Below are 72,089 nucleotides of genomic sequence, written 5' to 3'. Positions count from 1 at the left end.
GAAATTAATGGTGAAATAAAACGTAGGGATCCTACAATTTCAGAGTCGTTTTTGTAGAAATACTACGTCCCAGGTTGTGGACCAACGTAGTTATTACACGTTTTCTTGTGAGACTGGGTTGGCTGCTCCTTTGTTAAGTTCAGAGAAGGAAAAACAGCAATAACTTGAAGGTAATAAAATAAGAATCCACTACTGAAGTAATAGTTGGACGGCAGGAGGAGCTGACGAAGCTTCACCCAAAAATTAAATTACATATCCAGCATTATATTTATTTTTTCCCCGCCCCCTGCTACCCTCCAAAACATGCAGTCAGGTTTGTTGTATGTTCTGGCCAAACATCAATGAAAAAGTTTCAAATATAGAAGAGAGCTATTGACCACAGGGTTGTTCGAGTGATATTTTCTACTAAATGGTAAAGGAGCACACATCAGGGAGGCAGGGGCCAGTGGTTCACACGAGTGTTGTTCCATGCTAGACCAGATAGGACCACCCCCTTCCCGGAAAGGACTCATCCAAAATGCCATTTTATGGATATTGGCAGCCCAGTAATAGTGTAAAAAATTAGGTAGTGCAAGACCCCCCTCTGACTTTCTCTTCTCAAGAAATGCCTTACGCAGACGGGGAATTTTCTTATTCCAGATAAAAGTGGAAATATATTTGTCCAGGTCTTTAAAAAACTTTTTAGGGAGAAAAACAGGAATTGACTGAAAATAATACAGCATACGTGGCATAATAACCATTTTGATGGTGTTCACCCTGCCTGCCAACGAAATAGAGAGCGACGCCCAGCGCTTTAGGTCCTCATTAACCTTGTCCAGAGCTGGTTACAGGTTATTTTTAAACAGGGTTTTAAAGTCCTGTGTCACACACACTCCCAGGTAGGTGAAAGAGTCAGTGGCCAATGTAAAGGGGAGTTCGCTAAATGAAAGCTTGGTCGCAGTCTCATTGATGGGAAGAGTACACTCTTGGTCATGTTGATCTTATACCAAGAAGCCTTGCCGAAAGAGGTGATTACATCGAGTGCAGCCGGAATGGACCTAAGCGGGTCGGAGCAGTACAGTAAAACATCCTCCGCATACAAAGACAGCTTATGTGTACAGCCTCCCCGCTCAATGCCTGTAAAATTTGACCGATTCCTGAGAGAAGCTGCTAACGGTTCTATGGCTATATCAAACAAGAGGGGGGACAGGGGGCATCCCTGCCTTGTGCCCCGTTGAAGCCGGAAGTATTTTGAAATTATATTATTAGTGCGAACTGCTGCCTGAGGTGCAGAGTAGAGGACCTTTATCCAGGAGATAAAGCATGGGCCGAAGCCAAATTTAGTTAGAGTTGCAAATAGGTAGTCAAATTCAATGCGATCAAAGGCTTTGTGTGCATCTAGAGAGATGAGGGCCTCTTGAGAGAGTCCTGGATTTAAGTAAATTATATTATATAGGCGCCGAAAATGTCCAAAAAACTGTCGGCCTTCTGCAAACCCTGTTTGGTCCGGGTGGATGATTCTATGCAGAACAGTCTCAAGGCGCAGAGCTAAAGCTTTGGAGAGAATTTTGTTATCACAACAGACTAGACTTACTGGTCTGTAAGAGTCGCATTTCGCTGGATCTTTGCCCTTTTTAAGGATGACTGTTATCACCGCCTGAGCTAATGTGGGGGGCAGTGAACCCTGCTGGAGTGCCTCTGCATATACTTTGCACAGCACAGGCGTCAGTTTGCCGGCAACTTTTTTATAGAATTCAATAGGGAAGCTGTCCGGTCCCGGGGCTTTACCACTTTTCATACTTTTAATAGCGCGATTTATCTCCTCACTAGAAATGTCCCCCTCTAAAGCCGAGACACCGTCAGGGTCTAGTGTTGGAAGCTTAAGGTCCTTTAGACCAGTGGTCCCCAACCCCCGGGCCCCGGACCGGTACCGGTCCGTGGGTCGTTAAGTACCGGGCCGCACAGAAAGAATAAATAACTTTCATTATTTCCGTTTTATTTATTATTCGAGTCTGAACAATCTTTTATTTTGAAAAATTCTCCGAATTCTCCCCGTTACATCCGTCTATGACTCACGTGACCCACTCTTGACACCGCTTGACCTATGCGATTGACACATGTCAATATTGTGGTCACGTGATACATTAACGGTTAGCGCTAATATTAAATATTAACGGTCGCGCTAACTCACAAGCTAGAAACTCACAAGCTAGAAAGATGAGTAAAAAACAGACGTCTTTGGAAAGTTTCTTTGCAAAGGGGAAAAGGGCCAGTGAGGAGACAGAAGAAGAGCCTATACCCACCAAGAAAAAGAAAGCTGCATTTAACAGACAGTACCAGGAGACCTACTTAAAATATGGATTTATCGCTACAGGTGATTCCCACGCACCAAGCCCGCTGTGCATAATATGTGGTGACCGGCTCTCCAATGAGGCAATGAAGCCTTCAAAACTGCTTCGCCACTTAGAGACTAAGCACCCTGCTTTAAAAAACAAGCCTTTGGAGTACTTTGAAAGAAAAAAGCAGGAACAAGAAGGACAGAAGCAATTACTGAGGGCCTCTGCAACAACAAATGCAAGTGCACTGAGAGCATCCTACTTGGTGGCTAACCGAATAGCTAAGGCTAAAAAACCATTCACGATTGGTGAAGAATTGATTCTTCCGGCTACTAAAGACATTTGCGGTGAACTTTTGGGGGAGGCTGCGGTTAAAAAGATAGCACAGGTCCCTCTGTCAGCTAGCACCGTCACGCGGCGCATCGAGGAAATAGCAGAGGACATTGAGACACAGTTGTTGGAGAGGATTAATACATCACCGTGGTACGCACTGCAGGTTGACGAGTCAACAGATGTGGACAACAGGGCAATACTGCTTGTTTATGTGCGATACCTTTATCAGGAGGATGTGCATGAGGATGTGTTGTGTGCACTATCGTTGACAACCAAAACCACAGCCGCAGAACTATTTAAGACGCTGGATAATTACGTATCAGGAAAACTTAAATGGTCTTTTTGTGTCGGCATATGCACAGACGGAGCTGCTGCCATGACCGGACGGCTGTCTGGTTTAACTACTCGGATTAAGGAGGTTGCACCTGAATGTGAATCTACACATTGTGTCATACACAGAGAGATGCTGGCGAGCCGAAAAATGCCACCGGAACTTCACAGCGTATTGAATGATGTTGTTAAAGTTATCAACCACATCAAAGCACACGCACTTAACTCACGCCTATTCGAGCAACTTTGTGAGGAGATGAACGCGGAGCACAGACGCCTTCTGTTATACACAGAAATAAGATGGTTATCCCGAGGGAGATCGCTGGCCAGAGTGTATGAATTACGAGAGCCGCTGCAAAGATTTCTCTTAGAAAAAAAGTCACCGCTGGCAGCACATTTCAGTGATGAGGAGTGGGTCGCAAAACTGGCTTACTTGTGCGACATATTTAGCCAGCTCAATGAACTCAATCTGTCTCTTCAGGGGAAAATGACAACAGTCTTCAAGTTGGCAGATAAAGTAGCTGCATTTAAAGCCAAACTGGATTTGTGGAGACGACGTGTGAACAGAGGCATATTTGACATGTTTCAAACATTGGCGGGGATTTTGGAGGAGACTCAGCCGGAGCAGTCATTCTCCCAGCTGGTGCACGATCACCTGTCTTCGCTTTCAAAAGAGTTCGAGCGCTACTTCCCAACCGCAAAAGACCCACGAACTGAAAAGGAATGGATCCGCGACCCATTTGTCAACAAACCGGGCGAATCCAGCATGTCCGCGCAAGAAGAAGATCAGCTGCTGGAGATCGCAAATGACGGCGGCCTGAAAAGGATGTTCGAGACATCAACTCTGCCGGTATTCTGGATAAAAGTCATGGCAGAATACCCCGAGATTGCCACAGCAGCTCTGAAAACCCTGTTGCCATTTCCGACATCATATCTGTGTGAAGCGGGGTTTTCTGCAGTCACAGCAACCAAAACAAAATCACGAAATAGACTAGACATAAGCAACACACTCCGGGTGTCTTTGTCTCCCATCACCCCGAGATGGGACCGTCTCATTGCAGAGAAACAAGCTCAGGGCTCTCATTAATTTAGCGTTATGGTGAGTTGTATTTTTCATGAACTTCATATGTTTTATGTTGTATTTTGAAGGTATGTTTAAGTGTTACCAAAGCGACCAGAGAGCGCGAGGCAGAGAGGTTGTTATTGTTATTATTATGTTATTATTATTGTTGTTGGTGGATGTCAGGAGGACGCAAAAAAAAAAAAAATGTCAGGAGGACGCTGCTAATAAAGTTACATACAAGTACACAGTGGATTCAGGCTTTTTATTATTATATTTACAAAATACCATGGTCTTGTCATTTTATTTTGTTGTATTTATCCGCCACACCTTAAAGGCCGGTCCGTGAAAATTTGTCTGACATTAAGCCGGTCCGTGGCGCAAAAAAGGTTGGGGACCGCTGCTTTAGACAGTTAGTTGTCAGAGAGTCATCCGAGACTTCTGATGAGTAAAGATCTTCATAGAAACTCTTACATTTATCATTAATGCCCTTTTGATCTGAAATGGTGTCCCCATTTACCGTTCCAATTTCCGCAATTAAACTGTCTGCAGCCGACTGCCTTAGTTGATGGGAGAGTAATTTACTGGCCCACTCCCCATGTTCATAATGGGTCTGCCTGGATCTCAGATGAAGGTCCTCTATGGTTGTTGCAGCCTTCTTACAGTGCAGATGCCTTTCTGCTTGCTCTTGCCTCTGCTTACTTTTTAATGCTGTTTTTCTATTTTTCTTTTCTGAAAACTTTGAGCAGCGGCTCCTGGACATTAACCTATCACTGGGACAGTTATTCTTCGTAAATAGACAGAGGGTTTCAGCCATATTTCAATATTTTTACGACGACCTCAGTCTTACAGTAGCGTGGCCTAGCAACAGCTAAAGCCTGGTACTGCATGCCATTTAGCTTAAGCTAGTTAGTAGCAAAATGCCTCCGTTCTCTACAGATGACTTCCACAAACTTCTACAGAAGATGGCCGTGTTGGAAATGAAAATGCAACGGTTGGAAGTTAACGTGGAAGTGAATGGACTATGTCGTGGGAATGACACCACTTTGCCAGTGTTGCAAAATAATGGACAAAGGCATGCTAACTCACAGCTAGTTAGCAGCTACAAGGATTCCAAAGAACAGGAGGGCTGTGTACCGGGTAATAAATCTACAAGTGGTAGTCCTCCCTCGAACTCTCTGGGTGCAAGGCCGAAGAGTAAATCATTTCCATGGGATTTGGGAGGACGAACTACAGGCAGAGCACAGCGCTCTGAAATCTGTGATGCGACCGGCTGGCCTGCATTGTTATCACCCGGAAGAGCGTCTCTTCAACCCCTGTTCCTACTAGGAAACAGCCGTGGACAGCTGCTAAAGGGAGAACTACAAACAATCCTCCTAAACCACAGAGTGTGCCAATCCAGAACAGATATGATCCACTTACCCAGAACCGGAGATCTCTTTCTGATGACCTGGATAACCTGTCCTCTTCACACAGCAGGGTAAGGACCAATAGCTACTCCAAAAGTAAAAGGTTAGAGGGAAAGCTAACGACTGGGCCTGAAACTCTGATTGTGGGTAACTCTGCTGTAAGAGATGTAAAAAGTCGGTGTAGTAAGAACAACATCAAAGTACTCCCAAGGATATGGTCTCTGACTTGGCTGAGAAGATCCTGTATATTCAACCCAGTCTCACGGCATTTCATTTTCACCGACACGATTTTTAATCTATTGATTCGTGTTCACCAACACGATTTTCCCCTTTTTTTCGTGTTGCACAGCACGATTTTAAAAGCAATGTATTTCTATTGGTAGTCTTTCCCCTTTTTTTTCGTGTTGCACAGCACGATTTTAAAAGCAATGTATTTCTGTTGGTAGTCTCACGGCATTACGTGTTATAGGAAGACCGGAAGCTGTGTGGTTCATAAAAACATGTTCTTACTCAATATCAAGCCACCATTATTGATTTTATTTAAAATCGTATCATTTTGTTGCTGTCTGTGAGGAAAATTAATGGGACTCATTTTTCCTTCTAATTTGTTATTCTTTTCAAAATAACACACTGTTATTTAGTCAACAATAACATACAATTATCCTTGTTTTCATTTATTTGTTTAATTCTATAATCTCTGGCTGTTTTGCCGTCCTTCAGGAACTGAATTTCAAAAAAAAAAAAAAACGGAAACAGACGAAGGCCTATAAGGGACATTTCGAGCATCATCGAGTTTAGGATGGCCGAAGACACTACACTACCCATAATCCCCAGCTATCGTTTAGGACTACAGTCCCCGTGATTAAACTTCAAGTCGGGATTGGATGTTGGAGTGGCAGTGCGCCAAGATTACGGAATCGAAACTGGATCGAACGCTGCACCCCCACAACAATTAGAAGTTGCCACTATTAAGCACCAATTATTAACCAATTAAAATGAACCGATTAAACATCTCTCTGACACAGTTTAAACGCATTTCAAGTGGATGAATTGTTCGTGTCTCCTCTTCGTGTCTCGGGAAGCTGGAAGCTGTATTATTTTCGAAAAATTAAAATTAATTTTTTTTTTTTTTAACCATAACGGGTACTTTACACAACATTGAGTCAAACTTATCCTTGTTTTAATCCTTGTTTTATTTATGTTAAATTGTTGTTGTCGGTTATTTTTCCATTTTATTTATTTTGGTTTAAGATATCATTATTTTGTATTTATTATTATCATGTTAGATGTTTAAACTTTTCTGCATTTTATAAGGCAATACAGATGTAGCGATTCATTTCAGACAGTTTGAAACGCGAGGGCCGTGATTGGTACGTGACCTGCCCTCGCTCAAGGGAAAACCTCCAGCTTGACTTGAGACCGCCCCCGTGATAGATACATGTAATTATAATGAAGCCAGCTGCAATGGATCATTGATCCACCAGGGGGTGCAGTGGGGTTCCACACTGGAGCTCATGTGAAATAAAGTCAGATACAGTACGCTGGATGTACAGCGGAACTTTGTTAAGATCCATATGTCACGGATATCATACTCTGTGCTAAATAAGAGACATGTAATCATTTACAAAAAATCACCATGTTGTTATTTAACTAAATAATGTTGTTTAGTCGAAAAAAACGAACAGGAGGAAAAGCAGGCCGGCTCTCGATTTTTAATCCTAATTTAATCATCATCTTCACCATGATCATTTATGTTTATGTTCGCCGAATTGACATGAAATCATTGACACATATGAATATACTGTATTCAACTTCATTAAAACGTTATTAACGTGCCTAAACTCAGTAATTCACTAAAAATATTTATATTTTAATGGAGCCTCGTCGGCAGATCAGGATCCCAAAGCGTGGCGGAGGGATCCTGATCTGCATGACGGGTGCTATTTTCCCCATAAGGAACAAGTCGCTGCAAATTATCCCGCTTATTACACGGCCACATTCTCAACAAAGTAACGACATGACTCCCAGTATTAATTGAAATGCTTTTATGGATTTAGAAAATGTTTTTATTGATTAAAAAAATAGTTGTATGTATTGATTTAAATTGACATGCATCCGCTAAGAAAAATAGTCCGTTGTTACCGTTTTTTAAACAGTCTGAATGAAACGGCAGCTCTCAGCTGTGTATTTACACAACTAATGGCCCATTAACCACAGCTCTCTCCCCCCCTCCCCCCTGATCTTTCTTCTCCAGCAGCTAAATTAACTGTAGGTTACTCTGAGTGACCATAGACTGTATGTGACAAGCTTACAGTTAGTGACGTAACAACACCATAAAATTTGGTGGGTTGAAAGCAATACGGGAGGTAAAAATAACTAGAATAATTGTGATTCATTTATTGTGGCTTTTATGTTTTTTGGTATAAAATGTTATGTAATTCAGGCTTATAGTTCACCCTTCTCTAAAAGCCTTCAACAATGACAATATTCATAATAATTTAATAAATCCTTCCAACACACATTGTAAAAAATAGCCTACTGTAAGTTAAGAAATCATTCCAATATGTACATCTTCTGATGTAACAACAGTAACATTATAAATAGTAACATAGCTGAACATGGTATTGCACATTTAGCTTTGAGTGTTACTGACCTGAGATGTTTTTATTACATGAATTAAGGTGACTGAGGCTTTTTAACATACAGGGATGCAAACTCATCAGGTATGAAAAAAGGCTAATGGGGAACGACTGCCGCCATGTTTACAAACACAACCTGGGACTCACCGCGGACCAACAAAAGGATGCGGGTGATATACTGGTGGTACTGGAGCAATACTTCACGCCCGCAAAGAACGTAATCTTTGAGAGGTACGTTTTTGGCAACCTTAAACAAGAGGATGGAGAGCTCTTGGATGCGTTTGCTACCAGGCTGAGGGAAAAGGCTGCCTCTTGTGAATATGGAGCTATAAAAGATGAACTCATAAGGGACAGGCTTGTTCTCGGGATAACTGACGAGGGTGCTAGACGTTGTTTACTAAGGGAAAAGGACCTTAAATTGGACGAGGCCATTAAAATTTGCCGTGCAGCCGAGGTCATGGACAGCAAGTTAAAAACCATGTCACTGGGCAGCTCTGGACCTGGGGACAGCATTAATGCCACACAAGGACAGCGATATGGACGGAGGTCTGCCAGCAGGCCATCCGAGTCCACCAACACATCTGCACAACCACAGAGCGTGAGAGACGCTGGCGAATGCAAGTACTGTGGCACACGGCACAAGCGTGGGCGTGACCTGTGCCCTGCTTTTGGTAAATCGTGCCGCTCGTGTGGCACTGCTAACCATTTTGCAAAAGTATGCATGAAAAGAGGCCAGCAGGCACGCCAGTTGAATGCTGTGGATGACCCGTTGCCAGGGGAACTGGAGGACAGCGATGAGAGAGACGTGTACACAGCGGAGAGCGTGGGGGCTGTGAACACTCAAGGTAAAAAGTGGTTTGTCAACCTGCCACTGCAAAGTGGGGTTCAGAGGTGCCAGCTCGACTCTGGAGCCACTTGCAATGTGATGAGCAGCAAGGACAAGACGAGACTGGCGTCTAGAACGCCTCTTCTGAAGAGTCTCACCAGATTAAAACTATACAACAGTGAGTGGATGAGCTCATTAGGTGTGTACAGCACACAATGCGTCATTAGGGGTAAGACGCACAGACTGGACTTTGAGATTGTGCATACTGGCCAGAGGCCCTTGCTTTCGGGTGAGACATGTGAGAGACTTGGTCTGATACGCTTCACCATTCCTGAGGAGCTGAATAAGGTGGAGCACTGCAGGAAGGGAGACCTGACCAAGGAGTGTCTTGTCAGCACCTACCACGACGTGTTCACCAGCCCTGTTGAGTCTCTGCCCGGTGATATTCACTTTGAGCTGGACAGCACTGTGACACCGGTGCAGTGTGCTCCCAGGAACGTTCCAGTGGCCCTCAAGGCAGCTGTTAAGGCTCAGCTTGATCGATATGAAGAGGAGGGACACTTGACCACAGTCACTCAACCCACGGACTGGATTAGCAATCTAGTCATAGTAAAAAAGCCAGACAAATTGAGACTATGCATTGACCCGAAGCATCTCAACCGTGCTCTGAAACGGTCCCACTACCTTATGCCCACTTTAGATGACGTGTTGTATAAGCTGCCAAAGGCACGTATATTCACCCTGGTGGATGCACGTGATACATTCCTGCAGTGCCGCTTGGATGAAGAAAGCAGCCTGATGACAACATTCTGGACACCGTGGGGTAGGAAACGCTGGCTGAAACTTCCTTTCGGTGTGTCAGTTGCCCCGGAGCTGTATCAAAGGAAGCAGCATGAGCTGCTGGCTGGCTTGACAGGGATTGAGCCCATAGCTGATGACATCCTTGTAGTCGGCTGTGGGGACACAGAGGATGAGGCCAATCGCGACCATGACACAAACCTCATCGCTCTGATGGACAGATGCAGGGAAGTAAAGCTGAGACTGGGCCTGAAAAAGCTGCAGTTCCGAGTGAAGGAGGTCCGCTTCCACGGCCACATACTGTCCGCGGAGGGCCTCAAGGCTGACCCTGACAAAGTCAGGGCGGTGCTGGACATGCCAAACCCCACAGACGCAAAAGGGGTCCAGCGGTGTGTCGGATTTGTGAACTATCTGTCCAGATTCATGCCACGCTTGTCAGCGGTATGTGAGCCGCTGAGGAGACTGCTGGACAAGGATGTGATGTGGCACTGGCTGCCCAAACATGATGCCGCCATGAAGGAAATCAAGGCACTGGTCACGGCGGTGCCAGTCCTAAGGTACTATGACGTCCGCAAGCCAGTCCCCGTACAGAGCGACTCCAGTCAGGCGGGTCTGGGCTGCTGCTTGCTTCAAGGGGGACAGCCTGTCGCATTCGCCTCCCGGGCATTGACCCAAACAGAGCAAAATTATGCACAGATTGAAAAGGAGTGCCTGAGCATCGTATTCGCCTGCCAACGCTTCCACTACTATCTATATGGGAGGGGTGATGTGACTGCAGAGACCGACCACCGCCCGCTGGTGTCCATCTTCACCAAGCCCCTCCTCAGTGCGCCAAAGCGCCTTCAGAGCATGCTCCTCACACTTCAGAATTACTGCCTTGCGGTGGTATACAAGCCAGGCCCTGAGATGTACATAAGTGACACGCTCAGCAGAGCCACCACCCCGCCACAGAGAACAGACACACTGTACCAACGTGAAATGGTCTGCAGCATGCAGCAGGAGCAGTGTGACACGGCGGCCATTCAGCAGGCAGACTATTTAAATGTCAGCAGCCAACGCCTGGCACAGATTCGGACACACACTGAGGAGGATGTGTGTCTTCAAACACTTAAGTCTGTCGTGCTGGAGGGATGGCCAGGACACAAAGAGGAGACCCCTGTAGCCGTCAGGGACTACTGGGCCGTCAGAGATGAGATAAGTGCACAGGATGGCGTGCTCTTCAGGAGTCAGCGCGTCATCATTCCAAAAGCTATGCGCCCGGAAATGCTGAGACGGATCCACTACAACCATGTGGGGGGGGAGGCGTGCTACAGGCAGGCCCGTGATACACTTTACTGGCCCGGTATGCAAGGGGAAGTCAAGGATTATGTGCAAAAGTGCTCTGTGTGCAATGAGTATGCACACGAACAACAGAAAGAGACTATGACGTCACACCCGCTCCCCACACGTCCCTGGCAGCTAGTAAGCATGGATCTGTACAGCTACGCAGCACAGAACTTCTTGCTCGTGGTGGACCATTATTCTGACTTTTGGGAGATCGACCTGCTCCCTGACCTATCAGCGGACACCACGATCCGTAGATGCAAGGCACAGTTTGCACGCTACGGTGTCCCAGACAGGGCCATTTCTGATGTTGGAGGCCAGTTTGCCGGTGGAGAGTTCCGGGCGTTTGCGAGAGAGTGGGGTTTTGAGCATGTCATGTCCTCACCGAGGCACCCAAAGGCTAATGGCAAAGCGGAGTCAGCAGTGAAAATTGTAAAGAGCCTGTGCAGAAGGGCAGACCGTGCCAAAGAGGACCCCTGGAGGGCCATATTGCATTGGAGAAATACGCCCACTGAGGGTATGCATTGCAGCCCAGCACAGCGGCTTATGTCGCGGAGACTGAGAACCCTTCTCCCTGTGGCCGACCAGCTACTGGTGCCTCAGGTCATCACGGGTGTTCCTGACAAGCTGAAAGTGAAACATCAAGCAGCAAAGCTGAAATATGACAGATCTGCCAAGGATCTGCCGGAGCTGAACGTCGGCCAGCCCATACGGATGAAGCCGCTCCCGGGAGACAGGACGGGCCGATGGAGGAGAGGTGTGTGCCTTCAGCAGTTGGGACTCTGGTCCTATCTGGTCGGTGTGGAGGGGACCACGTATCGGCGCAACAGCGCAACAGGGTTGATCTTCGACCAGCAGAGGCACCTACATCTCCAGCCGTCAGTTCTCCCAGAATCGGCCCCGGAGCAGCCTGCGAGTGGGGGGAGCGCCAGAGAGGTCGTCTGCGTCCCCGAGGAGTCTCCAAGGCCATCACCCCCGAGGTCGTCGCGGTCTTCCCCGCAGACCTGGGGTACACCATGCCTTGAGTTACAGGGTCGGGCCTTCTCCCGGAGCGGACGGCTGATTAGACCTCCTGACAGACTTGACCTCTAGGACACACACACGCACTCACACAGTTCTTTGCGCACTCAAACACACATGGACGATAAAGATTTTAAAAAAGAAAAAAAAAAAGGAAGTGGAGAGATTGTAAAACAAATGTGATTGATTGTTCTGAGTTTATTGCTGATGTGTTCTGATCCGGCTATTATTGAAGTGTCTTTGCTAGGTGCACTATTTGTTGTTGAAATCATTTGATTAATGTTCTGTTTAAAGGTCAACAGTTTAATGGCAGTATTGATCCTGTGTTGTTACGTAACAAAAGGAAGGGAGATGTTACAGAATGGTTTAGGCTAGGTTGCAGCTCCACCCTGTGGACGTATTGTGCCTGTGTTATATATATATATCTGCCTCACGTGACTCTACCCCAGTTGTATGATTACCTGCTTAATGTGAATACACGGCGTTGAGACACAGCCTGATTTGCCTTGTTTATTAATGCACCTACATCTACAAACAAGTACTTCTCCTTTTACTCAAGTACAAGATCTGTGTGCTTCTACTTTTACTCAAGTACAAGACCTGAGTGCTTCTACTTTTACTCAAGTACAAGATCTATGTGCTTCTACTTTTAATCAAGTACAAGATCTGAGTACTTCTACTTTTACTCAAGTACAATATGTATATATACTTATACCACCTCTGTTTATAGCCTATGAAACTATTAGAAATAGAAGGCTAAAGCTAACGTTAGCAGATAGTGACAATGTATGCTAGCTAGCTAGCTCAACGATTCCTTAAATAATATTGCCACAGAAAAACTTTTCAGTTCACATCACGCTCTGCCGCTCCAACAGGGAGCGCTGCTCTGAACACCTGAACGGCCCGTTCTAACAGCTGTTCACCAGCGGTCCAGTCTGTGCCACAGTGACTCCGGACGCACAGTTAATATTAACGAACGCACCCGTAGGCAGTGTTGAAAGTGTGCCGGTCCTACCCGGTCCTTAGTACCGGTAAGAGATTTCCAGGCGGTCCGGAGGACCAGGAAGAATTGACAGCTCCACCCGTGGAATTTATACTACGAAGGGCAGATATTTTGGTTTGGATTACTGGTCTGGGGGAAGCTCGCGAGTGTGTGTGTGTGTGTGTGTGTGTGTGTGTGTGTGTGTGTGTGTGTGTGTGTGTGTGTGTGTGTGTGTGTGTGTGTGTGTGTGTGTGTGTGTGTGTGTGTGTGTGTGTGTGTGTGTGTGTGTGTGTGTGTGTGTGTGTGTGTGTGTGTGTGTGTGTGTGTGTGTGTGTGTATTTTTGCGTTTGTGCATATTGTGTTTGTTTCCCGGGGAAAACACTAACGAGAAACACCGGCTGCTGTTATGCCTGCTGTGACCTCAAGTTACTCCGTTCTCCGCTTGTAATTATGCCGTTACAAGCTTCTAAATTGTATTTATCATCTGAATTTGCCGAAAAAAGTTTCATATTCTGAAAGCCAAGACTTTGTTTATTTAAAATCAAACAAAACACCCGAACCCCGAAAAACTATTTTTTTACGCAAATCCACGTTTATTTTGAAATGAGCCGTTGCGACTTCCGACTGATTTCGATAGAGCGGGTCACATATTAGCTTTTTCCCACTTGATCAGAAAAGCGGGAGGAGAAAAGAATGGAGTGACTGAATGACAGCTAGAAAATTAGGCTACGTGGTAATTAAAGCAAAAATGCAAACGACGATTCTTCAGATGTTTAAGAGAAAGGAGAGAGATGAAGAAACTCAGAATGTGCTTAAAATTTGAAAAACAACGCCCACAGATGACACAGGTGATGATGCTTATTTAGCCCAGAGAATGGACATGAACATGGCCATGATGAATATAATAAGTTAGCTAACTAGCAAACTGTATAACTCTATATGGGGTGCCCAACCAGTCGATCCCCAGTCGATCTCGAGATGTCTAAAAGTAGAACAACAATATTCTGTTTTATCGTTAATGTCCTACAACAGGGGTGGCCAAACTTTTTGGCTCAGGGGCCACAATGATGTATCAATGTGACAGCCGGGCCGGGGGGCATTGTTTGGTTCCGTCTTGATTCATGTCGGGCTGAGGGTTGTTTTAATCTCATTCTCATTCTCCCGCGCGCGGGGCGACGTCCACGCGCAGCTGCGACGACCAGGGAGGAAGGGACTTTTCGCGGCGCGCGCGGCGTGTGGACAGTGGGGGATAACATAAATAAAAATTGGATCGTTGTATTTTTAAGGCTTTTTAAGATCAACGCGGGAACCCTGGCTCATTTATACCAATATTGGACGGGCCGCATTAAACACATCAACGGGCCGCATGTGGCCCGCGGGCCGTAGTTTGGCCACCTCCAGGCTCGGTTCTACGGGGGTGCATAAGGGTCCCAGTTGAATGTTATGCACCCTCACTTGAAAAAGAGAAGGGAGTGAAAAATATTACATATACAATAACAATAATAATAATAATAATAGTAGTAGTAATATGAAGAAGAAGAAGAATATAGTTGAAAATAAAATAAACTGTAATTGTGTTCAAATATTGTGGTCAAATAACTATAGTTAATACCCCCCCCCCGTCAACGATCGCCGCCGTCTTGGTTCAAAAAAGGTTGGGCACCCTTGCTCTATATAGTCAATGGCTATCTTACTCAGAACACAACATGTACACAGCATACTATTTTAACATTAAATATTTTGCTTTGATATGTTCTATTTTAATCTGCACATTGTGGCATACATTTTATTTTATTAGTATTTTAATTTATGTAACCAATATTCTGAAAATTCAAAGAAAGACAGAGACTTGTACATTTTTGACTGTCTGCTGAATTTAGTTATACATTTTTATTCTAATTTATAACAGTTGAGGCCCAGAGGGAGGAAGAGGAGACTCAGCCAGAAGAAGTGGCAGCAGGTCCCTCAGAAGCCACCACAGGTGATGCTAGCCCTACTGCATACCCTTCTATATGGAAAGAAGAACAATATGAACAGTTCAAACAGAAAAATGAATGGATGTATGATCACAATGGAAGGCTAGGCTGTACCCCATGCCATGATGTGAAGGATCTGGGTGTCATGGCATCCCGTGGTGTTAATATTGCTATTCAGTGGGCTGATGGAAAGATAATCCCAGCTGGTCAATCAAGGGATGTGCAGCTTTCATCACTGCGCAAAAAAATCTGTGAACACAAGAACACTGCAGCACATAATGAAGCAGTCAAGATTCTTCAGACAGCAAATAAAGATATTCTTCTGAACATGAACGCGAGTAGTCAGGAGTCTGTGTTTGAGTCTACTGCCAAGGTATTCATGACAGCCTATTATGTGGCCAAGAACAACAAGCCTTTCACAGACTTTGAGATTCTGATTGACATGCAGCATGCAAATTCTGCTGATTTGGGACGTGTTTTGCATAGCAAAACTGTCTGTGTTGACATAATTGAGCATGTGTCATCACAGATGAAAAAGGAACTTCTAAAAAACATAATAGAGACCAAGAGCAAAATCACAGTATTGGCTGATGAGTCAACCAGTGTTGGGCACAAATCAACACTAATTGTCTTCCTGAAGGCTAGTGTTGATGGAGACATGGAGCCCATTGCCTTTCCGTTGGACCTGGTTGAGCTGGATAGTATGTCTGCTGCTCATATCAAGGAACATATTATGGGTTGCTTGCTTAAAAATGGCTTCACTGTTGAGTTGCTGAGAGAAATCGTCATTGGATTTTGCAGTGATGGGGCCAGTGTCATGCTGGGAGTGAAGTCAGGTGTTGGGAAGTTGCTCCAGGATGACTTCCCAGGCATCATACTATGGCACTGCCTTAATCACAGACTGGAGCTTGTTGTTGACCAGGCACTGGATGTGACAGGGGGAACAAACGACTTCCAAGCATTCATGGACAGCCTATATTCATTATATAGCCAGTCACCAAAAAACATGCGGCAGCTGAGTGAATTTGCTCACAACCTGGACATCGCCCTCAGGAGGATTGGAAAAGTGTTCAGTGTTCGCTGGGTAGCTTCTTCATGGAGGGCAGTCTCTGCAGTTTAGCAGTCTTATCCAGCCTTGGCACAACATTTCCGTGAGGCATCAGAGGATGATACAAGGGACAGCAGAGAGAGGGCCAAATTCAAAGGTCTGCTTTCTAAGTTGTGCTCCATCAACTTCCTGAAAAGTCTTGCACTGATGGCAGATATTCTGATTGAACTTAAGAACTTGTCAGAAATTCTTCAGAACAGGAAGACCACACTCCCAAAGGCCCATGACATCATGACGACGTATGTGAAACGCATAGAAAGTTTCAATCGCTACCCAGGACAACATGCACTTGATGCCAGTCAGGCAGAGGAAGTGATGGAATTCAAGGGAGAGGATTTAAGAGTTGGCAGGTCTCCCATCATTGACTCTGCTCAGTTCATCCGAGCAGTGGCAGACAATATGAAACATTATAGTACCTGCAAGAAATTCAAACCACTTTCACCCCTGCCCGTAGGTAATGTAGCTGCTGAAGCTAGACCATCATGTCCGAGCAGCAGAGCCTTATTATACATCCACCATGAGCAGAGCCGACAGGCAGGAAGACTCGAGCACACAGCTCGCACTTCATTATAATATATAAAAAAGAACACCATGCGTGTCATGGTGGCACATAACAGCTCACGGCCGCAGATTACTCCGGGTCCCAGCCCCCCCCCATACCCCAAAAATATTTGTATTGCAGATCTATATGAATCACACAAACAACCTATTTTGGATTCAAAATGGCGAATTTCGCCGAAAGGTGACAAGTTTGCATCACTGAACATAGACAGAGCACAACTGAAACATAACATCTGAAACGATGTAACAACATAATACACTTGTGGGGATGCTTGGGATGTGAGTGAGGGACACGGTTTAGAACGGGCGTGTCGCCTGGCAGGACAGGAGAGTGTGTGCACCAGTCTGCCTTGATCTATGAATTCATGTCCGTGACACTCACTGCTGCCCACAGCTGTTTTATAGAAGGAAATTCCTTCACTTCATGAAAGTGTTTTAACCACACACACCTCTACACACACATGACGGGTGTTATTTTCCCCATAAGGAACAAGTCGCTGCAAATGATCCCGCTTGGCCACATTCTCAACAAAGTAACGACATGACTCCCAATATTAATTTCAATGCTTTTATGGATTTCGAAAATGTTTTTATTGATTTAAAAAATAGTTGTATTGATTTAAAAAATAGTTGTATGTATTGATTTAAATTGACATGCATCCGCTAAGAAAAATAGTCCGTTGTTACCGTTTTTTAAACAGTCTGAATGAAACGGCAGCTCTCAGCTGTATATTTACACAACTAATGGCCCATCAACCACAGCTCTCTCCCCCCCTCCCCCCCTGATCTTTCTTCTCCAGCAGCTAAATTAACTGTAGGTTACTCTGAGTGACAAGCTTACAGTTAGACACAACACTGTCATTGCAAGTGACCCTCAGTTAGTTGACTTTTATGTTCAACTGCTAAATTTGTTACTGATAAAAAAGGGCTTCTACTGTACCTAATTACCTTAACACTAGAACCGCCAGAGGTTTTTGTATAGGCCTACCTAAACCTGTCAAATCCCGCTATTGGAATGCAATTTTTAACAACATAGGGTGCTACATAACACACTTTCAGGAAAAGTCACGGACTGGGAGACTTTAATATTTTATTGAAAAAAAGTTACATTGCACACACACAACACACATCACCCAAATTTATCCGATTGGCGGTTCTAGTGTTAAATAAACTCACTAATTAATGAAACCAGTTCAATACGCATTATTCTTATTCTTATCATTCTTTATGAGCGCTGAAGTAGTCTTAAAATCAGATCTGTTTTTTAAATGAAATCTGACGGCAGGCAGTTAGCTCTGATCACCTATGATAAATGCGCCACACCTAATCTGACCATTCAGCCACAGAGCTCCCTCTATATAAATCAAACTGTAGACGGTGTGAAAGCACCTATTGTTTTAAATAATGGTCGGAATGTGACCTGTGAGCCTTCTGAATTACCGTGGGACAGCACATTCTAAACTAAAATGTTCAGTCAATAAAGTAACATCTTATCTTAATAATATCTTCATATTAATAATAATAATAAATCATACAGTATGTGTCCGAAAGGGAGCAGGAGGAAGCAAACACAAAAATATACAAAAAATATACTGCATATTAAAGCAAACGATTGTAAAGGTAAAAGTATGAGCATAACAAATAAAGAAGTGTAATGTAAACATTTACATTATAATTATGATTATTTAATATATAAAGACTATATATTATTGAATTACAAGATTAGATATACTTTAGTTGATCTAAAATATTGATGTGTTCAAATGCTCTTCAAAACACAACTGAAAGTCCATGAAACTTGTCTTTCTATATTTGTGAATGAAGCGCCATCTCCTGGTTAAAACCTGAAATTGAATATCTGGCAACGCCCTCTTGGAAAATAGTGGGAGGGCTTAACATTTCTCTATAGAGAGGCGAAGTCACGCCCATCTACTTCCGGTCCATGGGACCCCGGAAGCGAAAAATTATACATTGAATTCAATGGAGAGAGAAAACTTATCTTTTGATCCCCTTTGAATTGTGCCACGAACTACACATATGATGTTTGTCAATCTTAAATAATCATTTCCATGTCAAAAAAGTCACATTTTGTCGTAAAACTATCTTAGATATAAGACTATGAAAAATACGCGACTACAAAGACTACAAATCCATAATCTCATTCTGGGTCGCGTATGTGAAGTCACAGGCGATAATGCTCCAAGTGGTTGCGACTCGTAATTAAAGCGAAGAAGAAGATTTCATAACTGATTTATTCCCTCCAATAAATATAAGAGATTGCTCAAATAAATTCACTTTTACAAGATGCCTGTGTGCTTTGTACCATGTTGTAATCACAAAAGTGATCATACCACTTGCTCGTTCTATTGCTTCCCGTCTTATGAAAGGACCAGGATTCGCTGGATCAGAGATATCAGGTATTATCATAGGTAATATAGGCCTACATGTTGTGTATGGAACATAGTCAAGTTAGCTACCTAGCTAGTAACGACGAGTAGCGAGCACGTTAGTTAGCATTACATTACTTAGCCTTGTCATTTTTAGTAGCCTTATCATGAAGTTATTATTTTATTACATGAAGTACACCAAAATGTTAAACAGTAAGAGAAGTCATCATGGTAAGTATTTCGTGAAACATTTCAAGAGTAGCCTACTGCGCCCTCCACCGGGTGCTAAGGAAGCAGTTCAGGGAGAGTCGAAGGAAGGCCGGCAGGCAGGGAGCTTTGCATGACATTCTTCTGGACATGTGTCATTGTGATCACAGTGAGGGTGAGTCAATCTGTTTGTTGGAAAGACAGTAGTTGAGTGATTACTGAGAGAAAATTATTAAGAGAGATAATTATTCAGTGTTGTTATTTTAAAGTGTTGTTACTGACCTTTTTCTCTTTTATTTTCTTTACCTCACCTGTAACTGCTGAGACCCTGAGGAACATGCACACTGACCTGCTCTGGCAACCTGATTTCCACTGTACGTAATAGTATTTGGTTATGGTATATTATTTATATACATCAAAGGCACAATGTACCCCCCAGAGAGACACATGTATTGAGTGTGATATTTTGCATAGGTCATGTGAAATCATCTTTACACACTAGAAAACTGTAGGAGCGGCAACTTGTTTTGAAAATTGAATTTTTAATATCCGATAATAAAGTTGATCTGTTTTCTTTATTCTTCTCTCTTCCCAGCTCCATCCATCACCGTTCTCTGTTCCTGCAGGTCCTGCTTGCTAATCAATGCTCATATGTTTTTACACAATTACAAATAAAGTCAATGTATTGTATGACATGAAGTTGTGCTTCATTCTGAGTCAATAATAAATTCATTCTGCCTTCAACTGCAAAATGATTGTGGACTGCACCAACATCCATGTAGCAGCCCCCCAGTAAGATGAACCAAGCAAAGTTGACATAGTCAACATACAGCTGTGCTCTTAAGTTGACATGAAGAATTTGTGAAATATAGGTAATTATTTGGAAAAAATGACTGACAATGCAGAAAACCTTTTTTTATTTAGGAACAGTGGTCAGGTGAAGCATTTATCACTTCATCTGTGTCACACTTAAAAGGCCAAACACACTGTTTGGCCTTTTAAGAGCTTTGTCTCACTTCCTCACTCTTGGTCCTCTTCTACCTGGAAATAAAGACAACTAAAACACACACAAGCTGAATGTTACAAGTGCTTCACAAGATAAATAGAAGAGTGCAGACTGTTTAAACTATGGGTAGGGGGGCTATTTGGCAGGTTTAAATGATTGTTAGTAATGAATTATATAATTTTCTCATTGTAGACGAGCAGACAGGGAGCCAGATAAGAAAAGCAGAATATGCAGCTGCCATTTTCCTCATGGAAAAGAGAAAGGGATGCGAATGGCCAAATATTCAGCAGCAGGCTTACCTGATGATGTCATCCGTATGGAAACAGGGCTTCCTGATCAGGCCATGTTTAAAAGGGTGGCGGGGTTTGGTGGAGCGCTTTGAGGGCTCCATTGTGTATTACGCTGGATGGAAAGTGAAGGGCATCCTGCTGGCAGACCAGGTCTTCATGGCCATGATGAAGATCCGGCAGAATTGTCCTCACCTACACCTTGCACAGCTGTTCCACTGCAGTACCGCAACAGTGGGTAATGTGGTGAACACCATGGTCCATCTGCTCCACAGGTTGCTGTTCGAAAAAATGATGTCAACTGTGCCCAGTAGGCAAAAAAAAGAAAACAGCATGCCTGCTGCTTTCCAGTTCTCTGCCTTCAACTGCAGAATGATTGTAGACTACACCGACATCCACGTGGCCGCCCCAAGTCAGATGGACCAAGCCAAACTGACGTACTCCTCCTACAGAGGGATGCACTCCTTCAAAGTACTCATCTCTGTGGCCCCAAATGGAGTCATCAACTTCTGCAGCCAACTCTTCCCGGGCTCTGTGTCTAATAAGGCCATTACGCAGCATTCAGGCATTCTGGAACATTTAGTGGCTGGCGACCTTATCCTGGCAGACAAGGGCTTTTTGATTTCAGATATTGTGCCTGCGGGTGTGATTGTGAACATTCCCCCTTTCCTGAAGAAGGGTAAGTTCACAGAGAGTGAGGTGAGAGCTACCAGGGAAATAGCCAAGAACAGGATCCATGTGGAGAGGGCGAATGCCAGAATAAAGGAGTTCAGGATTCTGGACCTGATTCCTTGCCACCTCAGGAACACTGCAAATGTGCTGGTACAGCTTTGCTGTGCCTTGGTGAACCTGCAAAATCCCCTGATAAAGGAAGTAGCCAGCACACTCACCATTGACTAAGCCAGGGGTTCCCAAACCTTTCAGCCTGCGATCCCTGGGGGGAGGGAGGAGCATCCAGCTGGCCCGCTGCATCCGCGGAGAGGGCTTAAACTGCTGAGACCAGCCCAAAGTCACACAACGGCTCTTTTAAGAGCCACCTACACCTTTTTTAAAGAGTTACAATCCTAAGTTATTATAATGATTACACTGGTTCATATTTTACTCAGTTTACTGAACTGTGATGCATGAAACCAGAAGAGGAGTTGTTGAGGTTTACTGAAGTTACAAATACATGAATAGATATGAGTATAACAGGTCAGTGTAAAAACAAGCTTCTGTCAGTCATGAATCATTCAAACTATTTATATACCAATGTAATACAGTTATGTAGTAGTTCAGTAAAAGTAATTCTTTATTTATATGTCTTAAATATCCTTTATTTTAGAGGGGCCTGAGACTTAACATGTTCATTGTCCAAAACTGCACTGTAGTTATTGTGCATGTTACAATAAGCAGGGCTCGACATTAAGGGCTGCCCGATGGCCCGGGGCCATCTAGTATTTAGCTCGGGCAATGAAGCCTCACCTACTGGTTGCCCGATCGGGCAATCTATTATGCCAGTATCATGCAGCTCGCGGATCCAATAATGAGTGACCCGACAGTAAAACTAAACATATCTATAACTAGTTACGGTAGTTTGAGAGGTAATTAAAATAGCTACGTGTGATATTCTAACCTGAGGTGTGTGTTTTGTCCGCTCACCGCTGCATGTGATCATGCAGAACTGCGTGTCGACTCATCAGCAGCAGCTGATCTCTCTCTCCCGTCAGATTAGACTTCACTCGCGTTTATGTCCATATTGATCAGATCTAGCTAGTTCTAGCTAATGATAGGACTACCTGCTTATTGAAAGACACCTAAACAATAAGTGTCGCTATGCAACTGGGTGAGGCCACAAAGTATAGCGCAGCATTATGCATTTGTTTACATGCCCACCGGAACCCCGAGGCATTACCAACAGATCAACGCACAATCAACCCATACAGGACATCTCTTTCTCCACATTAAGTGTTAGACATTAGAATTGACTATTCTTGTCTGTCACATACTCTTCTTGTCTGTCACATTAGTGGCGCAACTGAAGCAGTATTGTGCTAAAGGGAAATTATTGTGACCGAAGAGATTTAGATTTTGCCGGCCAACGGGAACTCGGTTATGGCTAGAAAGGATCCGTCTTGTGTAAAACTCTCGCGAGAGTTTGGCTGAATGTCACGTGGCTGAATGTTTACGTTTGGCAGGCAGCCTTTCAGTTACGATCGTTAACATCAGTTGGCCACAGCAAATGATTGTGAGAAGCTAAACTATCTATTAATTATGTCAATGACAGGGAGTGTGATTGTTGAAATAGGGTGTTAGCGGTCTTGTTGGTGTTCAAAGAAGAATGACAACACTGTAGATCACCAACACTATGGTTTATTTTTTATTCACAGGCAAGTCAACGTTGTCGCAGTAAAAGTCCCAAGATAGCTCCTGGTGCAATACAATGTCCCCTTGCAGTGTTTTACTATTAAGTCTGATGTTTCTCTATTAATATTGCTGCTTCATTAATGTGTATGTTGTTGCATCATGTTACTGCTGTAGATGTGTTTCCGAGCCGCTCCGATTACAACGAGAGTTACAACGAGAACGTGACGTCATATTTACACTAGACGGATCCTTTCTAGCCATAACCCGGGAACTCTGACGTCGTCATTTTGTATGCTTCGCGGATGCGCTCGGCTCCTCTCGACTGCTGCTCGGGTCTGCTCGGTCAGCTTCCGGATGAGGAGGCATTCGTTCGACCAACTTACAGTAGATAACATTACAAACATTTTTAACAGGGGCCATAATAGTGTAAATAATGTTTGTTTTGGCAGTTACAACTGAATGTAATGTTTTCTACTTTTTTACATCTGATGAAGGCATTTGCCTTCATCAGATGGAAAGTGTCTTGACCAACAACTTAAGTATTTCTTATAGCTATGCAGGGCATGCAAGCGAGCAAACACAAACAAGAACAAACAAACAAGTGAAATGAAGAATAAAATTGAAATTGTACAATATAATATTGTGCTGGTTCATCTTATAATTCAGTCTAGAGAATGCACCAGACCGCATCTAAGACCTGCAAAAATTGAAATGCTCTAGAGCAGTGGTTCTCAAACTTTTTCTGTCAGGCCCCCCCTTTGGAGAAAAAAAAAAGTCGGGCCCCCCCAAAACGAATAATCAAGCTCAGTGGCGGCGCCAGAGATTTATTTTGGGGGTGCTGTGGGGTAGCTTGACGTTTCATAGAGGGTGCTCAAACATTTAGGGTTTCCCATTAATGTACCGGTCGCTACAGTGGAATTTTCTACTGCAACAATCCCCATGCAAATACACAACGTACCCGCGACTGTTACAATGAAGGCTCAATATTCAGCTCACGGCATATAGGTGTAAGCAGGGATAAAGTGCTATTTTTATAGGTGATGTGTGGACGTCACATAGGGGGGTCCGGGGGCAAGCTTCCCCGGGAAGATTTATTTTTAAATATTGAAGTTAAAAGCATCAATCTGGTGCACTTTGAGAGCGAAAGGAAGAGATCTATGGATACATCTCTCAACACCCATATGAAACAGAAATGTAAACAGATTTACTTTTTCTTGATGGATATTTTACAAATCACCCTTTTAAACTTTATTCTTGTTTTACTGTCATATAGTATTTCATACCTGTTTTTCATTTATTCTCTTATTTTTTTATAACTATAATGATCATATAAACGTGTGCCTCGGAAATAATTATTTACATTAATGGTGACCAAAACATTTGAGACCCACTGAGATAACACTGAGAGAGTCCTTTAGCTCTCAGTCTGACAGGAGAGGACTCTCCTCCACTTTGTTGTTGAAAAAACTCCTTATATCCGTTAGCGTAGCTCGCTAGCACCAGAAGCTAACAACAACGATCTCCAGTACCGGTGCGCTCTCTCTCTCTCTCACGCGCACACAAAATGGCTCGTTCCACACACACACACAGAGCCGAGCTTTAATGAAACAGAGACCCAGACGTAATAGTACTGTACTGCATCATATTATTTTCGAATCAATAATTTTTCAAATTATGATTTTTATTTTATTTTTTATTTTTATCTTTTTTTATTTTTTTTTATAACCATTTTTCCTCCTGGTCTCTCGCGCCCCCCCTGGCATGCCTCTGCGCCCACCAGGGGGGGCGCGCCCCCCACTTTGAGAACCACTGCTCTAGAGGGAGGACCACCAAACCCTTCGTGGCATTTCGTCCGCACGCATTTTTCAGGGCAATCTCTATTGGGCTCAGGGCCAACTGTAAATTAGCTTAGATGGCCCACAGGGCCATCTCCCAAAATCCTTAATGTCATGCGCTGAATAAGGCCTTAATATTAGGGCTGCACGATATCAGGAACACATAACACGATAACACTTGCGATATTTGAACAAAAACGTATACATGCAGCATTATTACTTTTCCAACAAAATGGGATTTATTGCTTATCAGTTAAATATCGTGTGTGTGTGTGTGTGTGTGTGTGTGTGTGTGTGTGTGTGTGTGTGTGTGTGTGTGTGTGTGTGTGTGTGTGTGTGTGTGTGGTGTGTGTGTGTGTGTGTGTGTGTGTGTGTGTGTGTTTATTTACATGTCCTCCTCCCTACTGGCCAACACAGGAAGCATATGCTGAGTGTAGAAGTTCTCCAGGAGGAGGAGATTGCCATGCCATGCAGGGTCTTTGGGGATTGGGATGATGATCGCCTCCTTCGTGGTCCACACAACAAAGTAACAGAGGCTCCGGTCTGTGATGTGAAGCTGCCCTTGGACCTGGTGATTCTTCTTGAGAATGTATGACCCACCCTCCTCACGGAGACAGAAGGATGGTAACTGGACTGCCTCCGCGATGGTCATGTTCCTCTGGCTGTGTGGACACTTCACCTCCAGCAGGGCAGATGTCTGCACAAGTCCATCAGGTGATGCTCCCAAAACACCCGACTCACTCACAAATAGACCAGAGTCGATCACTGTCACCCGATAGGCCTGCACAAAAGCCTTCACCCCTTCGGCCTCGTTTACAACTCCCCAGTTGACAGGCATGACTCCGTCTAAATTGTACCCCCCAAGCACCCTCTTCATGAGGGACGCGCATGGAGTGGATGAAAGTCCCGACCTCAGCACAGCACCAAAATTGCTAGCTGTCAACCTGCCCTGCCTGTGTAACTGCCACTGAGGATTTGTCTGCTGTCCTACGGTGGCTGTCTGGATGGCAGCTTGCTGGTCTCTGCTCAGTCGCATTGAGGCAAGAATTGCCTCAAGCCCCCGACACCCATGCTCCTTCACCAGCTCCGGCACGGTGAAAATGGCCTGATGTTGAGGCTGCAGCTCTGGCTCAGGTGACAAAAGCCATGCCATGCCATACTGTGTGCCCCTCAGTGCAGACCTGAACCAGTCTACATCCTCAGCGGCCAGTGGGTTGTATGTCTCCTCTTGCTGTTGGTAGAGTTGAGACACCGGCTGGACTACTTTTGAAGTGCCAGGCTTCCTCCACTGGCACTCAACTTCTGTGGAGCTGATCTGCCACATGGCAAATATTGCCAATGCTGCAGCGTGGCTGCATTTGTACATCCCCCGTGCACAATCGCAGACATCGCTCTGCATCGCGCCATCGTCTCCCATGTAGATCTGTACAAATAAAGTAGGTACCATGTTTGTTAACATGCTATAATAGATTGAATGAGCAATACAAGGATGGTCCGGATCTGGGGGTGTGAGGGTTTATTTTTCCATAGTTTTTTCCTCTTGTCTGATTGTTGTTATTGTTTGTTTTTTCTGTATTTTTTGTAATTTGTGTTGTATTGGTTGTGATTGTACATTGTATTTTTTTAAATGTGTATTACATTTTTGAAAAACATTTGATCAACAAAAAAGGATTTGGTCAGGATCTAGACTCAGTGTGTAGTTTATGAATTAATCAATGCTCTCTACATTAGGAAAACACATACCAGTGTACCAGAGGGAGTCAGACACAGCTGTGCCTAGATAACCAAACAAATTGACAAGATAACCAAAATCCTTGAATCTACACACAGCAAATAAACTCAAATGACACAACGAGATGTAAAAGGAGGTCACACATACAGTATGGTCGATATAAAACTGTCCGCTTCAATCTGAAGAGCAACTAAAAGAAAACAGGGGAGTGAACCTTGTTCATGTGAACACTAATGTTATCCACAGCTTACACAACCGTATACACCCGTTCTAGGTTCTGATTGGCTCTCTAGGTTGGCATTCTAGCTTCTGAATGGCTGTCCAGGTTGTCAATCACAGCCATGGGCATATTATACTAGTCGACTCATAACATCGCTAAACTTTTTTTCTTGACGGTTTTCTCAGTCAACTAATGCTATTGATAACAGTAACATAAATGAACACAGCCCTGCACACTGCAGTCATTATATGCCGGGTCTGTGGTTCATCATCTTCTTTTTCATTCTCCTCCTTATTGACTGACATTAACCTGTTAACATTGCACTCATTTTACTCACCGAAACCTTGTAAAGCCGGTCCCGCATGCTGTCTCTTACAGAACCGACTAACTCCCCTTTTGTGTATGTACAGCTCTCAACGTGCCCAGACTTGTAGTGATTTTCACCTCGTTTTATACTTTTATTCTCATTCTGAAAGAATGAGGTGAAATGTGCCAACGTGACGGCCATCTTTGTGTTGGTGACGCGTATTGTGCGGGACCAGAGACATGTAGTTCACTGAGCGGCTTAACACAAACAAATGTGTTACTTCACAGTTTTACGACACATTTGTATTTTTTTAACTTGCAAAATGTTCTTTTAAATTGAAAAACATCATATGTGTAGTTCGTGGCACAATTCAAACGGGATCAAAAGATACGTTTTCTCTCTCCATTGAATTCAATGTATAATTTTCCGCTTCCGGGGTCCCATGAGCTCCCCCGGAAAGGGAGGGACTTCGCCTCTCTATACTGGTCTTAGGCAGGTCGTAGGCAGGAAGCTGTAAGCTGGAGTCTGAAATTCAGTGCCACATCTGTATATACTTTTTTGTTTTTGTCCGTAGGCTGCTTAGGTTATTAAAGAGTTATCGTGTCAAAATATAGGAAATGTATTAATATTTATTGTATAATCGGTACAGGAAATTACATCATTCAGAGCACCACCTATTGACCAAAGACGCTGCCACCGGCATTGCGATCCATCCTCTGACAAAGTAAGTTGGGTCACTAAAGTCTGATACATGTTTTGCTTAGATTTAATAATTGGGGCTTTTCTTTAAGCCTTTACTCGCATGGTTCATCATACATACTGAACTGTTCTAAGTCTGAGAAATGCTTTCGCCATAATCAGCAAAGCAACATGAATGTGAAATTATTCTTGCGGGCAGCTAGCTAGCTAGCTCACGTTCAATATAAGCTTAAACTTGTTTAGCTACATTTATATCAGCTCATCAGTGGTGTGTGAAAAATATTTGTCTTAATTACGGCTACATACGTCGGTCTTATACGTTATCTTAATCGCTTTTGTTTTACACATGACAGTACTAACGCTGGCCGACATTTTAATATATGTTTGGGGGGGAGGGGCATAGTCCACGTCCATGTGCTTGTTACGCGTATGAAACAGGAAACACGTACATGAACTCAGTCTGTCTAAAGTAGTTAAACCGTCACAATGTGCATTTAAAAAAACTAGTTTCACTACATAATTCACTTTTTCTGTTCTCTCCTGCAGCTCCTGTACCCACACCACAAACCCATACACTGATCTACACCATCATAAAACCAATGGCACTTTTAAGAGCCAAACTCAATCAATCTCTCTATCTATCTACCTACCTTTCTTATAGTTATTGTCTCTATCTTTTTCTATCATTCATTATCTATTTCTTCATCTATCCATCTCAATCTTACAATCTGTCTCTCTATATCTGTTTGTCTCATACAGCAGCTGTTGCATATCTGTTGTGTCTGTCTGTCTGTCTGTCTGGCTGGCTGGCTGTGTTGCAATGTCAACAAAACACAACCCAGACCCCAATAATCCCACATCCAAAGAAGGGAAACCCATGGCTCTTGAGCTGAAGCATGAACACATCACATGCTAGCTGAAGCTAAGGTTGGTGTTTTAACCCATATGACCTCATTCATTTCCCACTTGAATTTGGCACTATCTGTTATCCAAAAAATGCTGAACAGGCCAAGAGTAACTGGATTTTGGATCAATGTATAGGGCCTTTGCAAAACGGTTCATCATTACAACATGGGGGGCAGAGGCTTACTAAATAAAGCTTGTTCAACTTGTTTTACTTCATTAGTTGTATATGGTAGGAAAAACTTGAAGCAAAAATGTTCTTCAAGTGAATGAATTTACTTTTATTTGTGCACTGTCATATGGTATCAGTTTATCAGCAACATCAACCTTACATGAGTTGTTACTTGGTCACAGAAAGCAGCTGAGGAGAGGAAACGGGCACGCTCTGTAGGAGACACTTTACAGTCCCCTAAAAGGGGCTGTGTAGGACGTGGCAAGCCGAGAGGGAGGCGTGGAGGGCGACGCCAAGGCTCAGCTGCAGGTTGAAATCCCAATTATTTTACATTTTTATGAATTTACTAAGTAAATGGTTGGAAAATCGAATTAAAACACAGTAATTGCTTGTTGAGGGTCTACAATAATTCCAATATATAAACGCATAGTGACACTACAGTCGGAGACATTCCCACTGTGGTGTCATAAGAACTATGCTTTATTTAATCTCACAAGCTTTTAAAAAATAGGTAGATAATACAAATCATCAGTTATCTGTTGTTAACCCTCTGTGTGATGTTTTATAGTCACATCCCCCCCGACTGAGGACTTCCAGTCTTCCAGTGTGGAGGTTCTGCGTACTGAACCTTCAGCACAACACGAATTTGGTAAATCACAAAAATGGCTTTAAGTTTAAAACTAAAATCAATTTTTAAATAAATTGTGTTAGTGAGAGAAAATAACCTTATACACAACTGACAGTTCAGGACTCGAACGAGGAATGTAATTCAGTAAAGATATTGGCCAGTTCCATACTGAGCAAAGAAATGATCCTTGATTTTTAGTGTTCATCTTAAATATAGTCATTTACAGTTAAAGTTTCCCATTCTGTTCACAGAAAATAATATGGAGAGACTCTCTGACATTCTTTCCTCATGTCCTCCTCCTGAGCCTCAAAAAAGCTCTGCCTCATCCTGGTCTTTTCGGCACCAGAAAGCCTCAGAGCGCTGGAAAGAAGCGAGACCAGACCACCTACAATGCCTTCTAGAAAAAGAGGCTGTTGGTCATCCCCTGTGTGGCCTCTGCCACGAGCCGGCTGTTATTAGGTGAGATAACATTTACCTTTATTTAAATTACTTTACCTAATTGTAATTTTTCAGTATTAATGCTCAGTGCCCTGCTCTTTCAGCTAACATGCATGACCTTTGGGATGTTAGAAAACTGGATACCTAGAGAAAAGCCACATGAAAATGAAAGTAATTCTAGGATATTAGAATAATTTTGTATTTCCTCCCAAGGTGTAGAGTGTCTCCCCGAGGAGTGGTTCTGTGGAGACTGTGATGTACTTCATCACAAGAACCAGCCACTCCACAACAGGGACAGTTTAATGAATGTTTTTTTTTAAACCAATAAGTCCAACAACGTGTGTTGTTAGAGTGGAAGGTGGATATGACACCCATGACCAAGGTATGCTCTCTCAAACTTGTATTTTGATGTTCACATGTCTCTTCGGCGAGCATATAATGGTAATTAGTGCTTTTCTTTTTTTTTTGACAGCTTGCATATTGCCAACTGTGAAGGCACCCAACTGCTCCTGTAAAGGCACAAATTTCACTGTGGTACCAGGGAAACCAGTGATTTTAATTACCATCAATGGTAAACAAATATATATATATATATATATATATATATATATATATATATATATATATTTGGATTTCTATTGAATTGTTGTTATATGTTTATTGTTGTGGGCTGAGGCATTGTGCTTCCACTTGGAGTAAAACCTTCATGTAATATCTGTTCATCTTTGACTATTTGTAGATGGAACTGTTGTAAAATGTGCCTTAATTATGTTTATTTACTTCTTCCAAGGGCGTTATGACTTGCATCTGCCACTATATGTCTGTCAAACTTGCCAGCAGCAGTGGACCCCCGACTTGAAAGTCCTCCTTAAGAGTGGATACTGGCCAGCTTCGGTCAGTATTTCCACACTTTACACCTTGGACCTCCGGAGCTCCTTTGACGAGCTCAAGGTCATCTCTCCGGGATTCTCCAGACAGGCCTTTGCAAAGCTGCTGGAGCATCGCACAAAGTGTGGAGGAAGAGTGAGTGTAAATATTCTTTACCATATTATACATTATAACATTTCCGTAAATAGACAAAATCACAGCAATATTTGTAATTATCTTCCAGTCTGGACCTGTCAACGGAGATGCACTGCAGCGCAGCTTTCGGGAGTTCTCCTATGCCTCGTATGAGGAAGACCAGCTCTGCTGTGGTGGTCCTTTCATCTGCCCTGCCTGCACGCCGGAGATGTTAGCTGTTTCTGCCGATGGAAACAGGAAGCTGTATCGCTTTCGGCGAAGTGGAAGGTGCTGTTTTTACAATGTTGTTATTTAACTTTTTTGAATACTGTTTATATTTCATGGATATATTTGCTAATCTTTTTTTCCTCAGTTCTGATGGCAGCGCCTTTTTTAATGGGCTCTTTGTAGCAGAAGACAGCGCGGTGGCTGCATTTGTCGACAAAATACAGAGATCACTGAAAAATGCAAGTTTTTATTCGTCATTTTACCTTATAGGTATATCACAAAAATAGCCATGTATATCCGACCCTGACTTTCTTCAAATTCAGCTACTTCTCGTTACCATCTACTCCAAAATCAGATAATTAGAACAAATGGTGTAGATCGTGATTCCATTGCTTTTAACTGATTTGTCATGATATAATATGTGTGTCTTAGACCCAGGGAAGAGGCACATGTGGGGACTCCCAGTGGACAGCAGCGAGGGAGACGTCAAGGAGGGCTTCGAAGCTGGATGAAGAAGGGATGGAGGTGGCTGTATGTCGCCATGGGTTTCTTTTGAAGGCCTTAAATATGTACAGGGGGGAGATATTCGCCTTCAAAAGGAACTCATGCCAGCCAAAGCCAAGTTCTTCGCCATGGATGTGGCTTGCAAGTACTGGCCGTACATGGAGAAAGCTGCAAGTGTCCTTCCTGCTCTCCAGGAGCTGACCACCATGAAGCCATTCCTCAGTGTAATGCATGCTCGAGCCCATGCTACCAAATGCGAGGTATGTGAAATATTTTTGTATCACGTACATTTATATTTTTTATATTTATAATACTGAAGTATTAAATATCTAAGCTACAGATGTAGCACTGAATTTCGGACTCCAGCTTACAGCTTCCTGCCTACGACCTGCCAAAGACCAGTATAGAGGAATGTTAAGCCCTCCCACTATTTTCCAAGAGGGCGTTGCCAGATTTTCAATTTCAGGTTTTAACCAGGAGATGGCGCTTCATTCACAAATACAGAAAGACAAGTTTCATGGACTTTCAGTTGTGTTTTGAAGAGCATTTGAACACATCAATATTTTAGATCAACTAAAGTATATCTAATCTTGTAATTCAATAATATATAGTCTTTATATATTAAATAATCATAATTATAATGTAAATGTTTACATTACACTTCTTTATTTGTTATGCTCATACTTTAACCTTTACAATCGTTTGCTTTAATATGCAGTATATTTTGTGTTTGCTTTCTCCTGCTCTAAATATGTCACACGCACGCTCTGTTGACTGGCGCAGCAGCGCGGATGCAATCAATTGCTAGAAAAACACTCTTCTACTAATACAGACGGCGTCACTATGCCGGCGGATGTGGCCGTTGTTGAAGCCTCTTCAGGCTCCGCATCGGCAGGCCTCTCCCTCGGTGTGGAGCTGTCAAGCTCGACCCTAACGCCGCTTACAGCCGGCCAACTGAAAGACTTAAGCCTTGCACAGAGGCATGAAAATACATTTTCAAAATGCTCAACAGTGCTGCCAAAATTATAAACTGACTGCTACACAATTTAAAATAAATGCTTTTATATATTTCTATTAGATGTGACTCTTTGGCGTTTCTGTTATTATTAACACTGCTGCTTTAGTTGTTCTGACTGCTAAAATCCTCTGTTATTCTGTGGGGTGGGGGAGCCGGGGGCTCGGATCCTTGTCACCTTTTTCATACAGTTTGCATCCCTGTATGTTAAAAAGCCTCAGTCACCTTAATTCATGTAATAAAAACATCTCAGGTCAGTAACACTCAAAGCTAAATGTGCAATACCATGTTCAGCTATGTTACTATTTATAAGGTTATTGTTGTTACATCAGAAGATGTACATATTGGAATGATTTCTTAACTTACAGTAGTAGTTTTTACAATGTGTGTTGGAAGGATTTATTAAATTACTATGAATATTGTCATTGTTGAAGGCTTTTAGAGAAGGGTGAACTATAAGCCTGAATTACATAACATTTTATACTTAAAAACATAAAAGCCACAATAAATGAATCAAAATTATTCTAGTTATTTTTACCTCCCGTATTGCTTTCAACCCACCAGCTTTTATGGTGTTGTTACGTCACTAACTGTAAACTTGTCACATACAGTCTATGGTCACTCAGAGTAACATCCAGTTAATTTAGCTGCTGGAGAAGAAAGATCAGGGGGGGAGGGGGGAGAGAGCTGTGGTTGATGGGCCATTAGTTGTGTAAATACACAGCTGAGAGCTGCCGTTTCATTCAGACTGTTTAAAAAACTGTAACAACGGACTATTTTTCTTAGCGGATGCATGTCAATTTAAATCAATACATACAACTATTTTTTAAATCAATAAAAACATTTTCTAAATCCATAAAAGCATTTCAATTAATACTGGGAGTCATGTCGTTACTTTGTTGAGAATGTGGCCATGTAATAAGCGGGATAATTTGCAGCGACTTGTTCCTTATGGGGAAAATAACACCCTTCATCCAGATGCTACACTTTGGGATCCTGATCGACCGACGAGGCTCCATTAAAATATAAATATTTTTAGTGAATTACTGAGTTTAGGCACGTTAATAACGTTTTAATGAAGTTGAATACAGTATATTCATATGTGTCAGTGATTTCATGTCAATTCGGCGAACATAAATATAAATGATCGTGGTGAAGATGATGATTAAATTAGGATTAAAAATCGAGAGCCGGGCTGCATTTCCTCCTGTTCGTTTTTTTCAACTAAACAACATTATTTTGTTAAATAACAACATGGGGATGTTTTGTAAATGATTACATGTCTCTTATTTAGCACAGAGTATGATATCCGTGACATATGGATCTTAACAAAGTTCCGCTGTACATCCAGTGTACTGTATCTGACTTTATTTCACATGAGCTCCAGTGTGGAACCCCACTGCAGCCCCTGGTGGATCAATGATCCATTGCAGCTGGCTTCATTATAATTACATTTATCTATCACGGGGGCGGTCTCAAGTCAAACTGGAGGTTTTCCCTTGAGCGAGGGCAGATCACGTACCAATCACGGCCCTCGCGTTTCAAACTGTCTGAAATGAATCGCTACATCTGTATACTGTTTAGTATAGTAGTATGTAGCCTATTTGCACAACAATTCCAGCAACCTTTTACCATCAGATTATATGGAGTGGGAAGAACCAGGAGGGAGCAGGGATGACCGCTGGGGAAGAGGTGGAGTAGGTCAACAGCTACCTGTCCCGTTGTGCCCTGACAACAAAATACATGTCCAAAGCAGGTGAGTGGAAGGTTTTGCCCTATTATTGCATACTTTTTTAGATGACACATCATAACCTCATTATTGCTTTCAAAAGCATGACTGGACATGCTCACAGTGCATGCAATGGAATGGAACAGGAAAAAAGGTGACTCCCTTCATCAGGCCCTTTCCACAAGATATGTGAAGGTGAGCCTCCTATTAAAGGTGTTGTTGTGTCCTTTGTCATTTGCACATGGCTTGTTGTTAATCATAGCAAGTTTTAATCTTGATAAATGTCCATCGTCTACTGTTTATCAGACTAGTAAGAGGCTCCTGGAAGAGACTGCAAGTCTTGAGGAACTCAAGACGGAGCTACATTGTGTCTCAGATGACATGGTGTCGACGTGGATTTCCGACGTGAAGGAATGGGGATCTGGTAAGCACGACGAGATAACACCAGCTACATATCATTGTCCCTGACTGTTTGAATTTACAGATTTGATCCTAAAGAGCAGCCAATTTTAAGGCAATAAGGCTGATTTTTCATGCCACGTAATGGGACCCTCACTGGATTTCAGTAGACAAGGACATAATCTTCAAGCAATAGCAAGCCAACTATGTGTCCATGTTTATCTCTGATATGTTCCAGTTTCCATAGTTGTACCATCAATTTGTGTTAAAAGGTGTTAAATATGTTGCACAACTTTGTTTCTCAAAACCGTTACGTGTTGTGTAACAGTACATTTTACTGCCAATATTATTTCTACAGGAACATCAGAAACATTGGGTACTTCTGAAGACATCCTTCAAACAGCACTGCAGCAAAGCATTGAGGGGCTTTACCTAAGTGTGAGGCAGCGGAAGCAATCCCTTTACCGACAGAATGGTATAACAATATAATGTTTTAGGTTGCAGATTCAACCTACTGAATTATATATATTTTTTGCACTTGCAAATATAGTTAGTCACATATCCCTATCCCACTACTTCATGTCTTTTTCAGACAGCAGCAAGCTCCGCCATCGACTTCGAAGGAAGCTTGCAGACGACAAAAAGCGCCTTAATCAGGAGGTACTGAAGTACAACCAGCTGGTACACGACTCTAACAGAGGCATAGATGTTGCTGCGGTGGAGCATTCCCTCTCTGGAGGGAGCATCATGTCCGCGCTGTGGCCATGGGAAGTTCATGGCATGGGTCATTTTTCAGATATTTCATAATAATTAATTTGAAGTTCTGTTATATGAAGGTATACCTTGCTGAGTTATGCACATATCATGTAGAGTGTTAGAACGTTCATTTAGTTTAAGGGTATATCTTAAGTTTTCTTATTGTGTATACATTTGATTATTTTGAAAGTACATGTTTGGAGTTTTAAACATATTGTTATGCTATAATGAAAATGTGATTCATGTTTATACATAACTGTGATTGGATTTTAGCTAACTTTACGGCCAAGAAAAAGATACTTGATCAAGTCATGCTTACACGGAGACTGCAAGAGGAGAAAGGCATCCTATTGTGGGAGATGGCGCAGCATTGCACATGGTTGCAGAACATGGCAGTTGCTCTAAAAAATAAGGTGGCTGAGGAAGATAAGTTGAAAGCAAAACTTAACCTACCTTGTAAAGTATGAGTTTTAAAGGAAAAAAAGTCAGCCCAAATCATTCTTGGTCACAGAAATTGGATGGAGTATAATGGCCTTTGCCCATTCGACCCGGCCATTTTACATAAGGAAGTCCCTTGACAGTGACAATCATCTTTATATGTACATGGGAGAGAATATACTCCATTGAAGTGCTCTGGCCTCGTGAAGCAATCTTACTTTATAGTATGTCCATATAACAATATTTTGTGTATTTTCAGATGTAGACAAGGGGAATGGAGGACTTGGGTGCACCCTAAGAAGGAAGCATGCTGAGGCGTTAGAGAGGTTGCATGTGGTACTGCAGCAGTACAAGACTGCTTTAGGTCCTGATGCTTGTTTCCTTCAACATGAAGAGGAAAGTCAAAGTGGCCTAAGCAGTCCAGACACCAGTGAAGATGAAGAAGGAAACATAATTTAGGTAATTTACTTATGAATTAATGTACAGTATCTTTGTTGATTTAGCCTCAACCTAGACATGTTGCTGTTACTTTTGTATTCATTAATGCTAAACACATTGTGTATTCAAAAACCTCAAATTTGGTTTCTGATCTGCCCCTCTTTTTTGTTTCTCTGTATTTCCCCAGATTGCTGCTGCTCTCAAGCACGAATATCCGCCAAGACTTGATGTGCTATCAGGAATGTAAATACTTTACTGACTTTATATTTAGAGATTGTATTCATACTCCTCAATGGAACATCACCCTTGAATATGTTGACCATATGACTTTTCCCTATGCCGCAGCATCAGGCCAAACATTTCACTTGTACACAACTTAAATTGTATTGAAGAAAATGCTCAGCGTCCCTGGAATGCATCCTGAGCAATGAACCATTCACTTTTGATCCTTTTTGAAACACTAGAATGTAAATTTCCTAAATCTCCAAGTATATCTTGCTGGTTACCATACAACTTGGTGAGCACATCATTGTCCAAGAGCAGGAGGTCTTTCCCTTTTTTCCCAGAACGGGATGCCTATGCATTATTATTTTCGATCTCTTATAGGATTTAACTGTCATTAACTTTATATGACTGCACCTGTTACACCGCAGGCTAATAACAGCTTTCCTCTAATTGTTCATTTTTTTTTCTTTTGTGTTACTTCAATCAACATGTACAATGCACAGTCTTTTAGGAAGTATAATTACGGACATTGAGATAAACAACAAATAGTTTATTTGGTGAATCATCTCATTGTTGTTCTCAAAACCAAATAATATATTGTTATAAATTGTTATATTTGATTTACACATAGAATGTACATGTTTAATATACATAGTTAAATCATAAAAAAATGGTTGTGTTGTAAGATTTCTTAATACTGTATGTTATAACCGTTTGCATAACTTGATTTTATGCTCTGTTGTCCATGCTTTTCATGTTAGACTAACCCCAACGCTCTAGAGTCAAAACATACACCCTTATGGTGGCCTTTTCATTAACTCCTCCCTCAGATCTGGATCAGTTCCCCACTCTCTCAAACTGGCTGCTGTGACACCCAAGTAGTAATATTCATCCCGCTTCCATCACATTAGTATGCATAAAAAGTGACAGGTCACACCTCCCCCAATTATGCAAATAAGCTAAGTCCCGCCTCCCCTTTGTTCGAGGTGTGAGATCCCAAGTAGGTGTGATATCCCAAGTAGGTGTGAGATCCATCGATAGGAGGGGGGTGATGTGTATTCACCGGTGTGAAAAGCCCCCACTGTTGCGCCTTATGGTGTATAATAAAAATAATAAAAAAAAAAATGCTGTTTCAATCACATTAGTATGCATAAAAACTGACAGGTGGGCCCGCCCCCAAGTGTGTGTGTGTGTGTGTGTGTGTGTGTGTGTGTGTTTGTGTGTGTGTGTGTGTGTGTGTGTGTGTGTGTGTGTGTGTGTGTGTGTGTGTGTGTGTGTGTGTGTGTGTGTGTGTGTGTGTGTGTGTGTGTGTGTGTGTTTGTGTGTGACGGTCTCCCCTAACCCCTGCTGTGGACCGGGGCTACATCAAATCTTATTTTAGCCCCTCAAGAAAAGCCCACCATAAACATAATTATTTAAAATAGTAATGATGTATGTTACCACTTTCCTTCTTCATCAGACAGCGGGGTGACTGTGTGAGCCTGGCCCTGCCCCCTCCTCCCCCCTTCCTGCCATCTTATCACTAGACAGAGGGGGGATGTCATTTAAAAACACTTACCTTACACTTGTATTTGTTCTCTCTAAAACACACAGTGTCTGTAAAGGTGGGGGAGACTGTCTCCCCCTTCCTGCCATCTCTCTCTGTTTTCTGCTGATGTGTAAAATATACAAAATAACGTTTTAAATACTTACTCTCTTGTTAAAAGGTGATGAAGTTTGCAGCGTAAGCCAGCCACCAGTGTTCTAGTTTTAAGGTTTTGCATACCTCAAAGTGTGTCTAAAAGTATCTTGGCAAGAGAAAAAAATAAAAAATTCGCCTAGGCCATTAAAAAGAAACCGAATTGCTGCTAAGAAATAAGTTCAGAAAGCTCTGACTCCAGTGGAACACTGTTAGAGTCAAAAGTAACTCTCAATGTATTCAGACAGAGTATGCAGATCGGGGCTGATCAGAACAAAGAAAGCACCTTTTGCCTTCATAGTCAAAAGTGTTGATTAAGTTAGTCTGCACACACTCCCTTACTGTCACCCTTACCTCTTCCTATGGCTGTCAGGCCTTTTGGTGTGTGTGTGTGTGTGTGTATGTGTGTGTGTGTGTGTGTGTGTGTGTGTGTGTGTGTGTGTGTGTGTGTGTGTGTGTGTGTGTGTGTGAGCCTGGCCCTGCCCCCTCCTCCCCCCTTCCTGCCATCTTATCACTAGACAGAGGGGGGATGGATTTTAAAAACACTTACCTTACACTTGTATTTGTTCTCTCTAAAACACAGTGTCTGTAAAGGTGGCGGGGGGGGGGGGGGCTGTCTCCCCCCTTCCTGCCATCTCTCTCTGTTTCTGCTGATGTGTAAAATATACAAAATAACGTTTTATATACTTACTCTCTTGTTAAAAGGTGATGAAGTTTGCAGCGTAAGCCAGCCACCAGTGTTCTAGTTTTAAGGTTTTGCATACCTCAAAGTGTGTCTAAAAGTATCTTGGCAAGAGAAAAAAGCCAAAATCCACCTAGGCCATTCAAAAGAAACCGAATTCCACGTTTTACAAATGAACAGACACAAATGCAGACTTGACTACTTGGCAGTTGATTAAAGCAGATTTGTCCTTTTTCATCTCTCAAAGGTTTGAGTCCTGTTCAACACTGGGTGCAGAAATATATTCAATATACAGTCATTTGTATGTAAAGATTTTTTAAGTTGTAAGCACTTAGAAATATACATTTGATTGCATTTAAAGTAAAACTTATCAGAATGAAGTAGTTGATTGCACACATTTGTAATGGATGTAGAATAAAGACGACATTAGCATTTAAATTGGCTCCCTATAAGACTTGCAGTAAACGATCAATCAAAATCGAAGGATCCAATGTATTTTTAAATGGAGCAGAAATAGAACTAGTCTCCCAGTTCAAGTATCTTGAACAGGGAGTGTCATATTGGACTCGCACTTGACTTTTAAGAAACATATCCAGAAAGTATCCAATACCATTAAATTCAAATTGCAACATTTTAAACAAATTAGACCTTTTTCTTAACTGTCAATGCTGCAAAGTCATACCTCCACTGTATGATTCTATCCCACATTGAATACTGTTTTACAAACTGGTCGTTTGCCACACACCTGAAACCCATAGAACAGCTGTTCAAGAAAGCTATCCAGGTGTTTGACAGAATACCACAGTCATATCACCACTGTACCATCCTTGAAAATCACAATTTCTTGAGTTTTTGACAATTTTAAGTATTTTAAAAGTATGTGTTTTTTTAAATAATATTTACATGGGCTGGCCCCCCTCCCCTTGGGGGAATTCATCCACAGAAAAAACACTGGACGCAGCACTAGGTCAGAAACCAGAGGAGACTGTGAAGTCCACCACAGACGGACCACCTTTGGACAAAATGTCCTCTCCATTAAAGGCAGCTCATTGTGGAATAGTCCCCCAACTGAGATACGGGATTGTCCCACTATCAATAGTTTTAAAGGTCAACTTAAAGAATGGTTGAGCAACAACCAGACGTGTAATCACCGCTAAATAAATGCACTTTAACACAGGGGTATCTCCTCTTGCACTTTTATGTAGCGCTTTTTATCTTATCTTGCACTTTATATATCATAGCTGCTACATTGTACTGCCATGTGGTAAATGCTTGTATGCTGCTCATGCTCTTTCTGCATATCATTTATTTATTTATTTATTTTTGCTGTATATATAAATGTCATGTTCTTATATGCTGTATGTGACGGGACTACAGATGGAAATGAGCTCAAAGCTAAAATCCAGCTCATTTACACTTGTAAGCATTATTTTGTTTTAAAGTGTTCATCAATGTGCACTACGGTGGCCCTGAAGAAAATTAAACAATAAAATATGTTATCGATGTCCCCATTCCCAGTTATTTTTGGGAATAATTGCGATGTTTACTATGTTTTGGTAGCTCTAAACAAAACAGAATTTTTGTAAAAGACTGCGACTCTAAAAGGCAAGTTTGTGATTTTAACACTGTTTCGATGAAACAATACATTATACAATATTACGACTTTTTGCCATATTTTTAACACAATATACTTGTACCTTTTTTTGTTGTGGTTGTAGGGCTTCAAGATATTTTGCATGTCATGCATAAACACGGTGTCATCTTTTCTTGAAACTGACGTGCTGTCCGTTTTACAAACAAGTTCAAGCTGTCTTTAAGATGTGACATCGCGCTCTGACTATTCCCCGTAAAATCGTGACAAACTATTACTTATTCTTAAATTTGACGTCTTGCTGCTTGGTTGAAAATGATAGATGAAAAAGAACTTTTTAAAAAGAGTCAAACAGAGAGGGACATTATACTGGTGAAAAAAACTCTCAATTCTACAGATGACTCCCCCCACTCAACGCAATAAGTCCCACCCCACTCAGCAAATCATCTAAAACTAAGGAGCCCACTAAGACGACCATTGAAAACTAGCCATGGATCTGAGAAAAACCAAGTCTGATGTAGCCTACCCTTATTATCACCAGGATAACGTATATGGGCTTAATGAATGGATGTTACAAAGTAGGAGAGAGGATGTTCCCGAAGAAGAGCTCTCCTCTATATCATATCCATGTAAGGTCTTTAGGACAAAAGAGGACTATGATAACATGACATATGAAGAATATCTTTTCTTTAAAAGATGGTATTATAGATAACCTCTATAGAAACAATATATCTCATACCACTCGCCAAGATCGCAAAGGACATTTAGCAGATAAGAAAAACAAAAGTATAGAAAACCGAAAAAAAGCAAAATGAAAAGGAGAAGAAAAATTAAAAGCAAACGCAGAATGCGAATGAAAAGAAAAGGGACCATAGGACGGAAAACGAAAAAGACAAAAAGAAGGAAGGTGAAAAGAAAAAGGAACAAAGTGAAGAAATGTCAAATGAAGCTCAGCGCAAGTTCAGGCAGGAAGACCTATCACTTGTATTGCGCGTCATGGCAATACTCGCTCCCTTCACTAAATGATAGGGAGCGCCACTCCTCAGCTAACCTATCACTTCCCTCCGTTCACAAGCCTAATCATCGCACCTGTTAATCCCTCTATATATGCTCTCCCCTTTTCCATCAGCTGTCTTCCAGGTGTCAACGCGCAAGCAGCAGCAGGGCTTCGTCCCAGCTCCGGGTATTTATTCATCAGCTCCGCAGTCTTGCGGATTAAGCTACAGGGGGCGTTCCCCAGTTGGCCAGCGGTTCTAGCCGGCCACCCCGCAAACCCGGATGCGGAAGAAAAAGACAAGGATACTGAGCTCCACGGAAGTTCCTCCGGCTTAATGGAAATGGGCTACTTCAGGCAAACAATTGACACACGCCTTCAGTCTCTCGAGAGGGCATAACTGGCATCAGGGCCGCTCAAATGCGGCGCTTCCGGCCTTCACGCGGAACGGGCCCTCATCGCTTGCGAAGCTTCACCCACTTCCGGCTTCAACCACAACCCCTCTTGCAGGCAGGCAGGGCTCAAGCTACATCTCATCGAAGCTACTTCTCCTTCCGGCTCAGTAGCAGTACTGGTCTCTAAGTGCGTCTTAGGTGGCAAGCAGGTAGTGATGGCGAGATGAAGCCTTATGAAGCTTTGAAGCCTTCCAGCCAATTGGTTCGCAAAGGGTTCATCTCATGAGGCTTCATCATGGGCTTCATTTGAACATAAACCCCTGTTGGTCAAAGCGTGTAAAACAGGCAAATTGGAAATCTCAACAGTTGCGCTCTATCTCATACCGAGTTCCCAATGAGTAAAGCCTAAGAATAACTCTAAACAACGGACATAAAATCTTATTTTCATGTTAACAATATTGTTTTCATTCCAGTTGAACGATTGTGATTGAAAAGCCTATAGGAGGCTGGTAAACATTGCAAGAGGGATTCGTATTCCTTAATATTATTCATAAACTTAACCACGTTGTAGCCTGAGAAGGCTAAACCATATCAGGAATACATTTATTAACTGCATTATCTAATTTAGCGTAGCTTTCATAAGCAAACCCTGCGGTCGTGGGTCGGCTGCTTTCCAGCGAGCCACAGCCCACACGCTGAATCTACCCCAAAAAAACACTGGATATATCTTATCTGCATTTATTCATTTATTTATTCATGTTTTATTCCTACATTTATTTATGCTTGTATCTATTTATACTTATGAAATTTTCCGACCTCTAGATAAGTGTGGGTCCGAGCTCTTTCAATTCCATCGTGTCACCAGCGGACCCGGGTACAGGAGGGGTAATATGGTTCTTGTTATACATCCATGGGCATTATGAGCGTTGTGGCTCAACGGTTCAAATGATCCGAATCGCTTCCCGAAGCAGTCACGTGGTATCGACAGGCAGCGAGGTTCGTTCGTCATCGATGACGTCACTGGCCCGAAACGATACAAGCCTCGATACATGCTTCACAAAAAGATTCGGGGATTACTCGACACACGCTCCGAAGCCTCGGCGCAATACGTAACGGGTGTAACGCGTTACAGCATGGAGTTATGCAGTTCGGGTAACTACTACCCGTCACAATGCTCAGTAAGTACCGCTGTCTCAAGCTGCAACACAGCCACGGATGCTGCCCATCCGTGGTTTTGGGGGGTTTCTTTCAGGGAGAAAGAGAAGCTCATGTAAGAGGATAGAAGACAGTCTAATCACCCAACCAGCACATCAGCATCTACGTCTCACCGTGGCGTAATTAAACTGCTAATTAAGCTAGTCCTATACCAGGGCTCGACAGTAACGGTTGCCAGGTTGCCATTGGCAACCATTTGAAAAATGTCAACCACTTCTTGGACTTTGGTTGCCATCAGTGGCAACCAGTTTTTAACATAAGAAATAAGGACAGCAAAACGTGCACCCCAAAATAGATAAATGTTCATATTCGTTTTTAAGAGTGATATTTAATTGTTGTGTCCAGTCGGAACCTGATACTTAAATTGCACGTGCATCGGCGTGATTACGGAGCCAGAAAGCGATGCACGTTTAATCGCGTGCGCGGTGCGCCGTGTGCTTGTTTTACAACAAAATGGCGAAGCAAAAATAAGTTGCTTGACTGTGTGATAAAAAGTTCAGCCAACACCTCAACTTCTCCAATGAATGTTCAAAGTGATTCAACTGATGGAGCGTAAGGTAAAACCCGAACGAAAAACAAAGAGGAATGTTTTCCATTCACTTCCGGTAAAAGTTCCTTCAAAATAAGAGTCCCGATCTTATTACTACCAAAATAAAAGTGCAAAACGAAACTTTACCTTAGAAAATGGTTGCATTAAATTATAATCACTTCTATAAAAAGGTAACACATTTTAAATATAGTTAGACATATTAAAGGTAATTTACAGCATCAATAATGAATATCAAATGTTTAACTATGAATGGTTTTCATTTATTTAACATTAGAAATGTATTAGTCTGGCCAATCCAAGACTTCAATGCTGAAGGGCCAATGGGTCTATGGTGGGGGTCAGCACAAGGTCAAGAAAACCCACATTTGAAAGGGAGACAACGGATGATCAAGAAACTGGTGACTTGCTCAATTCATTTGTGAGGGATCTATGAAGACAGAACAACAGCAGCACTACTGGTATTTTGTATACCAGCAATTGAGGGTGGACACGTTTACTACCACTTAGGTGCAAATAAATGCATTAATTACTTATTGAAAAGCGTTTGAACATTCTTGTGTCACACGTTCATTATTAAGTTGATGTATAACCGTATAGCATCTTAATTATTTAAAATATAAGGTATCAAAAAGGGCAACCGTATTTTCAGTTGGCAACCAAAAGTGGATGCCTGGTTGCCAGCCTGGCAACCACTTTTAAAAGTTAGCGTTGAGCCCTGCCTATATCATGGGTCATGTCTCAGCATTTACCTAAGCAAATATTATTTCATGCTGCTCATATTGCACTCATATATTTGGTTTCATGCTCACATGGCTTATGTTAAGCAGGGTATGATATTCATGTATCATTGTACTCAAGCTAACAGCCGCATTACATTGTCTACATCTCCCTCTTCGCCGGGCATCGGCTCGTGCCGGCTATCCAAGATCTCTCCAGTTTACCTCTGGTAAACATGCATATAACTGGTGGTGGTGTCTTAAGAGCATTTCAGGGCTCGTTCAGGATAGGTGCAGCAAACCTGCCGCAATCAAGGTAATTGTTCCTCTTCCCTACAACAACCGCTTCTCATCCTACATTCGTCCGAACCTCAGTGCCGTGCTGGCTATCCAAAGGTCTCTCCAACCTTCAAATTTGTACGTATGCATACAACTGGTGGTGGTTCTTAGCATGTCAGCACGTATATTCGCCCCGCGGCTCATGTTTATCCTTGCATGTCTAACCCTGTACGTCCAGGTTGTAACCTTCGGGTCTGTATAAAATGTGTCCCTGCGAAGTCAGGTTGCCCCGTACGTCCGGGATGCCCTGTACGTCCAGGATGCCCCGTTCGTCCGGGATGCCCCGTACGTCCGGGAAGCCCTGTATGTCCAGGACGCCCTGTATGTCCAGGATGCCCAGTATGTCCAGGAAGCCCTGTACGTCCAGGGAGGATGCCTAGGAGGCATCAGTACGTCTAAATCCCCACATGTATTAACCTCTCATTTCATCCATAGATTTCCACTGCATCCCACAAGGTAAGATTTCATCACGTTCAGTACTTCATACTTTCACTTCTTTTGGGGGTTCATCGGAAACGGTTCTTCCCTTCCCGAATGACATCCTACAAAACCTGGGCCTAATCGCCAAACACCATTTCATTCACTTGTTATAAACTGTCATCATTATGTTTCATTTATATAATGTGACCCGATAATAAACATGTATTCCATACATCACGTCTCTCCTGATTGAAATGAAGCTCAGCGCAAGTTCAGGCAGGAAGACCTATCACTTGTATTGCGCGTCATGGCAATACTCGCTCCCTTCACTAAATGATAGGGAGCGCCACTCCTCAGCTAACCTATCACTTCCCTCCGTTCACAAGCCTAATCATCGCACCTGTTAATCCCTCTATATATGCTCTCCCCTTTTCCATCAGCTGTCTTCCAGGTGTCAACGCGCAACCCTCCTCCACCCCTTCGCCTCCTGCTTCCAACTCAGGGCCAAGCTCAACCTTCTCCCTTCTAACCGGACCTAACCACTTATCACCACCACCAGTGTCTAGACCCGGGGGGGTTCATCGGAAACGGTTCTTCCCTTCCCGAATGACATCCTACAAAACCTGGGCCTAATCGCCAAACACCATTTCATTCACTTGTTATAAACTGTCATCATTATGTTTCATTTATATAATGTGACCCGATAATAAACATGTATTCCATACATCACGTCTCTCCTGATTGAACTAACTATAGAGGATGGTGTTGTAGACTCATTACCGGATCATAATAATCTTATAGATCATCTACCGCTAACCGACTGCTGCGAATGTGTTGAACAAATACCAAAAGCAATGGCAGAGCTTTGCTTTAATATAATGAGAGAAAAAGCACGATACTACGGAATTGCCCAAATTGGCGACAGTGCCAGAGCATGTATTAAAAGACGGTTGGAGGATCTCTATTCTGGTATCGGTTGTCATTACATCGAAGGATATGCCAAAACGTGTGACGACATAATAATAATCAAAGTGTTTTTATTGATTTTTGTATACAAACACACATCCAGTACAACACAAAATAACAAGACTCAAAATACACATCACATACTCACCTAAATACAGGTCTAAACTAAAGGAACAATAACAAGACAGGCATTCTTAGGTTAAAAAGCATAAATAAACAACAATGTCCGACAAAAAAATAAATAAATAAATAAATAAATAAATAAAATAAAATAAAATAAAGGAGGGGTGAGGGGGTGGGGGGGGGGGGGGTGCTGCCAGTTATGTTGAAGCAGATGAAAGCTCCCGTTCAAGATGGGCGATAAAAGGCTGCCAGACCTTATAAAACTTCTTAGTGTTGCCCTGCAATGTAAATCTAAGGTGCTCCAATTTAAGATGTGTCATTACCTCCTCTATCCATCGTTTATGAGATGGTGGTGTTGTCTTTATCCAGTTAAATAAAATCAACCTCCTGGCCAACAATAACGAGAATGCCATTGCTTTCTTCTGAGCAGTTGTTAGTCCTGCTTCCTCTGGTGCCACACCAAAGATGGCTGTCAGAGGGCCAGGCTCTATATTTTTATTATAAATAGATGAGAAGGCTGTAAAGATTTTGGTCCAAAAATCTTTCAGCCTGGGACAAGACCAGAACATGTGGCATAAATTAGCTGGCACCTGTTTACATCTAGGGCAAGTCGGATCAGTCCCCTGGTAGATTCTTGCCAGTTTGTCCCTTGAGAAATGAAGTCTGTGTAACACTTTAAACTGTATTAATCCATGTCTAACACATATGGAAGAAGAATGTATTAGATCCACTGCCCTACCCCAGTCCACCTCTGATATGTCCAACTCCAATTCCTCCTCCCATTTCCTTTTTATGAGATCAAGGGATGGGGAAGCCACCCTCTGGATATTGACATAAATCCTGGAAACCACCCCTTTAAAGGTCGGGTTCGTATCCAATAGCTCATCAATCCATCCACTCTGTGGGAGAACGAGGGATGAAGAGAATGTTTTTTTAACAAATTCTCGAACCTGAAAAAATCTGAGGTAATTAGTCTTTGAGGAAATGCCATACTCCTTCTCCAGTTGAGCAGCCGACATAAATATCCCATCTTTAAAAAGATTTCTAACACATTCCACCCCAGCTCTATGCCATTCTCCAAACGCTGCTCCCCCAAGGGCCGGGGTAAACAAATGATTGCCATAAACGGGAGCAGATAGGAGGGCGTTTCTGTTTTTAAAATGTGTTCTGAACTGGATCCATATCTTAATAGAATCATGTACAACAGGGTTATTAGTGTAAAGGTGTTTGCTTAAAGGCAGAGGAGCACAGACCAGGGAGCGCAGGGACACTGGGCTAGATGCATATCTTTCCATATGTACCCACACTGGGGTTTCATCATCGTCTAGCTGCGAGACCCAAAACAACAACTTATGTATATTGGCGGCCCAATAATAGTGCATATAATTTGGTAGAGCCGGGCCTCCCTCTTCCCTCTGTCTCTCAAGGAACTCTCTTCTTATCCGGGGGACCGTTTTATTCCAGATGAAGGTGGATGTACATTTATTCAGTTCCTTAAAAAATGATTTAGGAATGAAAGCCGGAATCGTCTGAAACAAATAAAGGAACCGTGGCATTATATTCATTTTAACAGAATGTATCTTCCCTGCTAATGATAGGGGGAGAGTTGACCATCGTTCCATGTCTAATTTTGCCTTATCCAGTGTTATCTTAAAGTTATGATTAAATAGATCTTTGTATTTACTTGTTACATTAATACCTAAGTAGGTAAACTTATCTTTATGTGTTGTGAAAGGATAGGCCTGAAATGACAGTCTCCTCGCCTGCTTATTAATTGGGAAAAGGACACTTTTCTCTAGATTAATTTTGTACCCTGAGACCTTCCCGAAGCCGTCAATAATATCCAGAGCCACTGGGACGCTTATGATAGGGTTTGACAGGAAAAGGAGGAGGTCATCAGCGTATAGCGAAAGCTTATGGCTTTGCATCCCCCTGCGTATTCCCCCAAGTCCAACAGCACTCCTCAGCATTATTGCAAGGGGCTCAATTGCCATATCGAAGAGCAGGGGTGACAAAGGGCACCCCTGCCTTGTTCCCCGAAACAGGGGAAAGAATTCAGATATCACATTGTTCGTTCTTACCATAGCCTGGGGGCTTGCATATATTATCTGTATCCATGAAAGGAATTTAGGACCAAATCCAAACTTCTCGAGAGCCGTGAACAGGTAAAAATACTCTATTCTATCAAAGGCTTTGTGAGCATCTAGGGATAATACAATCTCAGGCTCAATGTTGTCATCCCCAGTGTATTTCACGTTGAAAAGGCGACGGAGATTACTGGAGAGTTGTCTACCAGCCACGAACCCTGTCTGATCAGGATGTATTATCCCACTTGCCACAGGCTCAATCCTAGCTGCCAGTACTTTGGTCAATATCTTATAGTCACAACCAAGTAAACTCACTGGGCGGTACGATTCGCATTTAAGCGGATCTTTATTCTTCTTAAGGAGCACGGAGATCATAGCCTGTGACATTGTTTGAGGTAAAGTATTCTTTTCAAGGGCCTCTTCATATACTTTACAGAGTAGGGGTACAAGTTTAGGCGCAAATGTCTTATAAAATTCACTTGGGAACCCATCTGGGCCCGGCGCTTTACCCGTCTTCATATTCCGAATTGCCTTCTCTATCTCCCTCGTAGTCAGAGGTCCCTCTAATCTATCCCTTTCTGCCCTCTTTATGGATGGCATTTCTAGATTCTCAAAGAAGTTCTTCACTCGCTCGTTGTCATTTATTTCTGAGGTATACAGATCCTTATAAAAAGACTTAAATTGGTTGTTAATACCTTTCTGATCAATAATTTTGTTACCTTGATTATCACCTATCTCCACTATCATGCCAGCAGCCGCTGATTGCTTCAGCTGGTGGCTCAGGAGCTTACCCGCACGCTCACCATGCTCATAGAGATCCTGTCTGGACCTAAGATATAGATCCACCTCGCGTTGATTCGTTAAGACATCATATTCAGTTTGTAGCAAGATCCGCTTTCTATGTAGCTCCTCAGAGGGAGCTGTAGAGTTTACCAGGTCGACTTCTTTTATTGCCCTAGTTAATTCTGTAATACGTTTCATCTTTCTCTTCCTGTCACCAGCATTAAATGAAATTATTTGCCCTCGTATATACGCTTTTAAGGATTCCCACAAAATGCCACTACTTATGTCAGGGGTATCATTAAGCTCTAAGAAAAAGTCTATTTGCGAATTTATGAATTTTGTAAAATCGTCATCTGCCAATAGCCTGTTATTAAGACGCCACATTCTCTGAGGTGGCGTGTTTTCAGGAAAGTGAAGTCTCAATATGACTGGGCTGTGGTCGGATATTACAATACCAGAGTATTCTATATGCATTACCATAGAGGTCAGTTTATTATCTAATAAGAAGTAATCAATTCTAGTATATGTCCGATGTGGTGGAGAGTAAAAAGAGTACTGCCTGGAGGTTGGATTTACGAATCTCCATGGATCAAACATACCATATACCTCGCAAAAAGAATTAATGCATTGTGCTGAATTACTTAATACCTTGGATGTTGGGCTAGAGCGGTCCAGAGTTGAATCGAGGACACAGTTTAAGTCACCTCCTAGAATCAGATTATGGGTATCCAAATTAGGTAATAATGAAAATAGGTCCTTAAAAAATTGAACATTATCCCAATTGGGAGCATATAAATTTGCCAACACCACCGGGATGTTGAACAGTTTTCCAACCACAATAATATACCGGCCATGCTTATCTCTTATAGTGGTTGTTTCTATAAATTGTACATTCCTGTGTATAAGGATGGCCACTCCCCGGCTCTTACCATTGAAGTTTGAATGATAGACCTGAGTAAATCCCCCCCTACAGAGCTTAAGGTGGTCCTTATTCAACAAATGTGTCTCCTGTAAATAAACTATCCCTACGCCCTGGTCTCTCAAATGTGAAAATACCTTACTCCGTTTCGCTGGCTTATTGATCGCCCTCACGTTCCAGCTCATCAGTTTTGTGTCCATTCTGCTTGGATCCATGATTGGTGACATATCAGGAGACTGTAGCCCAATGTCACCATTGCACCCCTATGGTACCCATTATCCGGATAGCACCTTGAAGTCTTGGCAGCAAAAGCAAAAGAAAAAAGAGGGGGACTGGGAAGGAAGGGGGGGGGGATCACCCACACAGATACAATCAACATATAACACATAACATATATAATCATAAATACAATGCTCTTCAGCGAGCACTGCTGTGTCCAACCGGTCCACCATCTCCTGCACATCGAGCTAACCGTGTGCGGCTCCGTGTATTTCACATTATCAGAATCATAACATCACCCTTTTGACTCAATCCCCTAATGGGAAAAGAAAAACAAACGAGGGAGGGGGGGGCTCGAACAATGAGACCCTGAATAAGGCACAGTAATGAAATACAAATAAACAGTAATACCATAGAAGGTATGCAACAGTGGCAGCGAGGATCAATAGTCCCTTAAACCTTGAATAGCGTACAACAGTAATATGAGGGAGGGCAACAGTAGCTCCCAAAAAGAATTAGGTTTATAAAAATATGCTTTGAATAACTACTGGAGTCCAGGTCTCCTAACTACACACAGTAACAACACAGCCCTGAATAACTACTGGAGGCCAGCTCCATAAGGTACAAACCATATATATGCTGGCGGCCAGGTCCCCGATCCCCCCACAGCAACAACGGAGCTCTGAATAACGACTGGAGGTCGGTCCTTAGCCGGAATCAAGGCAGTCCATTGTTTCACCCGGGGCTCAGTTCCTTTCTGATATAATCCACAGCGTTTTTCGGGTTCTCAAAGGTCTTTGTTTGTCCTCCTTCTGGCGTGATCACCAGGGTTGCCGGGTATCGCAACCCGTATCTGACCCCCGTGCAGGACCGCAGGAGGCCTCTCGCTTCTCTGAAGGCCGTCCTCTTGTTGTTTACCTCCTGGGTGAAGTCTGGGAAGATGTGAATGTTTCCGCTCCGACCCTCGGGTGTTCTCTCCATTTCCCTCGCCTTCCTCAGTATCTCCTCTTTCTCTGTGTAGTAATGGCACCTCACTACGAAGGCTCTCGGTGGTCCTACATTCCCGTCTCGCCTCGCTCCGAGGGCCCGGTGTGCTCGGTCCAGCGTCGGTGTTGCTGCTAGTCCCAACTTTTCCTCCAGTAAACCAGCCATAAACTCTGACGGCTTCTTGCCTGCCTCGGCTCCTTCTCTGACCCCCACGACCCGGATGTTATTGCGCCGTGAGCGTGCCTCGAGGTCTTCATTTCGTCCCTTCTGCTTCAGCAGCTCCTTCTCCATTTCTTTCAGTCTCGTCTCCATGTCTGTTAAAGCGTCAGATTGTTCATTTAACGTTGCATCCACCTCTTTTCCCCGTTCGTTCATCCTGTTTGCCAGACTGCTAGTTTTATCACCAATCAGCTTCACCTCTCCCCGCAGCAGCTCAAACCGGGCCTCTGCGCTCTCCTCCAAACTCTTAGTCCACTTTTGCATCTCGGCCATAATTTCTCTTCTTCCCTTTTCTATTTCTTCTTTATACCTTGTGATCTCGGTCTTTGTCTCTTCTCTGTATTTAGTTATTCCGTCGTTGGCTTTTTTAATCTCCGACATCATGTCCTTAGCCCACGGAGGTATTTCAGCGTTAGCACGTAGTGGGCTAGCTGCGTCACTGCTAGCTGAGGAGGCCCTGTTGGTGCTGCTGCCCGCCATGCGTTGTCTCTCTCGCCCCGCTCGGGCCGAACGAGAAGTCATCTTCGGTCCCAAACTGCACCAAAAATTCACCTCTCAGCTCCCAAAACCAAACGTTATGCGTCCAACCCTCCCAGTTGATAGAAATGTGTCGATGTTAAAAATTATTGACTACTTTTACACGGAGCTCCCGCACGCACGTCTTCACACGGCAAAGCACATCCGGAAGTCAAAACGTGTGACGACATAGACAAAGCTTTTGAAGACAATTATATGGTACCTGTCCTTACAGCTAAACAAATCCTATGCCAGGTATTCAACAGACCACAAGAAGCACAAGAAGCCCCAGAAAGGATTACATTCAGAGCTAATAATGGTGAAACCGAAGAAGAAGCAAAGCAGATTATAATCGTTGCGGGTGAAAGGATAGAGAATTTGCAAGTGATGTTAATGCATTTATCTGATATAAAAAATGCATTCGTTTACTTCCAAGAGACCCCTAAACATCTTCTTGGGCAATGTGAATTGAACGATAAACCGATCACTGTAAATGAAAGGCGGAGAGAAGCAGCAGTGCAAATCGTTAAGTCTATTACCTTGTATGCACTACGACATTAACTTGGTAAAATGTAATATGTTTTTCTGAAAATGGGGTGAATGTTGTGTTTTCAATTAAACAACCAAAACAAATGAAAATGTGTTTTATTTTTGCTTTCATGTATAGTAATAGTATTGTAAACGAAACATTTAAAGTGGTCCTGGAATCTTCATTTTCCGAAACATTCTGTAACATTACCGAAGAAATGAAACAAACACCAAAAGTGTACCATGTGCTCTCATTGTATGCTCTGTTTGTAGATGTAATGCATCTTTGTGTCAAAAACAGCATACACATGAATATTTTGACTGAAGTGAAAAAACTTCCTCATGATATTTCCAGTAATCTGGGGAATTCTAAGTTGGAGATGGTCCTGGGGATGTTAGAATCAATATAACTATTGATTTTGTGTGTGAAAAAATAAAGATGTAAATAGGAAATAAAAAAAAAAGTTTTTACATTTTAAAAACTGTTGTCTTCATTATAGCAAGGGGAGCGTGTCTGATACATGTGTATTACAGTCCTTCACATGCACTGTCTTCATTATAACAAGGGGAGGGTAACAGGGAAGATGTATGATACAAGTGTATTGAAACGTGCGTTTTATACCCCCACAGAAACACAGAAACACAAAAACAAAAAAACACTGAAACACCGACACACAGAAAACACAGAAACACAGAAACACAAAAACACTGAAACACAGAAACACAAAAATACAGAAACACTGAAACAACACAGAAACACTGAAAAACACAGAAACACTGAAACACCGACACACAGAAACACTGAAACACCGAGACACAGAACCACAGAACACAGAAACACAGAAACACAAAAACAGAGAAACACAGAAACACAGAAAACACAGAAACACAAAAACACAGAAAAACACTGAAACACTGAAACAACAGAGAAACACTGAAAAACACAGAAACACTGAAAAACACAAAAACACAGAAACACCGAAACACCGAAACACCGAGACACAGAACCACAGAAACACAGAAACACAGAAACACAAAAACACAGAAAACACAGAAACACAGAAACACAAAAACACAAAAACACAAAAACACTGAAACACAAAAACACAAAAACACTGAAACACCGACACACAGAAACACCGAAAACACTGAAAACACAAAAAAAAACAGGCTTGTGTGCTAGTATGGTTTTTGAATAAACACATCAGTATTTTAAAATGTCGATGGGAGGCTGATACAATTTGACTTTTTAAAATACTGATGTGTTTTCAGTGTTTTCTGTGTTTCTGTGTGTCAGTTTTTTCACTTCAGTCAAAATATTCATGTGTATGCTGTTTTTGACACAAAGATGCATTACATCTACAAACAGAGCATACAATGAGAGCACATGGTACACTTTTGGTGTTTGTTTCATTTCTTCGGTAATGTTACAGAATGTTTCAGAAAATGAAGATTCCAGGACCACTTTAAATGTTTCGTTTACAATACTATTACTATACATGAAAGCAAAAATAAAACACATTTTCATTTGTTTTGGTTGTTTAATTGAAAACACAACATTCACCCCATTTTCAGAAAAGCATATTACATTTTACCAAGTTAATGTCGTAGTGCATACAAGGTAATAGACTTAACGATTTGCACTGCTGCTTCTCTCCGCCTTTCATTTACAGTGATCGGTTTATCTTTCAATTCACATTGCCCAAGAAGATTTTTAGGGGTCTCTTGGAAGTAAACGAATGCATTTTTTATATCAGATAAACGCATTAACATCACTTGCAAATTCTCTATCCTTTCACCCGCAACGATTATAATCTGCTTTGCTTGTTCTTCGGTTTCACCATTATTAGCTCTGAATGTAATCCTTTCTGGGGCTTCTTGTGCTTCTTGTGGTCTGTTGAATACCTGGCATAGGATTTGTTTAGCTGTAAGGACAGGTACCATATAATTGTCTTCAAAAGCTTTGTCTATGTCGTCACACGTTTTGGCATATCCTTCGATGTAATGGCAACCGACACTAGAATAGAGATCCTCCAACAGTCTTTTAATACATGCTCTGGCACTGTCGCCAATTTGGGCAATTCTGTAGTATCGTGCTTTTTCTCTCATTATATTGAAGCAAAGCTCTGCCATTGATTTTGGTATTTGTTCAACACATTCGCAACAGTCGGTAAGCGGTAGCTGATCTATAAGATTATTATGATCCGGTAATGGGTCTACAACACCATCCTCTATAGTTAGTTGACATTTCTCCACTTTGTTCCTTTTTCTTTTCACCTTCCTTCTTTTTGTCTTTTTCGTTTTCCGTCCTATGGTCCCTTTTCTTTTCATTCGCATTCTGCGTTTGCTTTTAATTTTTCTTCTCCTTTTCATTTTTCTTTTTCTTTTTCTTCGGTTTTCTTTACTTTTGTTTTTCTTATCTGCTAAATGTCGTTTGCGATCTTGGTGAGTGGTATGAGATATATTGTTTCTATAGAGGTTATCTATAATACCATCTTTTAAAGAAAGATATTCTTCATATGTCATATTATCATAGTCCTCTTTTGTCCTAAAGACCTTACATGGATATGATATAGAGGAGAGCTCTTCTTCGGGAACATCCTCTCCCCTACTTTGTAACATCCATTCATTAAGCCCATATCCGTTATCCTGGTGATAATAAGGGTAGGCTACATCAGACTTGGTTTTTCTCAGATCCATGGCTAGTTTTCAACGGTCGTCTTAGTGGGCTCCTTAGTTTTAAATGATTTGCTGAGTGGGGTGGGACTTATTGCGTTGAGTGAGGGGAGTCATCTGTAGAATTGAGAGTTTTTTTCACCAGTATAATGTCCCTCTCTGTTTGACTCTTTTTAAAAAGTTATTTTTCATCTATCATTTTCATTCAAGCAGCAAGACGTCAAATTTAAGATTAAGTAATAGTTTGTCACGATTTTACGGGGAATAGTCAGAGCGCGATGTCACATCTTAAAGACAGCTTGAACTTGTTTGTAAAACGGACAGCACGTCAGTTTCAAGAACAGATGACACCGTGTTTATGCATGACATGCAAAATATCCTGAAGCCCTACAACCACAAAAAAAAAAGGTACAAGTATATTATGTAAAAAATATGGCAAAAAGTCGTAATATTGTATAATGTATTGTTTCATCGAAACAGTGTTAAAATCACAAACTTGCCTTTTAGAGTCGCAGTCTTTTACAAAAGTTCTGTTTTGTTAAGAGCTACCAAAACATAGTAAACATCGCAATTACTCCCAAAACAAACTGGGAATGGGGACATCGATAACATATTTTAATGTTTATTTTTCTTCAGGGCCACCGTAGTGCACATTGATGAACACTTTAAAACAAAAATAATGCTTACAAGTGTAAATGAGCCAGATTTTAGCTTTGAGCTCATTTCCATCTGTAGTCCCGTCACATACAGCATATAAGAACATGACATTTATATATATACAGCAAAAATAAATACATGATATGCAGAAAGAGCATGAGCAGCATACAAGCATTTACCACATGGCAGTACAATGTAGCAGCTATGATATATAAAGTGCAAGATAAGATAAAAGCGCTACATAAAGTGCAAGAGGAGATACCCCTGCGTTAAAGTGCATTTATTTAGCGGTGATTACACGTCTGTTTGTTGCTCAACCATTCTTTAAGTCGACCTTTAAAACTATTGAGAGTGGGACAATCCCGTATCTCAGTTGGGGGGCTATTCCACAATGAGCTGCCTTTAATGGAGAGGACATTTTGTCCAAAGGTGGTCCGTCTGTGGTGGACTTCACAGTCTCCTCTGGTTTCTGACCTAGTGCTGCGTCCAGTGTGTTTTCTGTGGATGAATTCCCCCAAGGGGAGGGGGGCCAGCCCATGTAAATATTATTTTTTTTAAAACACATACTTTTAAAAGACATAAAATTGTCAAAAACTCAAGAAATTGTGATTTTCAAGGATGGTACAGTGGTTGTATGACTGTTGCTTTCTGTCAAACACCTGGATAGCTCTCTTGTACAGCTGTTCTATGGGTTTCAGGTGTGTGGCACAAGCAAACGACCAGTTTGTAAAACAGTATTCAATGTGGGATAGAATCATACAGTGGAGGTATGACTTTGCAGCATTGACAGTTAAGAAAAGGTCTAATTTGTTTAAAATGTTGCAAGTTGAATTGAATGGTATTGGATACTTTCTGGATATGTTTCTTAAAAGTCAAGTGTGAGTCCAATATGACACTCCCTGTTCAAGATACTTGAACTGGGAGACTAGTTCTATTTCTGCTCCATTTAAAAATACATTGGATCCTTCGATTTTGATTGATCGTTTACTGAACATCGTCGTTTGCATCAACATGCATACTGTTTTTGTTGTACTCATACTGTCAATATGCAGATTGTATTATATAGCTTTAGATAGAATGTTTTATCTTCCTCTTTGCATAATTTGCATCCACAATCCTTTGCCAGTAGGTGTTTCCACAGTCCTTGCGGTTTTCCAATTGTTCAACTAATTGGGAGCTACTGTAAGCTATTTGTATTTGCATTTTAGCACATTACTTCCTGCAGTGATTCAGAAAGTATTGTGTTTGGGCTTTTATTGTGAAAGGGAGAACACTACTCAGAGCCAGACATAATTTCATAGAGAAAGCAAGTCTTATAGGGAGCCAATTTAAATGCTAATGTCGTCTTTATTCTACATCCATTACAAATTTGTGCAATCAACTACTTCATTATGATAAGTTGTCTAAAGCCACTTTAAATGCAATCAAATGTATATAAGGACGAGGGTAAGAACCTCACTTGGAGAGAGAGGGGAGAAGGAGGTCAGTGTGTGGGTGAAGGGCGGGTCTGGTGACCCAGCGGTGAGTAAAGGTGAGTCAGAAAAAGAAGAGCGAATATCATCAACCTTTTTTTCAAAGTGGTTAACAAAGTCGCTTGACAGAAGGGAGGAGAGGGAAGGGGCTTTAGGGGGGTCCAAGAGGGTGGAGAAGATGGAAAATAGTTTTTTGGGGTTGGAATAGGAAGATTGGATCTTATCTTGAAAGAAAGTGCATTTTGCCTGAGAGATCGAAGCAGAGAAAGAGGAGAGGAGAGCCTGATAGGTTAGGAGGTCGTCATGATGTTTGGATTTCCACCGTTTCCGCTCTGTTGCCCGAAGGATGGTTCTATTAGCACGCAGTGTGCCATTTAGCCTGGGGGCAGGAGGGGACTGACGAGCCTGCCGAGATGTGAGAGGACAGAGAGAGTCCAGAGAGGATGAGAGAGTAGAGAGGAGAGTTTCTGCAGGAGAGTTTGGAGGCAGGAGTCCATTTACTCGTTCGTTATCCGACCAGCTTCAATCTTGTAGGCTACTCACTTCGTTTCTTGTAGGCCTCGAAAGGGTTTTGGAGGTTGATGCCTCGGTGAACGTGAGTTGTTTGGCTTTCTTGTCCGCAGCAGCAGGCGCGCCGGATTCATTTTAGAATTGGGGGGGCCAAAAAAAGTGCGTGTGTATGGCCCAATCCCAAACTACGCCCTAGACACTCCCCCTCCGTGACGGAGTGAACTCCGTGGAGTGACACATGAGGCTCCCTCCTGTCAGATGGAGGGAGTAAATACAGCGGCAAGCTTTGGGACAAACTCCCCTCTCTCCGGCAGAAACAGGAAATGCCGTAACGGCTACAACGGTTTCAAATCAGCATCTCTTTGACAAAAAATGTAAATGAATAACTCAAATAAAACTCCAAACATCTTTAATTGTGTTACTTTTTTGTAAAGCTCTTAGTTTTAAACCTGATGTTTATAAGCTTCTTAGTGTTTGCAACAGTCTGTAAATATACACAATTTTATAATAAAATGCACACATTCACCTTTTTCTAGACTAAACACAGGTATGATCCTAAGTAAAAAAAAAAATGAGGTTATCATGAGGTTGTTAACATCGCAATTTATCACTATCGTTTAGTGGTTTTGCAAAGAATTAACCACTCTGTTTTTGTACCATTCTGCGTTGAAGTACCTTCTCTTTACCCAAATAATCTACTAGCGGTCTCCTTTTTTCTGATAGTTAGCTGTACAGCTTTAACCGCCTCAATGTCCTGACAGCAAACCTCCATGCAGTTGGAACCAGCCTGTTTCGGTTCAACAACGGCGGCGGTGGGGTCGGCGGCGGTTTTGACAGTTTCTGCGGCCGCAGACTAGAGCTGCTGCTTTTGGGTTCATCTGGCTTCGCTGTTTGAAGAAGGTCCAGCCTCCGGAGATGTTGTAGTCAGGGATGTGACCTTCCAGTTGTTACATTTAAGTTTAGATTGACCGTATTTAGTTTTCTTCTGCGCTGGTTCTTCTGACATGTTTGCAAGTGTATATATTCTTTATATCTTTAGGTTAACGGCTGACACACACAGCAGAACAACGTAACAAATAAAGTAAACAACGTAACAAATAAACAAATCTAAGCTTTTTTATTTGGTTGTAATTTACATGGATACATTTGAATGGTGTGACAATGTCCTATTTGATTGGGTTAAAATGTACATATTCTTCCTGTTATGTCTGCCTGCTTTATTTTACCTAATGCAAAGTGACCTGCTCCATCGAAATCGTTCGCATTGACCCGAAGACACATTTTGATTCCTAGCTTTCTAATGAGATCAGGATTGTTTTTGTACTTCAAATATTAAGCAAAATATGTCACATTATATAATGACTGTTACAGAGTCATCGTTTTGAGAAAAAGGCCTTTAAAGTGTTTCTCTTCTCTGGAATCCATCGATCTGATTGATTATTAGCGGAGCAAATGATCAAAAATACTACGGAGGGAAGATATTTTCGTTTGGATTACTGCACTCACGGGAAACACCGGCTGTTGTTATGCCTGTTGTGACGTTAAATTACTCAGTTCTCCGCTTGTAATTATGCCATTACAAACTTCAAACCTGTATTTATCATCTGCATTTGCCGAAACAAGTTTAATATTCTGAAAGCCAAGACTTTGTTTATTTGAAATCAGATGAAAACGAACTGTAACGGACCCTGCCGTGTTATCTATGATTACTATGCCTTACATTCATAATTTCAGCGGGAGGGAGGGTGAGCGGCGCTGCGGAAGAGCAGAGTGGCCAGTGAGAGGCGAGCTGTGGTCTTCCCTTTACAAGCTTAAAAAATGCGTGTAGCTAATGAGATTGAATATATATAACAATACAAAATAACAAAATATACACAGCTAGATCAGATCGCGTTTTAGATGCGACTTTAGAGTAGAGGGGAATTATTGAAACGGGATTTGTACAGTGTTCCGCGCCGCGTGTATAATACGTGTGTGTTTGTGTATTTTTGCGTTTGTGTGTATTGTGTTTGTTTCCCGGGGAAAAGACTCACGAGAAACACCGGCTGTTGTTATGCCTGCAGTGACGTTAAATTACTCCGTTCTCCGCTTGTAATTATTCCGTTACAAGCTTCAAAGTTGTAGGCCTATTTATCATCTGAATTTGCCGAAACAAGTTTAATGTACTGAAAGCCAAGACTTTGCTTATTTGAAATCAGATAAAAACAAACTGTAACGGACCCTGCCGTGTTATCTATGATTACTATACACCTTACATTCATAATTTCAGCGGGAGGGAGGGGGAGCGGCGCTGAGGAACAGCAGAGTGGCGAGTGAGAGCTGTCATCTTCCCTTTACAAGCTTCAAACATGCCTGAAGCTAGTGAGACTGAATATAACAATCAAAAATAACAAAATGTACACAGCTAGATCAGATCGCGTTTTAGATGCGACTTTAGAGTAGAGGGGAATTATTGAAACGGGATTTGTACAGTTTTCCGCGGCATCTGCTGCTGCGAAAATGTGGGGCAGGGCTGAAAAGTGGGGGGGCCAATGGCCCCCTGGCCCCCCTGCTTCCGGCGCCCTTGCGCAGCAGCAGAAAGCATTTTCGAATGTTTGAATGAATCAAAGTGGGTCGTCACCGTACATTTTTTCTTATACTCCAACACACAGTTGCACGGGGTGCAGAATAGTTTCCCCCCACTTTCGTGCAAGACATCGGGGTACTGCTTTTCCCGGTCTTTAGCAGAGATGTTCGTCAGTAAATGAGATGGATCAGATTTTTTCATCTTGGTGTTTTCTCTCTCGTGTGAGTTCCACACGTTCACTCTACGGTGTTGTTTACCTTCTGTGATGAACGAGCTGATGACGTCGCGACGTCGCGTCCTCATCATCACTACTTCACGTCAAGATGAGTTCACTTTTTTTCCCCTCAACTTTGTGTGGAAAAATGCGGGGATTATGCGCCCTTTTAATAAATATGCGCCCTTTTAAAAATCTGTACCATTTTGCTGATTATGCGGTAAATTATGCGATCTATTTAATGGTCTTCTGGCCTGTGGGATGAAACTGTCCCTGAGTCTGGTGGTTTTAGTCCGGATGCTGCAGTACCGCCTGCCAGACAGATTTGGATTAATGATGTGAAATATAAACAACCCTTAAATCATACTTTAGTTACAACTGAGTAAAATTCAGTGAAGGTGATTGTCAAGTACCAACAATAAGGAGAGATATTTGATAGTTGGTGCTTGAAAAGACTAAACATTTATCTGCAGATCTCTATAAAGTATATTCATTACTCGTTATTCTCTAATCGTTCATTAAAGACTGTATATAATGGCTATTTTGCACATCCCTTTGAAGATTTCAAGATTTTCAAAGGTTTATTGACATATCATATACACAACTACAACAACTATGCTATGAATGAAAAACGATAGTTACGTCTGTAACTACTGCACTGGATATGTCCATCACGCGCATGCGCCGTACGAGTACCAATAACAACAAAGTCAGCTGTGACCCACGTGACACCGGCTATATCAGCCAGTGTCATCAGGGGATCTGTTCCTAGAATCTTCTCGCGAGCACACAAGAATTCTGAGTGACAGGAAACTCTCGCGGTCATCCGGGACTCACAGAACCGTAGTTACAGTCGTAACTATCATTCTATTTTGTCCCTACTGACCGCCAGAGGCGGTGCTTTAGCACTGGATGACTTATACCAACCATGTCATGAAGAAACCAAATACTCACCTAGCTGGAAGCAGCGGAGCTTGGCAACAGGACCAACATTGACCAGGTAGAACCTGGAGAATGTGCCAGAAGACGCCCAAGACGCCGCGGCGCAGATGGTCTCCAGGGGCACTCCTCTCAGGGCGGCCCAAGACGTTGAGACGCTCCGTGTAGAGTGGCATCTCACCCCTGATGGCAGGGGGCGGCCACTGGCCCCATAGGCATGTGCGATTGTATCAACAACCTAGTGGAACAGCCGCTGCTTGGAGAGAGCACAACCCTTCCTAGTGCCGCCATGGCAAACAAAGAGCTGCTCTGACTGCCGTATACAGGCCACAGCATCGACATACACTCTTAGGGCCCGCACAGGGCACAGCAACTTGGGCGTGCGGCTCTCCTGTGGGACGTTAAAGCGTGCCAGCTGGATGGGCCGATTGGAGTGGGCAAGTGGAAGCCCCTTGGGCAGGAACGCCACATTCGGCCAGAGGGCAACACCCGAGCCATCGGAGTTCCACCTCAGGTATGTATCGCTCACGGAGAGGGCGTGCAACTCCCCAACTCGCCTGAGCGCAAGCAGCACAGCGTGAAGTTCTAGCACGTTGATGTGATATGCACCTTCCTGGGCGGACCACAGACCCTGAACACTCCTGCCCTGCCACACCGCACCCCACCCTGAGAGACATGCTTCTACACTGACAGTCTCAAGGCGGGATGGGATGGCTCCCCCTGAACCATTTCCTGAGGTACTTGTCTGAGTCAAAGCTCCGGGGGTGCAGGCTCACCCGGTCTGATGTGACCCACATCATCAGAGAGGTGACAGCCAACATGAACGACTTGAAAAAGTCTGTCACTGTCCACCAGTTTAAGGTGAAGAGGAACAATATGGATCGTCTGCCGAGCCAGGCGGAGCTTCTCGCATCCATGGCGGCCGCTGAGAAGCACATCCCTGATCTCCTTGACCTGATGGCTAGCAATCTAACCTCAATCACCCAGTACCTGCCATATGGCTATCTAACCCTCCATTGGAGCCTCCTGTATGGCCACCATCCGGGTGTGTACGCAAACATGACAAACACTGAGGTCTTTGAGGCGGACAGAAGGGGCACTGCTGAGGGCTACATCATCCACGTGCAGGATCACAAAACTGCCAAGACATTTGGCGAAGCACAGCTGGTGCTTACAGTAAAGGAGTTTAGCTGGGTCATGCGGTGGATGGGGATAAAAGAGGGCTTGTCGGGTCCTCAGAATGAATTCTTCCTTTTCACAATGGGGAAGTACGCCTCCAATAACCTGAACACTCACTTGAAGAGGGCTTGGGCTGATGCTGGGCTAGAAACAGCCGTCACCTTCACCATCTTGCGCACTGCCCTGGCTGACAATATCAAGCATCACAAGATCCAGAAAGCAGGTCGATTCTCGCCAGGTTTATGTGTCACAACGTAAGCAATGCAGTTCTACGCGAATACGCCTGGAATAAAGGAGGGATTGAAGATCCGCTCCATGTTCAGGGCGGCAGCAGCTGCAGCAGCATCATCAGAAGGAGGTCTACCGCCGTCAGATACCTCTGAAGAGGGCTCAGGGGCGGAGAGCAGCGATACCTCTTCTTCAGGGCCGGTTGATACTCCTGATGAGGGGACAGGGGCCGTGGACTCAACCTGTTTTCACCGGTGCACCGTACAAGTTAGACGGCTAATCATGTTTTTATTATGTATACTTTGTATACTGTTTTTGTAAAAATCATGTGATAATTAAATAAATAATAAAACATGAATATAACCTTGAAGGTTCCCAGGGGCAGATACAGTGGCAGGTATCAGACTATTTAAACAATGTTTACCCAGGATTCAGACACCTTCCCTGGCTTGCGGTGATGCGCCCTGGAGATATCAGACTATTTTAAACAACTTTTCCCCGCCTTTCAAACACTTATTCCTGGGCTTTAGCCTGTCATTTTTCACGATATCATTTAACATTGACCCTCTCCTGAAAATTGACATTTTCTGTGCATTTCCAGGAGAGGTTCAATGTTAAATGATATCGTGCAAAATGACAGGCTAAAACTCTCTTCCAGACGTTTAAAAACACTTTTCCCGACCATTTAAATATTATTTCTGGCTTGTAAAGTGCAGTGATGAGCCCTGGTAGTATCAGACTATTTAAAGGGTTACCAGGAGCATGAGAATATCCTCCACAGAAGGGGTGGTGGGCCGTGAATAAGGCCGAATATGGATGCCGATGGGCGGACAGTAAAGCACCGCAAAATCCACCCCCCTTTTAGGGTTACCAGGGGCATGAGGTTCTGTAGGGTGTGATCATCTGGGTTTATTCCGTGGGGGAGTGCTTAAGTCCGGGGGCCCGGGGACTCATGGTGTGCAAGGTTATGGAGGTGCCCATTTCAGGGACACATGCTGGAGGTCTCTAGTTCGTCCTTTGGGGGTCTTGGAGGGGCCACAGAGAGGTGATTTGCCCGGTCTCTGTCCTGGATGTGTGATATAACCTGAGTCCCCATTTCAGGGACACATGCTGGAGGTCTCTAGTCCGTCCTTTGGGGGTCTTGGAGGGGCCACAGAGAGGTGATTTCCCCGGTCTCTGTCCTGGGTGTGTGATATAACCTGAGTCCCCATTTCAGGGACACATGCTGGAGGTCTCTCTCCCGAGAGTGGACGTCCATTGCCTCTAAATAGGGGTAAAATTAGGTCTGTCACTTTGGGTAACCGCATCACTTACGTCTCTCGAGAGTGGACGTTCCTTGCCTCTAAATAGGGGTAGGGTGTAGGGCGTGGTTTGGGATTGGGCCATACACACGCACTTTTTTTGGCCCCCCCACTTCTAAAATGAATCCGGCGCGCCTGATGTACAGCTCTCAACATGCCCAGACTTGTAGTGATTTCCCCCTCTTTTAACCTGTTAAGCCCTGAGCCTGTTTTTCAGGTTTCAGGCTCGGAAATTACATTGCCAGAACAAATGACCATATCTTCCCTTCTAAAAGGGTTAAATTAATAATCTTTGTCCTCAAAGTAATGATAAACCTGTGAGTTGGATGTAGAAAAGTCAGAATCAATGTAGATGTTTTTATTTTAAAGAAAATTCCGATTGAACTGTAAATTATAGTGTCCGTCCAAAAGATTATCTTTTACTTATGGTAACTTATGAAAACTACCCTTGGATGATGGTAAGGTAGACCAAAAGCTTTAGGAATCCAAAGTACAACATATAATAAGTACCCTGTAGCAAGAGTGATGCAAAACAAGTGACATTTGACCTTTTTAGAGAGGTTTAGCAAAAAAAACTCCACCTCTGAGGTGATTTGGGTGGAAATGGCAGTTTTGACCGTTTCTCTTGAACCCATTGGTCGATTTTGCTGATTGACATCTCTTTTTGACCGTTAGAGCCAATAGAATCGAAGGGGAATCTCCCCATACACACACATGGTAAAAAAAAGAATGTGGGAGCTTAGCTCATGCAGCTTTGCATGAGAGTGAACCTATCTCTCGCTCTGACATCTGGAAGCGGAAAAGCACGTTTATTGCTTATGGATTATCAGAAATCATTTCAAAGGGACAGAGACACTTTGGATTAACCTATGGATTAACTTCAGCAGTGTTTTTATTGTTTTAATGCCATTGAAGACCACTTTTGACCAGACAACGACCAAGGTGAGCTCGGTTGCCGTTTTAGCTACCTAGCGCCACATGCTTTGATGTCTGTTCTTGTTAATAGCTTCGCAAGTTCTTATCATGGAGTGATGATGTATGCACCGATTGATTCTGTGTCATCTCATGATGCGAATCGATGGGTTGGGCATGCAGCTACGATAAGTAATAAAGGTGTTATGAGTGAGTTTCTGTGCAACACCCCGTTAGCATTTTTTGCTCGTGGCTAATTCATAGGCTCAGCGCTAGCTTTGTCTTTCTTTTTTTAAAGAAAATAAATAAATGATCAGTTAGCTGAGTTTCTTCCCGTTACATGGATATAAAAAGTTCATAGTTTATTGAATATTAAGATGCCCTCAGACCAGGGCAGGAATTTCACGAGGGCCACGAGGGCCATGGCCTTGTGCCCTTAAAAATGATATCTGCCATAAGGCCACAGTGGCCTTGATGCCCTCTCTGACTAAGTTTTGTGGTTTAGCAGTCCGCCTCTTTTCTGACACGGCTTTAACACCAGCATATTTTGAAGGAGGAAAAAAAAATCAGCGGTGCGCTTGATTTGAGCCTGGAATGCACCGCTCGGACGGTCTATGATGACAGTTGACATCAGTCTAGGACCTATCTCCGCCCACCCCCTCACGCGTCCGTGTGCGTAGGACGGTCTAGGACCTAGCTAGCTGATTCTCCGCTCAAGAAAAGGCTGAGGTGAGGTATGGTTTTGTGATGATCCTGTTTGCCGTTAAGTTTTTCATTTGTCCAGCTTTAAGTGTAATTTTATGGATAACATTACTATTTCTTGCTCGTATGGTAGGCCTAATGCATAATTATAATATTTTGAAGTGTTTTTGTTACTACTTGGATAAGTTATGTTGCAATTGTGTTCTTTTTTTATTATTATCTAGTGCTAGGCAGTTAGCGCTGTGTTGTTAGCTGTCAAAGACCTCTGTGCAGACTTATTTGACCACCGGCGATCGCAGACGGAAGTTCAAAGTTTGCTGCTCGTTTATATCGCCCACTTTTCAAAACGGTAATGAAAAGAATGCAGGGCGATTGGCGTTTAAGCCTGCACACTTCAACAATTGAAGATCTACTCCTCATCAAATCCCAGGGTTGTGCTCCTGCTGAATATCAAAGTGATGAAGCTGTGGCAAGATGGTGGGCAGCTGGCATCAACAAAAGGAGACCCAATATTCATCCCTATGGTCAAAGGAACCCCAAAAGTCCAAATCTCCCTGACTCGTCATCATCTCCATCTTCAAGTGACTCAGAATAAGGACGCACCTTGACGTAGGCCCACTAGCACAGTCTCACAGTGAGCCAAACATGTGTGTGCTATAAGAATCCTTTGTAGTTTTAATAAAGAATTTGTTTAATTGCAATTTGGTGTCCATTGAATGCTTAATAAATATATATAAAAGTATTGTAAATGCATATACAATCGTAGTCACTTCATATCGTATGTTAAATCATTGTTTTAATTTATGGCCTTGGTGCCCTGGCTTTTGGCCTTTGTGCCCTTAAAAAATTGACAACTCAAAAGGCCAAGTGGCCTTGCCCCTAAAATGACGAAATTCCAGGCCTGCCTCAGACGCTGTTTCCTGCATATGACGTGTCTCCCCCCCCCACCCCCCCGTATCGGGGGTGCGGTGTAGAAGTACTTTTCGCCTCATTCTGAAAGAAAGAAGTGAAATTTGCCAACGTGACGGCCGTCTTGGTGTGTGGTGCGGGACCAGAGATGTAGTTAATTGAGCGGTTTCACACAAAAAAGTGTTCCTTCACAGTTTTACGACACATTTCTTTTTTTTTGGACTTGCAAAATTATCTTTTAAATTGACAAACATCATGTGTAATTTGTGGCACAATTCAAACGGGATCGAGAGATAATCTTTCTCTCTCCATTGACTTCAATAAGTACTTTTTCCGAAATAAGGTCCCATGGAGCTTCCCCGGAAAGGGAGGGACTTCGCCTCTCTATTATGAATGCAAGGCGTATAGTGATCATAGATAACACGGCAGATTCCGTTACAGTTTGTTTTCATCTGATTTCAAATAAACAAAGTCTTGGCTTTCAGAATATTAAACTTGTTTTGGCAAATTCAGATGATAAATACAACTTTGAAAGCTTGTAACGGCCTAATTACAAGCGGAGAACTGAGTAACTTAACATCACAACAGGCACAAAATCAGCCGGTGTTTCTCGTGAGTGTTTTCCCCGGCAAACAAACACAATACAAACAAACGCAAAAATACACAAACAAAGACACACATACACACACTGTTGGAGCACCACCCAATCGAGTGGTTGGAAGGTTCACCTCTGCTCCGCGCGTCCCTTGATGAGCTGTTTAAATTATAAGAGAAGGAATTTGAAACACCAGAATAAAGGTTAAACAATAATCTGTTTTAATGGTAAAAAAACAACAATACAAATACAGAGTACTCTGCAACAGCACAAAATACAGAGCACTCCGGGCTGAATTCTACCACCGTGTGATAATGCATATCACGACAGCCAGTCAGAGGACAGCCCCGTGTATAAGAATATCATAATATTTATACACACAAGTGGGGAGGAGTTGTGTCGGTTGCTCCTCCCTAGGGGTCATCTTATTGGGAGATACAAAGACGATGGCCTGCCGCAGCGAATCAGCGCGAGCCAGCGGAGGCGACCCGGAAACAAGAGTCTCTTAAGTTTGAGGTAAAGCAGACACATTTGGTGCCTGGTACGAACTGCTCCGAATAACAAGTTTGTTATCTTGCATCTGGCAGCCTGCACACACACACACACACACACATTCTGCATAGACTTCCTTCTCTCCGCCCCCCTCCCCCATCAGTTTAATACACACACAGTTTCACATACTTTTGGCCTCTTTAGGATATGTTTAAGATATAGTTGTTTATAGTTGGCTAATACAAGTAATACATGTAAGTTACCTTAGTATCAATAATAACGAGGAAAACATTACCTCTGCTCTCAAGCAGTCCTACAGCAATGCTTCGAAGTAGTAGAACTTTACGGCATGTTTAACGCACACACCTTTTACCATGTAGCCTTCCAGATGTTTGACACGCTGTGTCCAAATAAGGATATCTCATCTCTCACATCTCCACTATTCCTAATACATATGTTTCACTTCTCATATTTCCAGCTTCTTGTTATACAGACTGCTACTATTTGATACAAATTAAGCACACACATATGTTTAAGCAAACTCATATCTGGACACTGGGAACACAGGTTACTTTAATCCTCCTTTTGATCTCACCTCAAGAGATCAACTTACACAAGGCATTCGAAACATAACCACTGTCCTTCTGTTCTACTGTGTCCGTCCCCCAACATTATATAAATCCCTCAGAAGCTGGGACCTAGAGTACTTGAAACCTTCATGGGGACAGAACACAACTTTCCATGGCAGTGAAGGAACTATTAGAGGGAAGTAGATTCCTCTGCTTCCCCGTGAAGTCCTGTGTCTTTGTCCCCCAGCCCGCTGACGGCGGCTTCTGGGCCGTCTGCTGGACGAGAGCCAGGTCCGTCCTGATGTCGTCCAAGGTCCTAGCAGGAGGTTTCCCGACCGCACACTGGCTCCAGTGGTACCAGTTGTCCCCCTTTCCTCCTAGGCGGACGGGATGGGAGGTCCTCTGGGTAACTCGGTAGGGGCCGGAAAACCTAGGGTTGAGCCACTTGGGCCTGATGACTTTCAGCCAGACGAACTCTGCTGTGTTGGCCTCGTGCTTCTCGGGTCCCCCTTTGGCGTCAGCAACCTGTGTGGAGGAGTCTGATACCAACCCCTCAAGTTGCTGGAAATAAGGTTTAGAACTCATGACCTCTACTTCCTTTCCTACGCTCAGGGCTCCTGGGCCCGGGAACTGATGACAATGGGTCAGTTCAAATGGGGAGAAACCTGTCCCTCGGTTGATAGAGCTCCTGATTGACATAAGGGCCAGAGGCAAGGCGTCTAACCATTTCATGCCTGTCTCCTCACATGCTTTGCTGAGTTTCTGTTTGATGTTCTGGTTAATCCTTTCTACCTTTCCCTGAGATTGGGGGTGATAGACGGCTCCGAAACTGTGTCTTAGTCCTAATGACTGTTCTACTGTGCGTAGGTCGTGGTTCTTAAAATGAAATTAATACATTTAACAATAAACCCATTATACCCCTCCTGGAAACATTGTCCTCCAAACTATAGAGACCATGTTTCCCATATAAGATACTTCAGAGTACTCATCTTCTCATACAATTTTATTTCAAAGTCCTATGACTCATCATCAGGAAAACTTTCACCTGTCAAAAAGAATCAGCAATGTTAAATATCAAGTTACATAGTCATCAAGTCATGCAGGGATCATGCAGAGTCAGACAAACTTCATGCGTCATGTCTCACAATGGTTCAACTAATATGTCATAGTCAGAAAACCATGCTTCCAAAAGCATTGTGTGCATCCCAAAATAAAATCACCTTTTGTCGGTGGGTCAGTGTTACTGTAACAGTCAGGAATTGACTAATCAATTCACATTCATTCAGTCTTTGCATAGTCTAAGTCAGTCTCGAGATCTCATGTCCTATAGTAGTGCACTTTGATATTCTACCAGCTGGAGTTTTTACTAGTGACATCATTTTGTTGATGTCAAACAATGCAACAAAGTTTTTTCCTGTGTTCGCAGCACAATTTTCTTCAGATGTTTAAACAAACAAATTATCAATAAACTTTATTAATGTACTGCCCCTAGGAAACACAAAGCCTTACAAATGTTCATGCAAGCATTCCTAAGTGAACCTGCGGATAACGGCCTTTTTAATTAATATTCCAAATGAATCAATAATAATAACAATAATCAATTTTATCAATTTGTTTACGACATGCAAATCACTAAAACATTTGTCCAATTTCAGCATCAGCCTTCTTTACTCTAAAATTACGTTTTTAAATAGGAATATTTAGAAATGGAACAAATAATCAATCTTCAGAAATGTTCTTAACCAATGAAGAATAATGCCATCTCTCCATCTAGTGAATAGCCAACATATCTAAAAAATGTCAGATATACAAAAATAAGCCTTAATACTCCTTTACTATCAAAGTCTAAAGCTAGACCTAAGGTGAACAGTTTTGGTAATGGACAATTTAATCTAAAAACAAAACAAAATTGGACTTGTGTCTTTGTTATTTGATCTTCAAAATACATTAGTAAATATCTTGTGAAGTATTCACAATATAACTAACCCTCTCTAGGATATGAAATCCGTTAATCTTTAACCAGATACTGTTTCCCTATTTATGTCTAATTCATGATAATAATGGCATAACAACCACACGTTTTACCCATAGCTAGTTTCTATTTCAAGATTATTATGTGTGACATAATAATCAGATGTCTTGTTTGCTAAAAAAGGATATTAAACTTTAATCTTTTCAGTATTCCAGACCATCGTTAAACAATCAGCCTATTTTCTTAAACACTAAGCATAATGTTCTACACCACCCTCTGGAAAACTCTTGCACAGTTATGCTGTAAAATCATTGCATAATTTCTTCAGAGTCTGACCAGTCTGAGACAAGCCTGTCTCAAGATCTTGTCATAATGAGAACAGTCAGTGATGCGTTGTCCTCTGCAGCTGTAGTCAGTGGGATCAAGGAAACTCTTGTTTTGGCACTGGGATGTCCTGAGGGGGAAGGAACCTCTGGATCAATGTGGTACAATCAGCAGACACACGTTGTCCTCTGCACAGCAGGAATCCCCAACAACTGCAGTTCCTCTTCACACAACTGTTGCCTTGACAACGAGGCACAAGCAAAATGTCAAAACCTCCTCAGAGATGCGTTCTTTGCACAGTTCTTCTGTTTTTGTAGTGAGCAACATTTCACCAACACAGTGATTCAGAGCATAACAATCCAATTCTGCTGTAATCACAGCAAATCAGCTACTGGAGAAAAATTCCATTTAAATCTCTCCCCCAACGGGTTACAAAATGGCTGAGTGTCTATATGGTCAGGAATGCTGAAACATGTGAATGTTAAAACAAACTAAAGGTGGTAGAAGTATCCAGATTATTTACTTCATCAAAGGTAGTACAACTACATTGTAAAATCTCTTTTTTCTAGTTGAAGTCCTGCTTTTAAATTCTAGTCAGGAAAATGTAAATAAACATCATCTTAAAAATCTTCTTAAATTTGAAACCAAAAAGGTCTTCATTCTCCACCATGATCCATTTCTACATCAAAGTCCATACAAACTGATGATTTATCTTTAAAAACCATGAGGAATGACAGTTCTCATAAAACGCTATTCTTCTTTACTTCAGTTCTAAGTCAAATGAGCAAAACAGGGAAACCCTCCTTAACCACTATAGATTCATCTTTTATCTACTTGCTTATTCTATTATTTGTCAAATTGTTTATCTCAGTTGTGTTACAAGCATGGTCAGGTTTGTAACAGAATACAAAACTAACTGTATTCAGCGCTATATTTGAAAAACAAGTAATCTGATTACAATTAATGAATATATTTTTGGAACACTTAAAGAGCAACTTGCAGGTTAGAGACACCAGTGAAGTAGGAAAATTATGAATACACTAGATTTTCAAAAAAATATACAGAAATATACACTACAGTGACATCTGGCGTCGTTTTAGTAAGACATTTTCACTTCCGCATAAAAAAGCCTCCGCAAGTGACCTCCCGCGTGTGATGTAACATGGGGGAGAGCGGCCGAAATGGAGCTTTGGTGTGAGGAGAACCAGTGGAGAACAGAGCAGCTGTCTTGGTGAGTGACCGGCGTTAGCTACATTTAATGTTAGCTAACGTCAGTCACATCACAACATTCTAAAGTTAGCGATCATATATTAGGCTATAACTAAAGTAGTATTGTTAATATAGTAACGTTACTGGCAGGACTG

General features: G+C 42.5%; 2 protein-coding genes and 1 long non-coding RNA gene across 3 annotated transcripts; 2 read left to right on the top strand and 1 right to left on the bottom strand.

Moving 5' to 3' along the window:
* The first annotated feature begins 19,520 nt into the window (after positions 1-19,520).
* On the top strand, positions 19,521-20,018 carry LOC307016110. Its single transcript, XR_013801767.1, has 2 exons — positions 19,521-19,648; positions 19,870-20,018. It is a non-coding gene; the product is annotated as an uncharacterized lncRNA (long non-coding RNA).
* Positions 20,019-25,335: 5,317 nt separating this feature from the next.
* LOC307016209 (uncharacterized protein) lies at positions 25,336-37,670 on the top strand (the record flags this gene model as incomplete). Its single annotated transcript, XM_079645252.1, has 16 exons — positions 25,336-25,462; positions 29,350-29,430; positions 29,661-29,868; positions 30,177-30,229; positions 30,320-30,418; positions 30,638-30,870; positions 30,959-31,137; positions 31,223-31,316; positions 31,510-31,841; positions 34,235-34,352; positions 34,429-34,520; positions 34,632-34,749; positions 35,083-35,199; positions 35,317-35,508; positions 35,754-36,377; positions 36,544-37,670. The coding sequence occupies 9 exons, from the start codon at positions 25,336-25,338 to the stop codon at positions 31,780-31,782; spliced, it is 1,347 nt and encodes a 448-aa protein (XP_079501378.1). The 3' UTR covers positions 31,783-31,841; positions 34,235-34,352; positions 34,429-34,520; positions 34,632-34,749; positions 35,083-35,199; positions 35,317-35,508; positions 35,754-36,377; positions 36,544-37,670.
* Positions 37,671-46,414: 8,744 nt separating this feature from the next.
* LOC307016208 (uncharacterized protein) lies at positions 46,415-51,986 on the bottom strand (the record flags this gene model as incomplete). Its single annotated transcript, XM_079645251.1, has 3 exons — positions 46,415-47,149; positions 49,769-49,827; positions 50,177-51,986. The coding sequence occupies one exon, from the start codon at positions 51,984-51,986 to the stop codon at positions 50,994-50,996; it is 993 nt and encodes a 330-aa protein (XP_079501377.1). The 3' UTR covers positions 46,415-47,149; positions 49,769-49,827; positions 50,177-50,993.
* Between the last annotated feature and the right edge of the window lie 20,103 nt (positions 51,987-72,089).

Source organism: Notothenia rossii (assembly GCF_949606895.1).
Source record: "Notothenia rossii genome assembly, chromosome: 8".
Taxonomy (NCBI): Eukaryota; Metazoa; Chordata; class Actinopteri; order Perciformes; family Nototheniidae; genus Notothenia; species Notothenia rossii.
Note: the sequence above shows the minus strand (reverse complement) of the source record. Positions and strands in the feature narration are given on the sequence as shown.